The sequence below is a fragment of the Pocillopora verrucosa genome, chromosome 9 (genome assembly GCF_036669915.1).
Source record: "Pocillopora verrucosa isolate sample1 chromosome 9, ASM3666991v2, whole genome shotgun sequence".
Taxonomy (NCBI): Eukaryota; Metazoa; Cnidaria; class Anthozoa; order Scleractinia; family Pocilloporidae; genus Pocillopora; species Pocillopora verrucosa.
This window is the reverse complement of record NC_089320.1, coordinates 10,300,080-10,371,920: the sequence shown is the minus strand read 5'-3', so window position 1 is coordinate 10,371,920 and position 71,841 is coordinate 10,300,080. Positions and strand designations below refer to the sequence as shown.

The 71,841-nt window shown below is 37.5% G+C and overlaps 4 protein-coding genes and 2 pseudogenes across 5 annotated transcripts; 4 read left to right on the top strand and 2 right to left on the bottom strand.

Annotated features, from left to right (window-relative positions):
- Positions 1 to 4,016: 4,016 nt before the first annotated feature.
- LOC131793910 (peroxidasin homolog) lies at positions 4,017 to 8,225 on the top strand (annotated as a pseudogene).
- Positions 8,226 to 14,520: 6,295 nt separating this feature from the next.
- Positions 14,521 to 21,327, top strand: LOC131793885 (uncharacterized). Its single transcript, XM_059111391.2, has 8 exons — positions 14,521 to 15,097; positions 15,549 to 15,853; positions 16,327 to 16,464; positions 16,917 to 17,042; positions 18,308 to 18,510; positions 18,817 to 18,945; positions 19,189 to 19,344; positions 20,052 to 21,327. Exons 1-8 carry the CDS (start codon positions 14,904 to 14,906, stop codon positions 20,238 to 20,240), a joined length of 1,440 nt encoding a protein of 479 aa, XP_058967374.2. The 5' UTR covers positions 14,521 to 14,903; the 3' UTR covers positions 20,241 to 21,327.
- Positions 21,328 to 22,907: 1,580 nt separating this feature from the next.
- On the top strand, positions 22,908 to 39,717 carry LOC131793815 (histone-lysine N-methyltransferase PRDM9). Of its 2 annotated transcripts, none has more exons than XM_059111295.2 (5): positions 22,908 to 23,005; positions 32,326 to 32,384; positions 32,865 to 33,157; positions 35,374 to 35,608; positions 36,946 to 39,717. In XM_059111295.2, exons 2-5 carry the CDS (start codon positions 32,354 to 32,356, stop codon positions 39,030 to 39,032), a joined length of 2,646 nt encoding a protein of 881 aa, XP_058967278.1. In that variant the 5' UTR covers positions 22,908 to 23,005; positions 32,326 to 32,353; the 3' UTR covers positions 39,033 to 39,717. The 2 variants fall into 2 exon arrangements, with proteins under 2 accessions (XP_058967278.1, XP_066028120.1); XM_066172023.1 differs by having other exon boundaries at positions 22,951 to 23,005; positions 32,848 to 33,157.
- On the bottom strand, positions 39,706 to 43,402 carry LOC131793909 (galactose-3-O-sulfotransferase 2-like). The gene is made up of 4 exons (XM_059111412.1): positions 43,242 to 43,402; positions 42,240 to 42,491; positions 41,334 to 41,778; positions 39,706 to 40,383 (listed from the first exon to the last, which is right to left on the bottom strand). Exons 1-4 carry the CDS (start codon positions 43,400 to 43,402, stop codon positions 39,706 to 39,708), a joined length of 1,536 nt encoding a protein of 511 aa, XP_058967395.1.
- Positions 43,403 to 56,656: 13,254 nt separating this feature from the next.
- Positions 56,657 to 61,818, bottom strand: LOC131793907 (uncharacterized). Its single transcript, XM_059111411.2, has 3 exons — positions 61,687 to 61,818; positions 60,721 to 60,789; positions 56,657 to 58,304 (listed from the first exon to the last, which is right to left on the bottom strand). Exons 1-3 carry the CDS (start codon positions 61,816 to 61,818, stop codon positions 58,185 to 58,187), a joined length of 321 nt encoding a protein of 106 aa, XP_058967394.1. The 3' UTR covers positions 56,657 to 58,184.
- Positions 61,819 to 62,587: 769 nt separating this feature from the next.
- Positions 62,588 to 68,200, top strand: LOC131769575 (uncharacterized; annotated as a pseudogene).
- Positions 68,201 to 71,841: the final 3,641 nt, after the last annotated feature.

Here is a 71,841-nt window from a genome sequence, read left to right as displayed (position 1 = left end):
ACAACGCAGAATACGGAGAGAGGTTTTTGTGAGGCATGATTATTATACCACGTCTACCGAGAACACCATCAGAAGATGTCGTTTGTGGTAACTAGCGACTGGAGAGAACTGATCAGTGCTAGATTTCTCTCTGGCACAATTTTGCTAACGTCATCTTTTTCTATTTGAAAAGAATGATTCCTCTAAATCCATGACACTTCCGCTAATTATTTGTCGCACACTGTATCCCTTTAACACTTCTTTAAGTCCCAATTCGATTCCTACCTACGAAAAAAGACAAATTTATTTCGAGAGGGAAGAAAACTTATGCAGTTTTTGGCTGTAAAAAGAAACCAAAAAATTACTAAATAAGGATATCTATCAACGTTTTGTGCAAGCTGATTGAAAACAGGCAGACAGTTTTTTCGAGCATTGTTTTTGACAGTTGTTCTACCGCCGTTAATTAATATACTCGTGATCTAAATTCAAAGGGATTGAACAGGTGCTCACGAGTTAAAATTTAAAAAGGTACCGCTATTGTACTTCATAAAGAAATTTTGGTCGCGATACATTAGTGCTGTCGATGCGCTAGCGTAGACACGTAAAAAAATTTCAGAATATAAAAATTTCGTTTCACTAATTCTTTGAAAATTTTTTAATTTGTTGGCAATTGTTATCAGGACTTAAATCCATTCTCAGGTCAATTAAAACAAATTTAACGGAATATTCCGTCAGTTTCCTTTTTTTCATCACAAGTCACACACCTGTGGCGTAAAATTTTGCTATTGATAACTATTGTCAGAGAATGGCGTGGTCTGTCAGTAGCTGTGTGTCTAAAAAATACCAACAACTGGAAACGGGCCATTTTTAATTTTACAGTAATTTTAAGGAGACAGCATATTGTATGTTTAGTGTCTGCACGGTACAAAAGGTCCGAACATGTTATGCAAATTTGGTATCACAAAGATAATTTCCTTTTAATTGTACCGTGCTAAGTGCATGCTGCGAAAGATTTTCCTTGATGAACAAAAAGAACTGGACATCAAAAGGTAATATCAACTAAATTAATGATGCTGATAGTCTCAGGGCAGTTTTTAAAGACATTTCTGCTTTATATTGACTCACAGTGCTACGTCTAAGGCAGGAACTCCATTTGCCCCATAGTCAGTTCATAAAGACTTCCTATTAATTTTTCAATTTTGTTCCTCGTGTTTTATTTGTGGTTTTTGCTTCCTCTTCTTTTCTTTCCTCCTTCTTTTTTTCTTGTTTTATTGTGCAACCTTAATCGAGAGTGATCTACTTTTTTCAAATCAAGTTGAGAATGAAAGCCTACGTCTGCTAACAAAGATGAGATGATGCACTTTCCTCAATTTAGCCAGACAGATACTGCATAAATAAATTTTATGCCAAAATCTGATCCATCAATCCATCGCTCAGTTTTACGCATGATTTGCCGGATTGACTAATCCGGAAAATTTGAGCTTCAATCCACACATTTCATAAAACTGAAATACTTTTAGGTCATACATTTCCCAATTTTCAATTTCCAAGGGCCACTACAAGCAGCCGGCAAATATCTTTTCAACCCATAAATCCGTGACCTCTGCGATGCCGGTTGCAGCGCTCTACCAACTGAGCTAACGAGCCAACTGGGAGCTGGTTATAATGTTGGATCCAAATAAATCTTCCAAGTGGTGAACAATGACTGGAAATATGACTGGTTCAAATCCCGTACGGACCTGAATTTTTTTCAGGTCTCATTTCAACTACTAGTTCAGTAGTGTTCATAGCTACGAGGATCGCTCATATCTCATTTCTTCACCGCAGTGCACATATATGATTTTCATATGTTTCCAGTCATTATTCACCAAGGCTTATTTGGATCCAACATTACGTCCAGCTCACATTTGGCTTGTTAGCTTCGTTGGTAGAGCGCTGCACCGGTATCGCAGAGGTCATGGGTTCAAATCCCGTACAGGCCTGAATTTTTTTCATTTCAATTACTAGTTCCGTGTTTATAGCTGCGAGGATCGCTTATATCTCACACGAGTCCTTGTTAATTATTAACATGATAATTGAAACAGAACGTTACGCCAACACGCTAACCCGAATATTTCGTTTTCCTCGGAAAGGAAATTTTTTTTTAATCATCTTTCTCTCGTGTAACAGGGTACTCATAAATATTTGGGATACGGCAGGTTTTCTGTTTTGACAAATATTCATCAACACTACCTTCTAGCGTCATCATGCAACCTCTAGTTCTTTTCAATGCAATAAAAACTGTGCTATATCAGAACCCACACGAAGTCTTTGACTGTCTATTGTCATTAAATGTTTTGCTGTAAGCTGGTCTTCTTCTTCGTACTCGTTACATTTGCCAATCAGTATGCAGGTATGTCAACATTAATGTGTTATTCCAATCACATTTAGTGACTCATGGCCAGTTCTGACTAATAGGAAGCACAAAAATATTCTGATGCTTAAGTCAAGGTCTAATTGAATAACCTTATTAGACAGAGCAGGGAGAGCGGTGAACTTTGACGCATCTTCGGCACACGCAAAGCTGTGATTTCTATTGCAGGAAAGCATATTTATAAAAGCTAGATCTGTTATCCATTGAGGTCAGACAAATTTGAAAGGTAGTGACATTTCCTAACAAAAAGTTAAGCTGGTCAGTCATAATGCTGATCAGCTCGTCTGCACATTATCCTATCAAATTACGAGTTTACCATTAATTGTAAGAGGCTGTATTTTTATTAATACTTGATTTGTTTCTTCTTTTTCTTGGACATCTGGGATCAAATCAGAGCCATTAAATATAAGGATAGGTAAGTAAATATCTTAAGGTTTATTATGAGCAGATAACTTTAATTTCATTATTGAGCACATGCCTCAGCCAGAAATACCCCAATGGATAATTGGGAAAAGTCGATAATACTTGATTTGTATCTTACTTCCATATGGACGTCTGGGATCAAATCAGGGCGAAGACGTAACTTAAAATTGATATGAACATAGTTATTCACTAACTAAACCCCTTACGACGGCTGAGAAATTAATATTAAGCCGAGAAGTGAAGCTTCAAAGGCAAATGCGAAGTTTCGAGGCAAATTTTGTGGTCTTTTTCAAAAGATTTTGACGTTTATTACAAGGTGAAAATCCACCGCCTGTGGAAAGCACGAGAAAAGCGTTTGAAAAGTGCTCGAAAACCAGGAAAACTTGCACTCAAAAATGTCCTTGGTAATCTTGACGGCAATTCACGCCTTGAATAAACCCGCATTCTAAACTCTATTAAGCAGGGCATATTTAGGGTTTCATGGGATGAATGAAGGAGAAGTGTGAATTTTTACGCTTGTAGCTCTTTAAGCAATCCGTACAAACGCTCAGGGCAAGGTTCATGAGACCCTGCCCGTCTGGTAAACGTTAATGAAATCACTGACGCAAATAGAGATTGGGACGACAACTTTAAGGCTATGGGCGAAAAATCGTCAGGAAAAAAAATTTACAAACAAAATAAAAAGAAACGTCATAGTAATTAATGAATGGTGGAAAATTGAATTAGCTAGCCATTGACTTTTTTATTAAGAATCAGAAAACTAAGTCGAAACTATACGACCGATCTCAAAATTAAAATCATGTGAAATTGAAGCTATTAATCCTAACCTTACCCCTACTGGTTCATTTCTCATCTAAGTATAGAGGTCAATTAGCGGACATTTTCGCTCTCACTGCTTTTTACTGACACAGAAACTTAAATTATCAGTGGACTAACTAAAGGTCCACAAAGAACGTATACTCTTTCATGCACACCTTCCACTTTTCTGAGAGCAAAACTTTTAAAATAGAACCTGAAATGCTGTGCAACTGAGATAACCGAGATTCATTGAAACTGTTAGAAAACTTAAAATACAATAATATATTGACTTTGTACGTATTTTGCATCATATTTAAAAGTTGATGGTGGTTGGAGCAAATGGAACTCCTGGAGTCTGTGTTCTAAAACGGTCAATGGTACTGAGCAAAATTTTCTTGAGATCATGTATCGGCTTTTTTTATTATTATTTATTGTTCTGATAAGCGACATCTTCATTTATAAAGTTCCAGTTCGCCTAAATGGAGCAAATGTGGACTACGGTGGAAGAGTAGAAGTATTTTTCAGGGGGAAATGGGGAAAGATCTGCCGCAATGCATGGGACTTCAATGATGTTAAAGTGATTTGCCGTCAGCTCGGTTTCGAAGATGCTCTAGCTGAGTTCATTGGCTCAGATGCGAAGGAAGATGAAATTCCGTTTGTAATGTCTGGTGTAGCCTGCTCAGGAAGTGAACCTCAACTGGCATCATGTCCTCGTACTGATGAAAATCTCAATAGAGATGTTAATGTGTCTGCTGAACTGTGTCGAAAAGATGAAAAAGCAGCTCAAGCGTTGTGTCAACCCGGTAAGACTTTTCTTTCAGATCAAATCCCGTTTAATCAAACTTATCATCAGATGAATTCAAATGTGGCGCGTCCACTTTGTTCAAAATAGACTTATGAGAGAATTAGTGTGATAAAACTATGGCTAGGTGGGGAAAGTTTACCATGAAGGAGATCTATCTCCCTACATAGTGCCATTCAACACCCTACCATAAAAAATAGACGAGGGACTTTGAAACAATATTACTTCGAAAATTTCTCAAATTTTGAACGTTTTTTGTTTACATTTAGTGGTACAATTTTTTTCTTTTTGATAACCAGTTTTTTTTACTTTTGTTCTTTTTTTGGTCTTAACAAAGAACAAACAAGTCTTGGAGAAAAAGCAACTGTTTTTGGATATTGGTAGAAATGAAATGCTTCGCTGCTCCATGCAAAATAAGACCAATTATGTTAGATGATTCATTCATGGTAAATATCAAGACACGAATTCCACATCTGGAAAGAGGATCAGGACTTCTGACAATGGTGAGCTCTTCATAGACAGAGTGCAGGAGTCTGACGGAGGGACTTATGAATGCAGAAGACTGGAATATATTCATTATTACATAATATACGTAAACGGTGAGCTGAACTGTTAATATCATTGTTGACTACATGTGAACCTGTTAGGTTAGTGGTGGATGGTAATACTTGCCAAGATTAGTTTCTCAATATCTTTTGAGAAAGATAACATTTATTTTTATATTTATTTTTCACTTCTATCTTACATTATTCCTGCACCGCATAGGTGAAAAATTCTTATCTTTTTGGAACCGAAGCAATTGTAAACGAAGTTCCCGACCTTTCGTCGAGTAAGGCTACGTTATCTCTTTTCTTTCAACGGCGAGATTTACTGATAAGACCAAGTCTCGACAAAGTGTGATTGCCGGCACTCTTGGAATTATTCACTGTAGTTCCGAAGGTACTCCAAGCCCGCAGATAAGGTGGAGTAAACGAGGAGGAATGGAAGTGGACCTGAGAAGATTCATTCAACTTTCCAATGGCAGTCTACACATTAATCCTGTCCATGAAGGAGATAACGGAACGTACATCTGTGTCATGCAACAAAATAAGGGAGCTGATAGGGTTACAAGTGACGATAAAATCATAAGTGTGTCAATAATAAGTGAGTACGGAATTGCAGTGATAGAAAGCAGGCTGTAAAATTTATCCGCCATCAATTAAATCGTATTCTTTGAACCGCGAAGCTCCAGCGACACTCAATCAGATTTGAATTTTATTCAAGTTCGATTTAATGACAAAATACATCAGCTGGGTCAAAAAATGATAACGATAACTGAAAGCATTATTCTTTCATTTTCAATAGATTAGGGTAAGCGAAAGTGATGTTACCAGACCAATTTTTTTCAAGTCTAAGATTCTTCAAAACAACGAATAACTCTTAAAGTGCTCTCAAAACTGTTGGAAGAGCAGCGTTAATAACCTCAGTACCTCTGAAATGATATTTTGACCTGTACTTGTAAATGAGATGTTTCTAAAGTTAATTGCAATCAAATTTATGGTAGGAAAATGTGTATAAGAATGTGATTAGATTAGAATAAGGCACTTTTTACCTCAATAGCAGGTCAAATACTGAATTGTTTCCTACGTTTGTTACTTGTGCGCAACCAATTGGTGCTAGACACGGGTTCTGTACCAGTTTTACTTTACAGAGATTTCTAATTGAGTTGAATCGGGAGGATTAATTCGTCACATGATAAAGATTTAAAAGTGATAAAATACGTGGATGAAAATGATTGGCTGTTGTGAAAGGAAAGTCAAAGAGTTTAGTTGAGCATTCAGTTTTTGTTATTTCCTTTCTCTTCTTAGCTTTCCCGAAAATTCATGTTATTATACCAAACAATACCATCAGAGAAGGAGACAGTGTTAACTTGAATTGTATAGTTGATGCAGGTTTCCCTGAGCCCCAAATACGATGGACAAAAGATGGTACCCTTAGAGGACAGAGCAACGCTATTTGTCTGACCAGGGTGACAACAAAAGACCAAGGGTGGTACACCTGTGAAGCGGTCAACTCCGGAAGGTCATCCAGTGACAGCATTTATGTCAAAGTCCAAGGTGACCGTAATAAAGAGTTTAGCATGAGCATATCGGGTTTAGTTTTGGAATTAAGATGAGGAAGTTCCAGTAAAGGACACCTAATAATAATCTTGACCGGTCAGTCAGGCGTAATGTTTCGCTTTAATGTTTGGAATTAAGTTGAAAAGAGTATAATACAAGTTAAACAACTTAGTTAACAACTAGGAGCAGATGAGAGTTCATTTGGCGTGGGATTGCATCGATATTGCAGAATCTTCCAGTCAAACCATGAATATTTACAGTTTTCCTCTGCAATTGGGACTGAGTAGTGGACGTATTTTAAATCGATTGATGCTAAAATGTACGATGGTGTAAACTTACACAAAGTAAGTATACGCCGACGCGACCTCATGCAATTTCATAGCTCATTCTGAACCAGGTAACAACAAACAATGGGTGTTAATACTCATAGCCCTGGATATTACAAATTTAAGGTGGTTTGTTGTTGCTGTCGTAACCTGGAAGGCGAGCTGCATGTAATGTTGGAGATACACACACGCTCTTATCTTCGCACGCTATCTCACATCATGTCAATATTTTCACTTGGGATCCTAACTTGAAAGATACCACGCCTGGAGAAACTTTCTCGCTTTAACTTTTTAGTACCACCTCAACTTAATCCTGAACTCAAGAACCGTTCCATTGCATTGAACTCTGCTTTTGCAACACATTGTTTTGAGAGGGGCGACCCACCAGTAAATATCAACTGGACCAAGAGTGGAGAGCGACTTGGTAACAACAACACTTTGGTTATCAGCTATGTAACTTTGAGGATGCAGGCATTTATGAATGTACTGCCAAAAACCATACTGGGATAGCTAAGGCTACTTTGTCGATTGGTGTACATGTAACAGGTAAATCAAAACTATCATTTCGTGTCAGTGTTGCCAAACACGTTGGTAATAGTTATCTACCATGTAGAAGTGAAAGGAAGAGTCTCCAATAGGAGTAAAAACACTCAGCACGCTTATTAGCACGTTCTTTTATGTTGGATTCAGAATCAAGGTTTGCCTAAATATTAGGGGGAAGATTTGCACTACCTTCGAGGCAAAAGAAGCGAAAGACCTCATAATTTCCAGTCAAGTGTTTAGGTTATGGAAAGTAGCTTAAATAATGCACAGCAAAATAATTAATGCATTCAGTCGGGGTTTTGCATTTCGCGAGAAGAGTTGATCATTTTAAAAAGTCAACTTCGAGCCCGAGTCATGTTCGAGTCACGAGTCACTAAACATAGAACAAGACAAACAAACCCGTTCATTGAACTAAGATTTTACCTTTTACTTCAGTTGAAACAGCTTATTTCATCTTTTTGGATTTCATCTTGTCGTTGAATAAGGACTTCTGCCTCAGGTGTGTGATTAAAAAAAAAAGTCGGAAAACAAAAAATAGCAAAAAAATAAAAGCTGAAACAATTTGAATTGACACGAACCTGACTCGTGACTTGAACTTGACGCTTGATATGGTATCACTCTCGCAAAAAACGTTTTGGTTTGTGTCATCCACCTCAACCCCACACTATAGAAAATTTTTTAAAGATTTCTTCCTTTCAGCTTCCGGACAGGATGCGGAAAATAGTATTCCTACTGCTGATTTGAAGTTGTATTACATTGCTGGGCCAGTATTTGGTTCCATGATCATTTTTCTTATTGGCTGGTACATTCGTCATCGACGAGGAACAGGTGAAAGTCTTTGACCATAAAATAAATGATTTTTGAAATTTTTCTAAGGAACTCGTGTCATCCAACACGATCAGAAATATATTTTTCGAAGCGTCTAAGGCTATCTAGACTTCTCAACTCCTCTTCACCTTGGCAATCTTATTCCAGGATTTTTAAAATTGTAGTGAAAGGAGTGTTAAACACCAGAAATCTAGTTTGAAAGCTATACCGTAATGTCTCCGTCCTAAAACTCGGGTTCGCTGGTGACTCGGTAGAAGGGACGCGCTGAGAACAAATTTCAACTAGGCATAATCTAAAGCTTAAGAGGTCATTTAAGAAATTTCAAAATTTAAAGCAAAGATAGCTAAAGTATATTAACAACTATAATATGTGAAAATTTTGATCGTCATGATTTGCAATGAGTGGCTCCACGGTTCTACATTATGTCCAACAAGATGTTAAGTCGCAATATTATTACGTTTGTAAGAGCATATTCTTATTAACACTTTATAATTTCCGTCATTTCTTTGCTTGGTATTTTTCATAATCGGTGATGGAAAGATGCAGCCATAGAAATGTGAGTAAACTTCTATTTAAGATTGGATTTGGCAAATGTTGCTATCTGTTTAACCAGTTATTTGAAAAAATTTTACACAAGATCAAAGTATCCTCCGTCCAAATTTTACTTAGTTAAGCTTTCTGTCTTCCTTTTTTCGTATAATTTAAAAAGAGATCACTTAACTACTGTTGTAGTTTGGTATAAAAAAGGCAGCTATAAAATGTTTTGACGATGTAAATTTCACTCACTCCCAGGATTCAAGTAATTCTGCCAGTTGATCCTGAAATTTATTCATCTTTACATTATACAGTCAAGGGTGAAAAGAAGATTACTTTCACCTCAAAAAGAACGGCATAGAAAGAAAGATAGAAACATAACTTTCAATCCTTTTGCCTAATAAAGATCAGATGTTCAGAATTTGATCATGGTCCTTATCTAGCAGCATCTGAAATAAACCTCAGGAACATTGGTTACATCAACATACAAGTTAATCATGTAGTTCTGTCTTTGACTTGCTATGATAGAAGAGTATTGTCTTTATGTTCTATAGTCCAGACCAAAAGCGAAAGGTGAGCAAGGAGTTGAATGATGCAGAAGCAGATGAATGGGAGATTGCTGTGGACCGTGTCCAACTTCAAGAGCTCATTGGGCGAGGAGCTTTCGGAGCCGTGTGGAGAGCTCTTTTGAGTTCTCCAGATGGAAGGCCTGGAAATCGGACGGTTGCTGCAAAATGCTTCACTCGTGAGAGTTTACGCAGTCAGCTTTCCATAATTTGCAAATGCTAAGATCCAGTCAGGAAAACAATAACTGAATAATACCTCCTAATGTGCCTAGTCCTACGAAAGTGGTACACATTAGCAGACTTTACCCTCATGCATTAACATAATCATGCCCAAGATACTTAATACTCTGTTCTATTTGCTGTACTTTAAGTTAAGTATGAAAATTTATCTCATCAAGATTAACGCTCCCAAACTGATTTATTGGTCTATTCTCGTCGCTTTCTTTCTTCCTGGATGGTGTGATGATATCAACTGTTATCCCTTCGTATACTGAGTTAATGGACTGAAGTTACTTTCTTGTGAGGTATACCTTCCTGGAGAATGAAATCTTCAATACACGCTCCAAAAAAGAGAACGTAGTTTCTTGGTTTGCTGACTCTACTCTGTGAACAAGAACTGATAAATTGACAAATTAGTCGCAGATATAAAGGACTCTGAAAATACAAAAATTACCTCAGCTGAAAAACAACTTTTCCACAAGCATCGAAAGAAAAGAAAATTCTTAAGTTATACAACAATGAAATGTCACAAGTTCTGAATTTCTTGTGTTGAAGAGAAGATTCCTTTTGAATTTTTTTTCCCCAAACAATTTGAATGTTTCATTTGGCAGCAGTTACACTCACAGCCAATGGCTGTGTGAATAATATCAAATTCGCGAGTTATTTAACGGGGAATCGACCCTTGACATGCAAACGGGTTACAAAGAGACAGCGACCTTCTAATGCACGAACTATTTTGCATGTCATACACTTAAAGGCGTGAATACGGGATTCGCCAAAGAAGAGGCCTTACGCCTCCCAAGACCAAATTCGTCACGCTCAGCGTTTAATGAAAAACGTACATAGTTTCAAATATGCCTAAAGAATAGAGAATACCTGGAATAAGGTCTTGAGAAACGTGTCTTTGGAATTATTTTCTACAGGAGAGACAGTATACTTGAAAACAAAAAAAAATAGCGCGCGCACATGAAAACATTACATTCTTAATGAATGATTCCGAGGTGAACAGTTTTGTTTTCCCGAAAGTCCTTATGTTTCCCTCGACGTCTCAGAAAACATCAGGATTATTAGGATTCGAGGCAAAACAAACTGCGCGATTGTGTCCTGTTCGGGATACATTTAAATTTGATCAGAAGCACATTACCAAGAATCAACCAGTCAGAGTGCTCGTTTTTTTTGAGTGAAAAAGTCTTGGTATATGACAACACTTATTATAACACAATCTCATCCGGCTATGCCAAACCTCAAGAACATACAGGTGCGGAAATGACACCTTATTATCACATCACAAACGAGTCGTTAAAAGATATCCTAATAACAGCTGAGCTTTCAGGTCAGAAGATTCAAAAGCGCAAGCGAGTGGCAGGAGTCACACAAGCATATCAGCGCCTTTTAACGATCGACTGCTTTTTGCTTTCGGGCTTACCCGGCGTGTCGTCGAATGCATTGTAGAGTTACTCACTGGTCAAGTGACTCCTTTCATTGCTCTAATTCAACTGTCCTTCATTCAATGATCAAGATAGTAGATTTACCATACAACACACGCCATCAGTTAATTTCCTTTTATTTAGGAAAGTATACTGATTTACGACCCAATTACTACAATTGAGTATGCAATAGTAGCGCTATGTAACGCAACAACAGACCTTTTCTCGGCCATGATCGGTCTCAAACACTAGCACTAAAAATGGGAGAAACACATGCATCGTTGGAGAGCGTTTGAGAGCATTTGTGAGCTTCTGGTCAGAGCTGTTGAAGAAGGATCAAAGCGGCCATCCAAATCTTTGAAAAGCTCCAAACTACGACGTACATCAAATTTGACTTTCTCGAATTACATGGAACGACAAGTTACGCGACAAATACGTAAAAAAATTACTTTTACAAATTCAGAATAAATCAGAGTAAATTTACCTAGGGTGAAAAGAAAAAGAAACGGCCTAACTTTTACGGAATGTTCAGTCAAAGTCTACCGATGTCTGCTGCTTTCACCGCCATATTGAAAATGAAGCTACCACAATGCAACGCAATCGGAGTGCGCACACCGCCCGCTTTTGAGGTACAGTTGTGATGCTGCAATGAAGATGCAGTCGAAGTGTAGCCGAGGTGAAGCTGAGGTGCTATCACACGTACCTTACGACAATCTTTCCTGCTGATAATGAGGTACCCAGTTTTCAGTGTTAGATTCGTAGCTTTATTTAAAACCAAGTTGTGCAGCTCTTATCGTCTATTATAAAATTTTAAAAGTGATGAATAACCAAATCTTTCTCAGGTATGATATAATGACAAGGTGCTGGAATCTTAGCCCTGAATTTCGTCCCCGGTTTGAAATCCTGCGTCAAAGAATGGATGAATATCTTCGTAATGAGGTTTGTTGTTATGATATAACGAGAGCAATTACTCTGTTTTTTTTTCGGAGCGATAAAGCCTTTCTTTATTTTTCTTGTAGTTATCTCCTTTTCATAAAATTCAAGGAGTCTCTGGCAGCCATTTTAAATCTTAAACCGTTTTAGCCGCGCTTGAATTCAGATTTTAAGTATGATGCAATCTTTGACCAATCACAGATATATACAGTGATTATACACTCAGTGTAAATTTTGTCTTCTTTCGTTCAATCAAATTTGTCAAAAATCATCGGTCTTTGATTTTTAGTCTGAGTTTTCAGGAAAGTTTGTCAAATTATTAGATATTGAAGACATTTACAGTTGAACAATTACGTCATTAAATGAAGTTCTCGTTCATTACTCCCTACCTTCCTTTCAGCAAAGAATGATAAATATTGCATTGATTTACAGACGTATTTGGAACTAATAAACATGGAGAAATATGATACTGTAAGATACTCCGAGGCTGAAGATCTCGGCGCTGAGGATGAAGGACGAAGTAAGCAAGTCACAAAGAGCTCTGCAGCAAAAAAACTTGGAAAATGGGCAAGCGACCGACGCTAAAGTAAATATATTACCTAGATGAGGCTGTTACAGACGGTATACCGAGATGATTGATAATGAATTAATCAGGAGAATCTATGTACAAGGTCAAATAGATGACATAAATACTAGAAATGACTGATTACAGACTGAAATGAAATTGAAATTTCCTAGTATGTAGGTGGAATTCATTTGGAGGACGTATAAACTATAAAAAAAAAAGTATTAGTGTTTGTGTTCAATTCACCGCTAAAGCTGCTTAAAATGGTCTGGGAGGAAGTATCTTGCAGCTAAATTGGAGTAGAATAATCAGTGTTTTTCATCATAAACGACTTTTGAGGTGAAAAGTATACATGGAGCAGAAACGATCATAATAGCACTTCAAAATGTACCAACGTGTAATGGGAACAGTTAAGAACAATGAAAAATGAAACTTCGATATTCCATCGATTACAAGTACATTTAACTGCAGAGTTGGTTTAGCACTGGTCACTGCTGGTTAGCCCATTGGGCTCAAGATTGGGTCGTCAGGGTTCGAGCGTAGCCTTGGTCATTGTGTTGTGTTCCGGTGGAAGACACCATACTCACACAGTTCCTCTTCTCAATGACGAATGCATTCGAATGCATTCGAATGCATTCGAATGCATTCGAATGCATTCGAATGCATTCGCTCTTACGAAGGGCAAACGCTCGAAACGTCAGCTTTGAAACTCCATACGGGGGCCAGTTTACGTAATCAACTCAGTTGATAAAACTAAATTACCCTGTTATACTCTCTCACCGATGCAGCACCACAGTTTCTTTAGAAACTTATCCCCATTCAAGGGGAGTTTGATATAAAGAAAACAAGCCCAGAAGGTGCCCAATCTCCAAACCAAAGAAAAGTTGAATAAAAACTGATGATTAGCGGCATCCATTCTATTCTTAAAGAGGCTTTAAATGTTATTCAATATTCTCGTATAATAAATTATTACAAACCTAAACAGTATTCGAATGCTGAGTACATATACGTAGTTAACGATTCTCAAGTAGTCGGGAATCCAATTCCTACTCTTGGCCACCTCGCAAAAAATGGAGAAATGAAGAAGTGGCTTGTCGAAAACCAGAGAAAATTATCGACCGCGAGTTTGTGAACAACTTTTCGAATCATGTGCGAAAGTGAATGTGCCCCCCCCGGGCAAAAAAAAGTTCATTGCCTCTAACTGCGTGTACAAGGTATTATCAAGAAACTATTGAGCAAAAAAAACGAACCTAAGAGTAACTCACAAACAGGTTGAATTGCTGTCAACGTCTACGTACCATTTGGCCCATGAACCAATTCACCGCCGTGATCGAAAAAACAATTTCACTCAACACTCACTCATTTATGAATTAGATTGCTGTAAACATTCTAAAAATCCCCTCAGGGGTAGGGGTGCAAGGCTTCCGCAAGGTTATCATAGGAGAGGAGGTGGGGATCATTATAAGCCGAGATATTATAATCTCTCGTTATAAACACATTTATAGAAAGAACGCGGGTATCTATTTTTTTCCTAACAGTAGCTGACCTTAATGAATAAAGTAAAGGATGCAAAGTAAGGATTCTATACAATTGATGTTATAGTATTGCTATTTTGTCCTGTATTTTCATTTCAAGCAGGATTGTCATGATTATGTTGACAAGGTAAGGAGGGATGGTGGCATATATGAGAGTTCACCCTGAGCCCAAACTTTTATGAGCTTACGACATAATCCGAAGTTGAAAGTCCTTTCTCCCAGAATATAATGATTTGCGACATTAGTGCAATGTTTCACTCAATTTCTTTGTCAGAAATATCTGAGATAAAGCCCGCTACTCAAAGTACCATTTTATCGTTTAACAATGTTTCTAACCTTTTTCTTACTGCTCCGGCCGTTGGGAAAGTCATTATAAACTTTTCGTCAATTTGAATCCGTGATTTTCTGTTATTTTAACACGAAATTGCTCAACCAACTACGCCTACCTGTTGAAGATTTTCACCTGTTTGTTCAGCTGGTGTTCTTCTTCAGTCGTGTGACTAACAAGCTGACACAGAACAAGTGGCGAGTGACTTTAACTATGTGCAATGAAACAAAATTGAACAAACTTTAGACGTTTAGAAAAAGAATTGAAGCAATTACTGCAAAATGTCATGTTAAAAAAGAAGTCAGGCGTTCAAATTACCGGGTGAAAACAATTATGGCTTACCAAATGTTTTAGGTGAGAGGCATAAATAATGAACATATTCACAGAAACTCGGAAAAATCTCAGTCATCCTTATTTTTAGCGTAAATGAACCTGGCCAATGGAAATACAGTAAATAGAGTTTCAGAGTCCCGGCTTGCTAAACTTTCATACCAAACTAAAAATTATCGCGGTTAAAGTTGTAATTATCAACAGTTGGTTACCTGCATGTGTAAGCTATTGCGCTCGGTTTTGTAAACGTTTGTCATGCTACATAAATTCGCAATATGGTTCATTTTCATCCGAGTTGTTGCATTTCAAATGAGAGCTGGAGCTTCCAAATACGAAGAATTCAAAGTTAATTGGTGTCGCCAGCGAAAATGGCGACTGGATTGGGAACGTCTGCAGAAACCTTGTCAGAACCTTAATTATAGAAGACACGATGGACAACAATATCAAAGGTAACTCGCTATTGAATTACGTAAGGAAAAAAGCCCTGTTATTGAACATAAGATAAGAACTGATTAAGAGATCTCAAATAGGCAGAGTCAAGGCCTGACTCAAAGTTTTGACATGCTTTGATTTAGCTGAATCTTTTAATCAGGTTACCATTGCAAGAGAATATTACCAGGATTTTGTAATACACCAACTTATCCTGCTGACCCCAGAGGAAAACTAGCCCAAAGAGCAAATTTTTCGAGGTCATTCACTATCACCTTTTAACAAACCGTCTTGCTCGCAATAATAATAATAGAAGGGATTTGGCCTACATGTTGCCCGTAGGGCTCACTGACCCTTACATCCTTGATTAGAAATATTTATGGCTCCAGTATGATTTTGTTTATATTTTGAACAATTAATGTGGACAGATGGTAACAGCTTATCCAACCAACTGACAATATTTTGCCTCAGGTTGAAAACGTCTCCTGAACACAGTGAAATATTTGATTTACAAATCCGGCCCGCAGGGGAATATAGTCGGTTTTTCGTCCAGTCCCGCACGCATACTGCTCAGCGGAAGACATTCGGAGGGGACTCGTGGAGAGTGTACATTGAAGGGCCCTCACACCTTGCAGGGACCGTGTTTGATCACAATAATGGAGTATACGAGGTTTTGTTTCTTATCATGGAGCCTGGAGAGTATAAAATCAAAATGATTCTGGATTATACATTGTGTGATGGATTAATTGATCCTCCAATGGACTGGTTTAAAAATGGTAAGAAACAGCTGATCGAAACTGAAAAGAAAACACATTGTAGCTGAAGACCCTTTCTTGTGGGTAATCTCCTGGGGTACTCTGGTAAGACGGCTGATGATATTCAAGATTTCTTAGTGTTCCCATTCGCCGTGCTCGTGTTAAGTCTCATTCTTTACAAGCTTCCAACGTATTCATACATGGTCAAAAACGAAGTACTTTTGCCTCGAAAATCGATCTAGGTCAGAGTGGACAGCCACAATAGGCATGATCAAACCCCGCCATCAGCAAACTAAAGAAATCAGTTAGTCGGTTCATTTATATATCAATGAATGGATTTGCGATTAAGAAAATTTTCTCGCCAACCAAATAGTACTCTGCAATCACGCTAACGAATTTCATGAATTGCGGTAGATGTAAGTGATAGATAAAATTTCCACTCTCTTATTTTCATCCTTTTTCATGTCATTATTTTGTTTGTGATTTATTTTAAGCTCACTGCTCGGGAAAGTTACACAATGTTTCCCTTGGCAAGAATCTCTTCTCAGAAATGACTGGATATATCAACAAACCTCTGTTGTCTGCTAAAACCAAAAAACTTACCATCCCATGGCAACGCCTCACAACCATAGGTACGTTGAAATCCCATCTTTAGAATACCTTTCTTATAATGTTTTGAAATTCACTTTTTATTTATATTGGGCGAAAAATTTTAGCTGCAGTTCAATTTAATTAAAGCGTTCTAGATACAAAAATAACTTTTACTTTAAAATGCGAATGGAAATAATAATAATAATTATAAATAATAATAATGTCAATAAGAACCAGCTCTATTTATTGAGAGTAACGCATACATATAACAGTATAACTCATGATGAACTTTATATATGAAATGACGTTATTTAAACTTAAGAAAGAGCAACCTCCCTCTCACTTATATCTTTTAATTGTACATTTCCCTTAAACATGGTTGTTTGATGCTTATGTCCAGTCATCAGATTTTCGGTCACCCTTTGCAGGAAAACTTTACCATAAGTCTAGCGTGCCGTGACTGTCCATAATTTGTCATCTTTGTTCATGTTAGAGATTCAGAAAAACATGCGCCAAGCAGACAGAGAGTGTGATATTCAGTGTAACCTGGTGTGGGATGGCTTTGGTAGATGGGTGACTGGTTACAAATGGCTACCGTACATGGATTTTACAGGAGAAGGTAAGCAACATAATGCAACTGAAAATAGTTCCAAAAAAGAAAAAAAACTCTAAAAACTGCTTATGAAAGGCGATATGAAAGGCGATGTAAATGTGGTCCGTTTCTTTAGAGGATCATGTGATGGATGGAGGAAAAGAGCCTTCTCCGCCGAGATGAGTTCTCTAGAAAGTGCTCAAGCCTAATATTCGAAGCCTCATTAAACAATGAATTCGTCCATTTAGAATGTACGCTACGAGTGAACTTCGCTTGTGGATTACTTTAAATAATATAATTCTTGAAAACGATTGGTTCTTAAAAGCCCTTATTCGTGACTCGACTGGCTTTTTCTAGTCAAAACTGTCAGATTTCACCTTTCCAATTACAAGTAATCAGGCAGCACTTTCAGCCATTAATCATCAGTCAATAAAATTTAATTTCCAAGCTAATGCGAGCCAATTAAAATAAGAAAACTTTTTTTCATCAAGCAGGTTGGAAGGTCGTCGTTGAAAATAAACATATCTCCATACAATAAGAAGTGTGTGTGTTCTTACATTTGTCATTCCTGTGTTTTTCCCTTTTTGCTAATGATATAATAAATAATGGTAGGAGGACCGAGTGGAGTCCAATTTGGTCTTTAATCATACGAGTGATTAACAAAATCGGACAACTGCAAAGCGGGGGTCTGATTTGTCAATCACGAATACGATTACAGATAGAATTGGACAACGCCAAGTCCTGTTACCAATTAATCATAACCACTACAATTTCCGAAAAACAAGAAAATAAATTTAGCAAAAAATTTGGAAATTTCCTTTTTTTTTCAGGGTAAATGGTTGTTGCTATGGTTATTTTGATTAATTCTGTGATTAGTGGATTTAGCTGAGTGGACTTAGTATGATTGGCTGCTCTAACTGTTCGATTACATGTGTTCTAAAACAGCCAACCGTCCAATTACACTGTCTGATTACAGTTGTACAGAAAGATTAGTGAAATATAAAGCAGCTGATGCACCAATCACATTTGAGGAAATTGTAATGGTTATGATTAAGTGGTAGTCAAGCCACTTGTCTTTCAATTTAGAGGCAATCGTGCTCTTAATTTAAAATCAACCTCGTGCTATGCTCGGCAAATTTGAAATCCCTCCTCTGATTACTCCCTGAATTGTACTTCGCTTAGTCCTATTACCACTGCTTACGAATTTTCAACAACAACATTAACATCTACCACTGTATCATTATAAGACAGATCAATCATAATAACCTCAACATATTGGTCTTTGTTGACAGATTTCTCATCTTTGCAAAACAAATATAAACGCCAACACGATCATGCGGTTGGTAAAGGCGTATTCTGGGTCTATGGTGATTCGCTGAGCTATTACTTCTACGAATCACTCAATTTTCCCATGTCGCAAAGCTTGTGCTTTAAAATATTTGAGAAATGCAATAACACGTATAACTGGATATACCCAAAGACACTTTACGAATTGGTAAGTTTTTGACTAATATGCTCGCGTATACAAGCATCACCAAATACAAGAATCTTTTGGCGCTGAATAAGAGTTATCATGTTAATCATCTTTCATATAGCTTTCTTAGCGCCCAGGACGGAGCGTTTTCACACACTTCATCGACAAAAATGTTTTACTGTGTTGGTTGCTAACGTGTCGGTGTTCTCTGCACGACTTTTCTGCTCTTATGCTTGTCCTTTTACAGAAGCAAAACACAGTTCTGTTAATATTTCCAGTCCAGCAGTGAATTTTACCCCCCGTTGATTTTTGTTTTTTTCTGCACAGACAGAAACATGCGCTGAGGTCAACTTGCAAGTTCCCAGAGTTTTAGGCTTTTTCCGTCAAGTGCTCCTTAGGAAAGATATGGACAAAGACAGCGCACTGTTGTTAAATGCTGGAGCTCACTATGTCAAGGTGTTCATGTCGTCCTTCAATTCCGATCTTCATTGTTGTTGATGGCAATGATGATGATTTTATAATCATCGTTATAAATGTTATAGTTCAATTTGTTTATCTTGTGTTTACGCAAAGAAAAGCGAAAAAAAATCCTGGCAATGGAACTTGATCGACATTACGGCAGGGAGGCCATATGAAATTTTTTATTCCTTTAAAATAAAAAAATGATCGGTTGACTAAAATCGCTGTGTTATTTCTTAGACGACAAGTTTCAAAAGTTATAAAGAGGTAATCACAGCACTGATAACCGAAATGAAGAGACTGTACAAGGGCAAAGCTATCTGGAAATCGACCACAGCGATCGATGCTCAATCCGCTGACATTATGGGCGCCTTCCGCAGATTTACGACAAATCACGTGTGTATTTTACGGTTCTGAAATATTATTTTCTTGTTGTTAATATGTTAATATGCATTGCTTATTTTTTACCAACAGCTAATGGAGGAAACTTCACTTAGAAGTGTGTGTAATGGTAATCGTTTCATCAAAGATCTGATTGTTAATTCTCCCTCGTAGCTGCTACACAGTTCCTTGTAATATAGTTACGAGGAGTTGGTGTTAGATCAAGATGTAAACTTCTACCTGATAAGTTTGAGTATTCTCATTACCTGTTCGCTGGATAATGTATGGATGTCAGAGGGAGACGATACATGTTAATGGTTTATGAGTCGTACGGAAGCCAAACACTTTTTAAAGTATTTTGATTATATCACTATTCTGCAAACATTTATATGCTTCCATCAAAGTTTACCTTCCTTTAGTTTGAGAGGACTGCTCACCGCTTTCAAGGCAATGCAACTGAATGAAATTTCACTTTTTTCGAGCCAATTAAGCCTGTGGAAAAAGGACTTGTGTTGAAGATACACCTGCGGTTGTTCAAACCCTTTAACAAAAGAATTTGATGTTCGTAGTTCACTTTCTGCCCTACTTTGATTAAGTACTAAAAAAAGTGATTCTCTTTCTCTGATTTGTGCACTCTAGTGTAATCAAAAAAGAAACCTGTCTCAAGGAACTGATGCATGGATAGCGTAATTAGTTTGACGACCTATTTGTTCACTTTTCAGAGGATCCAATTGTACAATGCGTTTGCCAACTCAGCCATGTGTGCAGGTGGTATAAGTGTTCTTGATGTATATCCTATTAGCGCCTCATATCCACCAGGAACGAAGGATGGGATACATTACGACAGTGAAACATTTTATCCGGTCATAGAGCAATTGGAAAAATACTTCTCGTTGTCTCAGTTAACATGACCGTGAAGAGTCTATGTAAACTTATTCATACCCTCTCGTGAAGTTTCATTTCCAATTATCAAAATATCTGGGTAATTTAGTATTATCAACTAAGTTGTTAACGTAAATTGGTCATCGTAAAAAATTTAAAAGCTGACGTTTCGAGTGTTAACCCTTCGTCAGAACGATTAACGAAGGGCTAACGCTCGAAACATCAGCTTTGAAACTCTTTAAAAATTAAAATAAAAGTAAAAACCAAAAGCCATCGCCTCTTCCACTCATTTTGCTTCAATTTAAACGAAATAACACTGAACTGAAGTGGAAAAGTTGCAATTTTTTGTAAGATACGCCATTAAGTCACTTAATATTGAATTTCGCAAACGAAACGCATCGATTTGCGATGTAAATCTAATTGTAGGCTTTAAAGCGAACAAATCTACGTTCAAACTTCTCTTACAACCTCTCTTGTGAGCTATGTTATTAAAGATAATTTCCATGTGTGAACTCAGAGGAAACATTGTAAGGTTAATAAGATACATGAAACAATTACTCAGTTCTGATTGGTTACAATAAATGCAGTTTTCAGGTAATTCAATGCAGAAGAGGTCTAATTCAGTGAAAAGAAGTAACAAACCAGACTGAACAATTCCTTGAACTGTTTAGCCGGACTTTCAACTTTTTTGCGCCTTAAAGATGTAAAAATATTATTGTATATTATTGTTGTGATCGTGTGCGGTTGGTTTAAGCGAACGCACGATTTGAATAAATTATTTTTGCATTTGACGCGCGCGCTTTGCTTCTGCATAACTATAGTAAGGTATCTCGTATTTTTACACGTATATTATCAATACGCAATCGCATGATTTTTCTCGTGCAATTTAGAATAAATAAGAACTTGCGAATTTTTTCAAAGACCACAAATTGCACTTACCCTGCAGGATCGTGCAATTTGAAAAAATGTAGTCGTGCTAATTTATTCCAAATTGCACTCGAAATCATGTGATTACTACACAAATCCACGGGATTCAGTAGTTTCGATTCAGCTAATGTTATGACCCTGTTATCACTACCGAGATGAAATCAACTGCTCGAATATTTTGGTAGACCGTAGCTGTGTATTGACATGCGATATACTTATTGTAAGAAAACCAATTAAAAGAAGCAATCCTCTTGCGTTTATCAATCATGATTTGCTTCTTGCAAAGCTGTCAGCTTATGGTGTAACTAAAGACGCCTTACAACTTGTACATTCTTACTTGACTGACCGTAAGCAACATGTCAAGACTGACGGTATTTTGTCGGATTGGCAAATTATGAGGTGTGGAGTTCCTCAAGGCTCAATCTTGGGCCCCCTTCTCTTCAATATATATATGAACGATGTGAATTTTTCAGATATTTCGTGCTCTTTAAGATTTTATGCCGATGACACTACTGGGTACTCTTCAAACCTTTGTCCATCTACCTTGCAAATAAATCTACAAAACAACGTTGGTCTACTCGCTTCCTGGTTTTGTGAGACTTTCTGGCGATCAATCATGGTAAATCTCAATCCATTGTATTCAACAGAGCAACTTTACCAACGCCCTTTGTTATTGACAGTAATGAACTGTATTATGTTACACATATCAAGCTTCTTGGAGTAGTCATCGACAATTCACTCTCTTTCAACGTACACATTAAAGAAGTCTGCCGAAAAGTGAACACAAAAGTTTCAATTCTCCGTCGCATTCGTAAATTCATACCCTCAGATGTGATGATTAAATTGTACAAAGTTTTCATTCTCCCTCACTTCGAATATGCATCACCCTTGTTTGTAGGTCTGAGTAAGGGTCTGTCTGCGAAACTGGAGTCAACCAACGCATTCGCTCTGAGGACTCTCTCAATTATTCTAAATCGACTGCTTACGAAGAGTTATTGAAAACTGCAAATATTAAAAGTTTAGAACATCGACGCATAGAACAAGCACTTATACTTGTATATAAAAGTATTCATAACCAGACACCGAAATATATTCAGGACATGTTTTCTCTGCGAAGTAATGGTTACAGCCTACGTGGCCATCTTAAGGTTGTTCTTCCAAGACCAACCTCATCTTATATGCAACATTCTTTTACCTACCAGGCTAGCAAACAATGGAACAATCTGACAGACAAAATAAGGATGTCGGAATCCCTTTCTATATTTAGGAAAAATTTGCAAGACATACAGTTGTCCTCATCGTATGACTGCAGCTGTTTGTTTTGTAAACAAATAGTCTAGTCACCGATATTCCCTTTTATTAAATTATTGATTACTTTAATAGCAATTATTCATTCTAGATAATTAATTTTTATTTCTTACCTATTACTCATTACTTATACATGTCAATTATGTCAATTTTTATGCCACATTTGCATTTAAACGAGCTATTCGCTCATATGCGATATGTGGTTAAATAAAGTTACTTACTTACTTACTACAAATTTGCCATAGTCGTAATTTCGTTGTTTTCTGGTCCTCACGTAACTCTGATGAGGTTCCTTAATCACCGAGCTTCAAATTTATCATTACTTATTGGAGTTTGGCGACAAAATTGTGTTTGTTTCATTGTGGCTTCTACTCATCTAATGAAACCGCACTAACTTACCCCTCCCCTCCAGCAATTGTGCACTCGGGTTTAGTTTCCACGCGGCCAACTTCGCATGAACGCGTCCGCGGAGTGTGTTAAGAATTTCGAATAGACATTCGCACATATACTTGGGTTTTTGACTGCTGTTGTTGGCTTGCCGAAGAGAGATATTTTGAAGGTAAGCTCATTTTAATTCTCTAATGTGTTTTCTATCTTTCGAGGTGGAATCCTAGGTTAATTCGATGCAAATTCTTGGAAACATGCCCCTTACCTTTCGAACAATACGAAATTCGAATTCGTTCGGTGGAACTGCAACTGTAAAATAAATGTGGAAAGGAAAGCATTAAATTCTAGTGTAACAAATCGCATAAACGCTGTGGTGGAATTTTTAGATTAGAACATTTATCTTATACAAGGCATAACGTTGCTGGTCAGTCATGTAAACTAAATCATGGGCAAATGAAATAATCATTATTCGGTAAGATTTTGAAGTTCGATATTTCTTCTCGAAGTAATACACTTCAGTTTAATAAAAGGAGTACGATGTCAACTTACACAGTTTTATTTATCCTTATTTTTCTCAAATTTAATCAAAATGTTGTCCCTCTTTACGTTTGAAATTCAAGTATTTTAATATTCTGCATTCAAGGGAATATTGTTGTTGATACCAAAGTAAAGACCTGTGCACCTACACTTTGGGTTATTCTCACATGATCTAAGGCTACGTTTGGTCTTTTCTTGCTTCCTGTTGTCTATTTGCTCCGATAGCTTTGTAGCAATCGTTAACTCTCACTTCGGGTTAGATGATAAATCTCCTGGTCTCCTACACATGCAGTTACAGGGGAATAGGGTGGGTGGGGAGACTTGCATCCCAAATCAGAGCCTCAATATATATTTCAGATTTCCAATGGTTGACATGTCTGATGTAGTCGTTCAGTTCAATAAATTATAATCAGTAATTGGCTCATTTCACATTAAGGCTACACTTCTCACATGTTCAAGTGGAGCTTTGTTTTATACATAGTGATATTACACACTGAAAAGGCATGAAGTAAATTTTTATACACAAGCTGGTTTTTTTCTCATGTAAGGAAAATGATACATCTACTCAGAAGCTATATTTCATATTTCTTCATATGTAAACCATACCAAGGCAATTCTTTTTAAACCTTCCCTGGAAGCATTTTGCTTTTCAAACCATTTGGAAAATTTATCAAATTCCACCCTCAGGGCTGTTTATTAGGTCAAATTACTTACAAAAGATGAGTGAGGAAAGATGTGCCACTTACCAGACTTTTGTGAAGGATTATGTGGAATAGAAAGCTTGCAGAAAAATGCACAAAAGAGAAAACAAAGAAAGATTTGAAAATTTTCAAAGAATTTTTGCATTGCAAAGAAAAATTAGACATTTATCTTGATAATTTTATTCCCTCTGTTTGACAAAAAGATGGAGAAGATTATAAACGGTCATGCCTTGTTTTGAGAATTAAGAGGTATTTTCATAATTTTTTGCTAGCTGACGGTAGTGTAGCATTATTTCTATCAGCAAGACAATTTGTATAATTTACATCTTTTAACAATTAATAGTCATTGAGCAATGATTGAATCTCCATAGCCATATAATATACATAATCCCAGGTTGAAAACCTTGGTAAGATCTTGACAAGATCTTGGTGAAATCATGGCAAGATCTTTGATAAAATCTTGGCAAGACCTTTGGTAAGATCATGTAAGATCTTGGACAAGATCCTGCAAGAAGCTGCAGGATCTTGCTAAGATCTTGACAAGATCTTTCAATGATCTTGGAAAGATATTTTTAAGATCTTGCTAAGATCTTGACAAGATCTTTTAATGATCTTGTCAAGATCTTGGTTATGATCTGATCAAAATTTTTGTAAAATCATGCAGGATCATGGTAAGATCTTGACAAGATCTTACAACCCTTGCGAAATGGCTTTTGGAATTCCTAGGAATTCCTGGGATTTTCCTAGGAATAAAGGTGTGAATTTTCACAGTAAATTCGGACTGGGAATTCCTAGGAATTCCCAACCATAACAACTCTGGTTCTAAAAACCTAGAAATTCCTAGAAATTCCCAAAAATTCCCAGAAATTCCAAGTTTATAGCCAACAGGACTTGGAATTCCTAGGAATTGCAACTCAGAGAACCGATGACTTTCCCTGAAAAGCTGTAAATCTAAAAAATTCCTAGGAATTTCTGGGAATTTCTGGGAATTTTTGGGAATTTTTAGGAATGTTTAAGAATTACTGGGAATTTTAAGCAAAAATTTGAGGCTAATGATATAAAATAAATACTTTAAATAACAAAAACCCAGCTAAAATTCAAGTATTCAATGAAATTTATTTAGAAGCTTAATTAAGGCTTACATGTAAAATATTTTTGATAATTACTAACATCAATGTGTGGTAATATTAGGATGGAATTTGATTTATTTTTCTTTTCTTGAAAACTTCATACGGATTAATCCTCAATTACAGCTATTCATATAAAATAGTTCTAATCAATCATTAAATTTGGTTTGACACAAATTGTGAATAAAATCTGTTGATTCTCTTCCATAAAATACAATTTATCTTAAGTTATATTTATATAGTTATATTCTTGGGAGTGAAGGGGCTAATTACAGACAAATAAAATTGATTTTTTTATTAAAATCTTGTTGTAACTGTAACAATAAATTAGAATGAAGTTATCCTAAACTGCAAACTTAGCTGCTGTTTGTACTGTTTCTATTTTTTTTCCTGGGCTCACAATGAGTTGGCCTTGAATGAGGTTGTCAACAAGAACCTTGACCATTTTGTATCTGGATTCCTTGACATCTGAATTTGAAAAAAAATAATATATTAAAATATGTATGTTTAAAGCTCAGACCAGGCTTTTAAGATGGCTATGAGGAAAAGGGCATTCATTGGATTCTCAAATTGAGAAATCTCTGTTATATTGAGTGACTTTTATATTGGAGTTAGTACATCTCTCTCATGGATTTTACTAAAAAAGGGCTGAATACATTATTTTGTTTTTACCAAGGAGGCTTCTTTATGTACTAAGGTTTGTTATGAATCTTGAATGTTCCCAAACGTGACTAGAGGAATCTTGAAACCTTACTGATAGGTTTATTTCATTGTAAAGCATAAGCTTAAGAAACTGCAGCATGCAAGTGACCGATTCGATTCTCAGAATTTTTCTAGTTTCAGTTGCGCCGAGCGTTATGTAAGCTTAATTCAACCCGCTACATCTATTCTTTTATAAGATTTTGATCACGTAACGAATATCGCAATTTTTACTCACCACAAACTTTCAAAATCGTAGCTTTACAGATGGCCACTCGACCCTTGTTTGTACCAGTCAATATGTCAACTGTTGTCCCTTCTTTTAACTCCACGGCGCCAACGACTTTCTTCTCTTTTACAACACTCACGCTATTCTCGTTTTCCCATTGAACCACAATAATAGCTATCTTTAGAAATGTTATATTAAGCAAAACAGTTGAGAAAAGCGATCAACCGATGAAAAGTACATTCAAAGATGAGCGCCAAATGGAGTCTTCTTTGTTTCCGATCACGGGCATGATCACGTGGATCTTTTAGGACTTGTCATTGGCTAGCAAAGTGAACCCGCTGGCTTGCCGATTGCAGGGTTGACAGTAGCGCCCGACTTTATTCTGACTTCTCCGACCAGTTCTCTGCTTCTAGAAGATGGATAGCTTGGTGATATAAATAAAGATGTGAGCTCACTCTATGTAGAAATAATCGACAAGAATCGATCGTATTACAAATGCACGATTTGTGGCCGAAAGTTGTCGAGGAAACAGAGACTCGAAACTCACTTGAGTTGTGTTAATGGCAAAGGTGAGAAATAACACAAGCCAATCACAGTTTTGAATGCGACTACAAATCGTCTTTTACCCTCATATTTATAAAAGAAGGATACCACATTCGGAAGTATAAGAGATACATAGATGATCCCTGAGTGTACCAGTACCTAAATCTACACAGCTTGACCGTAGCAAGCGTTCAGCAACACGTTCCAACACGGCCATCTCGATTCCTCAGTCAGTCGTTTCCACTGAACTTAAAGCAGTATTGACAACAGAGTAGAGTGCGTCTTACAAAGGAGAAACATTTGTACAAGAGACAGGAGTAGCTATATGCGATTACAGAGGTGCGTTGGAACTCTGGTCCACAAATAGTTATGCACTGCCCGAAGTATAAAACAATTTTGTTGATAGCTGACAGACAGAGAAGAACAACAAGTAAACTTAAGAGCTGTTATTATTGAAGTGTGACTAGCACTTTTCATTTTTATATAAAGAAGGACTTGTAATTTGCACCAAAAATAAAAAGATGTAATATTTTTTTGGGAGATCCAGTGATTGGGACATCTAAGAAATTAAGTTATGAAAGGAAACTTGGCTGGTACTTCTCACTACTAACAAGTCTTGTTGACAAATATTTTCAGATCAGAGTTTCAAATAAAGTGAATTGAAGACATCATATAAAAGGTGTTTTTCCTCAAAGGGAACATTGACTACCTCTGTCTTGTCTGCATGCCAAATGTTTGCAAAGTGTGTGGATGATCCACAAGTATTGGAACTCTTACAAAAATGTTTTGTAAGAATAAAAACAGCAAAACAAATTACAGCAATTAGTCATGAAAATAGAGCAAAAAACTGAAAAAAAAAGCAGCAACAACAATCATGAAAAAAGAAAGATTAATTAGGTGTTGAATTTGTTTGTCTACCCTGGTGAAAATCTTTCAAGGATCTTTAAGGATCTTACAAGATCTTCATGAGGACCTTTGAGGATCCTCTTGAGGATCTTCATGAGGATCTTCAAAATTCTTGTTAAGATCTTCAAGGATCCTTCATTTTCTTGTCAAGATCTTCAAGGATCTTTCATTTTCTTGCCAAGATCTTCAAGGATCTTTGATTTTCTTGCCAAGATCCTCAAGGATCTTTCATTTTCTTGCCAAGATCTTCAAGGATCTTTGATTTTCTTGCCAAGATCCTCAAGGATCTTTCATTTTCTTGCCAAGATCTTCAAGGATCTTTGATTTTCTTGCCAAGATCTTTGAGGATCTTTGACTTTCTTGACAAGATCTTTAAGGATCTTTCATTTTCCTGTCAAGATCCTTGAAGATCTTTACATGAACTTTGAAGATCCTTTAAAGATCTTTGAAAATTCTTTGAGGATCTTCCAAATTCTTGTTAAGATCTTTGAGGATCTCTCATTTTCTTGACAAGATCTTCAAGGATCTTTTTGAAAATTTTGAAGATCCTTAAAGATCTTGGAAAGAAAATAAAAGACCCTTAAAGATCTTGGCAATAAATTGAAAGATCTTTGAAGATCTTGGCATAAAAAAGAAAGATCCTTGAAGATTTTGACAGCCAAATTAAAGATCTTTGCAAGAGATTTGAAGATCCTTAAAGATCTTGACAAGAATGTCAGTGAACCTAATGAAGATCCTGGCAAGGAAATGGAAGATTGTTGAAGATCTTAGCAAGAATGTTATAGAACCTTCGAAATTTTGACAAGAAAATAAGCATACTTAAATCCTCATACTAAGTTAAAAAGAAAAATTGAACCAAACATAAAAAAATGAAGATGAAACTTTTTTTATTGCTAAACGAGAATTACCCATCCTCTTCTAGTAGGACTACTTCTACACTATTTCTGTTCAGACTTTAGGTTAGTACTAAGATTTTCATTTTCCAAAAAATCTGGCAACAGTCCAGCTCAAAGATAAGAAGACCAAAATATATGTGTTAAACTTGTCTAGGACTAGACTATGACCAGACTCAGACTACTCTTACAGAGGGGGTAAACATGAAAAAAAGGCAAACAAGAGTACTTCAATGACTATATTTCTGAACCATATTAACCTATATACCAAAGGAAAGCTTAGGAATCACACATACTGAATATAACTAATATGTTGCCCTAAACTAATTTGTTATTTGACATCAGATCAATTTGTCCACCACATGGTGTGAAAAACCTAGGTAAACTTGAGAAAAGATAACTGCACAAAGATTGCATGAAATCAAGTGTTTTTAGTGTCAAAACAAAGTACTAGGGTCGTTCTTTTGGATGAGCTGAGGAACGTTTGGAGTCGTTTATATTATGGGCACAATGCCCGTTCAAAGTTCACCGAGATTTACAATTATTATTGTGAGTTATTCCACAACATCTTACGTAAAATTCAGCTTATAGAGAAACTGTCAGCTTATCCAACTCAACTCAGTAAGAGGATACAGCCCTGAAAACTTCAGATTAATTGAACTAATACATCCTGAGGTACAAAATAAGGGTTTTCGGGAATTCATATGACAACCTCTAAAAGAGCTTTTTAAGTTGGTTACACAGAACCATGTAAATTCACACCTTCTTCAGAAACATGTCCTTCAGTGAGCGTCGAGGAGAATCTCTCTAGATCGATAAGCCTGTATCCTTGTCCCTGTAACACATCATTTGCATCCTCACTCTCCAAGAGCTCAGAGTAAGAATCATTAGGCGAGGATGGCATCTTCATTTTCTTTCCAGAAGTACCAATGAATTCTTTTTATTCAGCCTCACAGTCAGAGCAATCGCGAGACCTGCTTGGAGTTTGATTGACGATTTCGGTTGTTTCTGTCTCTCTTTTCGCTTGTTTCTGAACTCCAGAAAACGCCTTTCCTTTACCTTTATTTCTGTGTACATTTTCCCTTTAGTTCCGACCATTGTCGATGATATTTGCCGTAAAAACGAGCTTCTTATGTTTTTATGCGACCGTTAAAAATCTCGGCGCGTATAAATTCCTATCCCATAATGCAAAACCCTATTTGTTGTCATGTAAGTAGTCACAAAGTTTCCCGAAAGCCTCGAGCATGGCGTTGCTATGCGGTAACCTTCATTACACTTATTGCACAATAATTTTCTGCGAAAATTCCTTGTTGTGTTTAAATTATAAAACAGTGAGCCCTCAATTTACAATTTTGTTATGTTTGAAATTACTTGAGGATTTCAAAGGAACCTAAGTCATAATGCAGAGATGTGGTAGAGATCTTGACAAAGTTGCCTTTGAGATCCACATCAAATTCAAAAAGGATCCTTACAAAGAGCTGTACAAAATCATGAAATGAATCTTTTAAAGATATTTGGAAGATCCTTTTCAATTCCTTGAGGATCTTAAAGGATTGTAGAACAGATCATGCAAAGATCTTGACTAGGATCCTTGTAACTCCTAATCAAATTCTTAAGGATCTTAGCAAAGATGATGATTTTAGCAGGATCCCTAAAAGGTTCTTTTGAAGGTCTTTAAAAGATCGTCATTAAATCCTTGAGGATCCTGAAGGATCCTTGAAAAGATCCTGCAAAGATCTTGACTTAAGGATCCTTGTAAGATCCTGATCAAATTCCTAAGGATCCTGGCAAAGATCTTTACAGGATCCTTGAAAGGATCTTTTGTAGGTCTTTAAAAGATCCTCATTAAATCCTTGAGGATCTTGAAGGATCCTTGAAAAGATCTTGCAAAGATCTTGAGTAGGATCCTTGTAAGATCCTGATCAAATCCTTAAGGATCCTTGCAAAGATCTTAATAGGATCCTTGAAAGGATCTTTGGAAGGTCTTAAAAAGATCCTCATTAAATCCTTGAGGATCTTGAAAGATCCTCAAAAAGATCCTGCAAAGATCTTGACGAGGATCCTTGCAAGATCCTGATTAAATCCTTAAGGATCCTTACAAAGATCTTGAAAGGATCCTTGAAAGGATCTTTTGAGGGTCTTTGAAAGATCCTTGCTAAATCCTTGAGGATCTTGAAAGATCCTTGAAAAGAACTTTGTGAGGATCCTTATGAGGATCTTTGTAATATCCTTTGAGGATCTTTATCAAATCCTTGAGGATCTTAACAAACGTTTTTGCTTACAAAGATCTTTGAGGATCTTTTACAGATCCTTTAAAGATCTTTTAAAGATCCTTGTCCTTAAGGATCTTTGGCAGGTCTTTGTCAATCCTTGAAGATCCTCAAAGATCCTGTGAGGTTTTTCACCAGGGTAAGGCATGAAATTTCTACTAAAAGTATTGTCAACAAAAAGTCTCTGACAGCGTTTGAGGCAACTGAGCTTGACTGTTCCATGGTTTTCTAACAAAGGCAACCAGTAATGTAGGTTAGGGAAGTAATATAACAATGTAATTATTGTTAATTATTGTGGAAGTTGCCAATTTCCATTTAACATAACTGACAGCTGGTTCATGAGAAAATCCATATTAATGTAAAGATTTACTAAAACTTAGTTTGAGTAATAAATTTCATGATCTTTAAGTTATAAACATGTACATGTATGTATATCTCTTGGTAAGTTTTGTATAGCATACCTTTTATTGAGCCAAAGTTTTAAGCCTCTGAAATTACTCTTTTTCTTAAAACCTTCACATTCAAGGTATTGAGAATTTCTTAGAATTTATGTGGACCTCAGGGTATTAAAATTGCCTCAAATTCAATTCCTAGAAATTCCCAAGAGTTCCACACTTCTTAAATTATAGGAAGTTTGTAAAGCTGAGAATTCCTAGGAATTCCTAGGGATTCCAAGTCCTCACAAAACTGGAGTCTTCCTTTCCCAGAAATTCCCAGTAATTCCAAGCTTTTTAAATCAGAGTTAATTTGCATAGTTGGGAATTTTTGAGAATTCCTAGGAATTCCTAGGAATTCCCAGAAATTCCCAGATAACTGGGAATTCAGTTTGCAAGGGTCATTTGCATAATTGGGAATGTTTTAGAATTCCTAGGAATTCCTAGGAATTCCCAGAAAACTGGGAATTCAGTTCGCAAGGGAATGATCTTGGCAAGATTTTTTACTATCTTACATGGTAAGATCTTAGCAAGATCTTTCAGTGGTCTCAACTTGCCAAGATCTTGGCAAGATCCTTCCAAGATAAAGATCTTGACAAGATCATCCAAGATCTTTCATGATCATAAAAGATCTTGACAAGGTTCTCAACCTGGGATACACCAGAAAGAGTGTCTGTATGGTATTTATGTACTTGTCATTTTGTATCACAAATCTCACTTATTTGTCAGGCTTATTCATTACATTTATGATACTTAAACAAATTGCATGTAAATACCATACCAGACTTTCCATGATGTATTTTTGATACATCCTACAATATCAACAATTTATTATCATTGACTGTTTCCATTGTTATTGTCCATTGTTGACTTATGGGGGGATGCTATCACAGATGCAAGGGTTGATCAAAAAACATTTAAAAACAATAAAATAAACTTTCTCAAAACTTAAAAACAAAAATTTAATCACAAGAATCAATGATTCTTTGGGCAAAGCCCATGGGAGAAAGGAGTTATCTTCACCATTGCAAAGGGTGTTGCTACAGCTCTGCTAACTTATATGCGTTCCTTTAATATACCTTGACTGTTACAAGCATCATGCTTACCAAACAAATGTAAAAGAGTTTTATAATTTTGTCACTTCACTTTTCAGAAACATCTGCTTCTCAGTTATATGAGCCATGGATTTTAGTCAAAATGATGACTATATTGGTGAGTTTTGAAAAGGAATTTTGAAATAGAGGGGATGAAAAGAGAATGCAGATGAATGTTGAAATTAGATGGGGATGAAATAAAATTTTTAATCAAGCAACCTGAACATCAGATTAATTTTAATTCTTGAAACATTCATTAAGATTGCTTTCTAAACGTGGTCACTTTTGTAGGTAACATTTCAGTTTGCATGATTTTGCTCTAGAAAGGGTAATGAAATATTATCAACTGAGTTGATAACAAAAACTGGCCACTGCAAAGATTTTCAAAACTGACATCTCGAGCATTAGCCCTTCATTAGAGCCCTAGCCCTCATCACTCTGACGATTTCTTTAGAGACTTAACCCCTTTGCTCTAGAAAGACTTTTAGAGACTGTCATAGAACATTGGTATCAGTGATACATTATATAAGCTACTGGAAAATTGAATTAAGACTGTATTGAGATACTTGAAAAAGCAGTAGTTTTATTTGTCTTTTAGTTTGTGATGACTGTGGAAAACAATTTATCTCTGGTGATTGTCCTGATCATGGTCCATTGGAATGGTATGGTGACAGCCAGCTGTCAAATGAAACACCTAAAGGAGACCAAGCTAAGTTAACCCTCCCTAACAACCTGAACATCATGCCATCTGCAGTGTGGCAGGGCCAACTGGGTGTGTTTGCAAAGGCAAGGATGGAGAAACAAGTTATTTTTGGACCCTTCAAAGGACAGAAGATTCCTGCCAAAGAGTTCCCTCTAAGAGAAGATCACAACTTTAAATACATGTGGGATGTAAGTATGCAATAATAACTTATTGTCCTTTTATTGTTCAACTCCTAACATGTTCTTTACATGTATTCACAGTGATTGGCTAATAATGGGTTAATGGGTTCAACTCCCAAATGTTCTTTGCATGTATTCACAGTGATTGGCTAATAATGGGTTACTTCTATGAGGAAAGATCATTCATAACCATTTATGAGATTGAAATGACCCCTCTTACTCTGTGTACCCATGAGACCAAGGGGAATTCCTACTAAATATGGCATTCCATACCTATAACTAGTATAGTCACATTACTCTGCACCATCTAAGTTTTTGCTGGCCTCAGCCTTGGAAAGGGTAGATAAATCTGTTTAGAGGATAAATTGCTTGCTGGTGGAAAGAGTAGTTACTTTGATGGGAACTTATCTCCTGATGGCCATTGCTTTTTCCATACCCACCATCCAACAAATTGACCCTGATCAACAAAAAGAAAAAGAAAAAGAACTAATCCCTTAAAGGCTGAATGATGCATCGGACAAGATGAATCACTAATTAACCCTTTACACCCTAATATCAGTATGCATATTCTCCATACTGTTCTCTGTATGTTTCCTAAGGTTGGTGACAAGGAGAATTTGTTTAAAAATCAAGAGCATACTAACTTGGTGATCATTTCCTTTATTCTTGTGACCCTAATGTGTGATTCAGGAATGATATTGTAAGGAGAAATTAGATGCTTGTCACCCTCAGGGGTCAAGGTGTTAACAAATTAAAAGCATCCTCATAGACTCCTTTCTGCTGAATGGCTCTCCATTTCATGGATACAGCTGTAACATTATCCATTAATCTAACAACCAAGGCCAGGGGCTGAGAAAAACGACACCTGTCTCCACTATTGTGAGGAACTACAGAGAGAAAATAAATAGAAAAACCCATGCCCCAGTCATGTTTCTGCCCCTGTCAAGCTCATGATAGGAGCATTAGAAGTGGAAACTATGAAACAATTTCCAAGTTTTGCATAACTGCACACAAATTGACACCTCCCTCCTTACCGGAGACTCTTAGCAGTCAACGCGTACCTACAGAGACAGAGGTATAACTATTTTGTTCAGACAAAGACTTTGTGAACCTACAACTGCTTAAAACAACACCACTTGAAAAGAAATAAGTCGTGCCCAAACTCAGGTGGATACTGTAAATTATTAGGGAAGTATTAAACCTGGTACTCATTGTTTGAGCACTAATAACATACAGGAAAAAATTACTCAGTTCTAATTGGTTAATGCAGTTTTCAGTTAATTCAATGCAGAAGAGGGTTAATTCAGAGCAAAGAAAGTAACAAACCATACATTCTGATTGATCTATATTCAAAGAAACTCACAGATAGCCAATCAAATGCGAACCTTAGATGTCGCAACATTTGGCTACGCTGAAATTTTGCAAGCGAAACAATGGCCGTCGTTTTAAGTAAGTTTTCTTTCGCCACCGCAACAACAATACAGCAGCTGAAAAGCAGCTTTAACAACGAAAATAGTGTAAAAAGCACTGCTTTTTGGTTGTCGGTTTGTAAAAAGTGGTGTTTAGAGAAGGGAATTGCCAAGGAAATCAAAATTACGAGCCGATCCAGCTTAACACTTTGCTCAAGCGATTCTACGCCGAAGTTAAAAACAAACGTGGTTAAACGTCGCAAACGACGATTCCATTCCATCGAAAGTGATTCTGACACAGACTGAACAATTCCTTGAACTGATTAGGCGGACTTTTAACTTTTTTGCGCCTTATGGATGTGACAATATCATTGTATATTATTATTTTGATCGTACGCGGTTGTTTAGACCGAATGCACAGGTTTGAATAAATTATTTTTGCACTTGATGCGCGCGCTTTGCTTCTGCGTAATTATGATAAGCTATCTCGTGTTTTTTCATGTATATTATTAATACGTAATCACATGATTTTCCTCGTACAGTTTGGAATAAATAAGCTCTTGTTAATTTTTTCAAAGACCACAAATTGCACTCGCCCACTTTCATGGATTAACTCTTTTGCAAATGTGTGTCTGTAGCTTGGTTTTGAGTATCTACTGACAAGGTTATGATTTATCCAGGAGATAACACTGCCCAACGATAGAATAGCAACAGGGACAGGTTTCTAAGCATCTGGCTATGGTGCCTCTTCCATACAAATATCTTTAACAAAACTAAGAAACCTGCGAAAACTGATCGTTAGAAATTACTTCCTAGATTCTTGAAGATGGAAAAGTCAGTCAAGTAATTGATGGCTCAGATGAACAGAACAGCAATTGGATGAAGTTTGTCAACTGTGCACGCGACGGCGAAGAACAGAACTTAGTGGCTGTGCAGTTCCGTGGTGAGATTTATTACAAGACATGCAGTCCAGTGGAGTCTGGCACTGAGCTGTTGGTGTGGTATGGTGACAGTTTGTCAGTGAAGGTTGACAGTTTAGCTCAGAGGGATGGTGAGTAAAATGTTTCCTTGAATGGATTTGATCACATTGTTTAAGTTAAGTTTGAAAAAGTATATTTTACAAATAAAAATTGATTCCGTGTTACCGTGTGTCTGTTTCAAATTATATAATAAGCTCAGTTTAATGCACGCATTCTGATTGGTTCTCACTTAAGATCTATTGGAGGACAGACGTATAGATTACGTCATCATTAAAACTTTTTTTTAATTCTTTATTATATAAAACAAATAGATTCCAAGTTGCCGTGCGTCTGTTCAGTAATAGATCACAGAGGACGTCAAAATGTGGTAAAAACATCGGTGACACACTCGACTGCGCCTCGTGTGCCACTTTTTTGTTCTTACCACATTTTGACGTCCTCTGTGATGTATTATTGAATAGACGCACGGCAACTTGGAATCTATTTGTTAAATAGAGCACAGATGACGTCAAAATGTGGTAGGAACAAAGAAGTAGCGCGCGAGGCGCAGCTGAGAGTGTCACTAATATTTTTGCCACATTTTGACGTCTGTGATCCATTATTGCACAGAACCACGGTGACATGGAACCTACATGTGCATTTTATGGGTTAAAAAGGCATATTGTTGTAAATGGTGACGTCATCTATGCGTCTTTCCTCCAAGAGATCATTAGTTAGAACCAACCAAAGGCGTATAAAATTCATTTAGATTAAGATTTTACTCTGTTTCTTCAAGTCTACGTCATTTACAGTGTTGCTTTCAGTGTCTTAACGGCCTGTACATAGACACCTCAGATTGAAGTGTCTGTGCTCATACTCTTGGTGGTTCAATATGTTGTATTCCTGGGAAGAACACCGCACTCCCACAAAGCTTTTCTCCAGCCAAGGGTATGAATGGGTATGAATGCTCACACTGCTCCAGTAAACTGTGAGGGAAACGGAGATCAGCCACAAGGATATAGACTACTTGACTCGAAATCACACTCCACTTTTACATTTCCAGTCTAATATGAGAATCTCCTAGTTCAGTGAAAGTTATACTCCGTTCTCTGTGTTACGTGATTGTTGCCTTCACTTGATTGGAATTTAACCAGGTCATCTTTCGTATCTTTACTGATGTGTTTAATCCTAACAATACTACACATTTATTACTGTTGAGTTGCAATTATAGTGGTAGTTTTGATAGTTCTGATAGTTCTGATAGTTTTGTAAATTGTTCGGTTTTGACTGTCGTAATTCCTCTCTCTGTCTCTCTTTTTCTTCATTTTTCTTTCTTTCTCTTTATTTCACTTTTTTCGCAACATTTCTTAATGTAAACGGAGTTTTAAGTTATTTTCATTCCAATTTTTCTTTGTTCTTCTCTGTCCAGGTCATGATTATAACTGTAATACTTGTGGGTTGGTATTCGCTGGGTCAACCTTTCTTCGACGTCACAAGGCAGTTCGCTGTCCAGGCCTATCCCTTGACCAGACAAATACTGTGCATGACCAGACAGCTATAGAGTATGAGCCCGCGCAATCGTCTGTCACTGAGAATACTAATAACGAGGTTAGAACATCGCCTAGAGATGCAGAGTCGTTGTATGTTGTCGACATTGGGACCACAATCAATGGAACCAACAGTACGATTGTCGAGGAAGGTTCACGTTATGTCCGCGTGCTTCAGCTGGAGCCCGCATCTAGCTCACGATCTTCAAACCGAGGAGGAAGAAAAGCAGTAAAGCAAGCTGCAACAACAAAAGGCGCAACCAAAAGAAATCCCTCCGCGCAGAACACGAGAAAAGCAAAGCGAAACTCGAGGAAATCAAATGTAGCGGAGGCTCAGAAAATAGTTTCTTCAAATACTACAAAAGCGCGAAGTTCATCGTCTGGTAAGAAATCCCTGTCCTCTGATAGAACTTCCCGTGGAGCGAAAAGGACTACAAATTCCCGCCGCGGAGATGTTATAAAAAAGAAGCAAGCATCGTCAGGATCAGATAAATCCCAAGTCCAGAAAAACACCAGAAACTCGAAAGCGAAAGGTGATTTGTCTGCTAATAGCATGAGAAGTTCCAGTGATACCAGTGAGGACGTGTTAGTAAGGGAAGAATCTTCAGGAAAGGAAATAAATGAATCCACAAAGAAATCAAAGTCTGAAGAAGCAGAAAAACAACTAAACAATTCAAAATCTCCCTCGTCTCGGAAAAGAACAAGCGAAGGAGACGAAGGATCAACCGCAGGTGAGGTGAAGAAAAGGAAAAGGACCGTGCCTGCAGATAAACCCATATTCACCTGTGAGCAATGCTCCAGAAACTTTAAGTGGAAGTCTCAGCTAAATTACCACATGCGAAGTCACTCGGAAATCAAGGAATTTGTGTGTTCTTTTTGTGATAAGCGTCTCTCCCAGTTGTCCTCCCTAAAGAGACACCTACGCGTACATAGTGGAGAGAAGCCGTTTGGATGCGAAGAATGTGGCAAGAGGTTTGTAGAGAAAGGAAAGCTTACTCTTCATCTACGCAAACACTCTGGGGAACCACTGGAGAAGAAGTTCAAGTGTTCCATATGCGACAGAGGGTTCACGTTAAGTGCAAATCTGCGCACTCACATGCGAACTCACACTGGTGAAAAACCTTACCCTTGTCCTCAGTGCGGCAAAGGTTTTAAACGAAGCTCAGATATCATCAGCCACCTCCGGAGTCACACAGGTGAGCGGCCCTATAAGTGTTCTCATTGTGACAAGTGTTTCACAATGATCTCGCACAGAAACAGGCACGAGGTAATTCACACTGGAGAGAAACCGTTCAAGTGTGAGTTGTGCGGTAAAGGGTTTACCCAGCCAAACTCGGTCAAAGCCCACTTGAAAGTCCACGAAAGAAGGCAAGCCAAGCTTTCAGGCGGGGAAATGAGACAAGAAAAGCAAAAGAAAAATTTCCGAGATGGAGAGATACAGACGGATGTTCGGCCTGGAACAGACAATGACGTGCAGCTAGGAGTCCTGCATAGTGTAGCCTTAGGACAGGGAACTTGCGGAGAGAGAACGGAAAAATTGCTGGGTGTGCAAACACAGATAACGGAAAACGGAAAACATTTGCAGGTGCCTATAGATGGTATGCACCAGAAGGACTCAGAAAATGCACAGTTAAATCAAGAACCAAGGCCTACCGTACAGCCTGAGGACGTACCCCTGAGTAGTATTAATGTAGAAGGTCCTGTAGGAGAAGATGTAGCTTCGAGAGATAAAACAGAACTCACAACAATTGCAACAGAACAATTAAAATTAAGCTACACAGGTCAAGATCACACCAATGAGCTTCTAACTTTTGATAACACCCTTGTCAATAGTAAAGCACTCTTGCAAATTAGCAGCGCGGCGCCAAGCGATGGTGTTGAACACTGTCAGTTAGAGCTGGCTCCAGCCAGTGTTCAGGATCAGCTACAGCAGACTGAAGAAAATGAGACAACGCTTTTTGCACTTTAATGACCCTTTTATAAGAGGGCTTCTTGATCCAGTGTATTTTAAAAGTCTTTTCTCTCCGTCCCACAAATTTATATTAACTTTCAGTTACCTATCATTTAAGTTAAGGGGTATATGAACTAAAAAGTCCTAGTGTTATTAAACCCAAAACTGTTACAGTATCACTTGATTGCCTGGAACTGGAACAGAATTTGGCAGACTTAATTTTCTTTGTGATGAGAACACCTTTAAAACACTTCGCCTTTAACTTGTTATTTTCTTCCAGGAGTGCTGATAAGTAAAACCGGTTTGTGTAGGTTCTTGAATTTTGAAATATCGAGAAATCTCAGCTAATTGTTTGAAAGGAGGAGGGGGAATTAGTTTTAAATTTTAGGGGTAAGAATTAGAGTGTCTGCCTGATGCACGTTCAATAAAACGACTGTTGTTTGATAAATGGGGATTTTCCAAAAAATGGAGAGATCGAAAAATCCATATGTAGTTATTTGGGAACAAGAACAGCGCAGTGAAGCACATTTGGTACGAGTAGTCAGTGTACTACAACTTTGATCGTGACCAACAAAAATTTGATCCATAGTCGGTTGAGCAGTATTATTTATATTGACTCGGTTTTTCCTCTTTAGTACCAGTGCTGTTGTATCGTGTAAATGTACCATTTACAACGACATTGGCATCTCAGTTATCGTTTTGAAACAGAACCTGTGTCTGTCTCGTTTCTTTGTAAGGGGGGTTTTACTGCACTTCCTTGTGTTAGAATTGTACTAGACCCATTCCCCGAGCCAATACTGTTGGTTGGTGTTCGTCTTTTGTTATTTTCCATCTTTCGTCGAAAGTAATGCAAATATTCTATATCTTGATAGAGCATCTTTTCGCACAGATATCGATTCAGCGACGAAACTGCCTGGTTCAACTGTATTTTTGCTAAATTCATCGACTTTCCTAGACAATCATGCTCCATTTCTTCGTGTTTAGTTCTAAACTCGTGGAGTTCCTCGAAGAACTCTTTTCCTTCGAGACGGATCTCGTTCCAAAGTGTCTCGTTAAAGAATTGATACAACATCGTGTCTGCATTGTTCCAGCGGTAAATTTGTTCAGTGATGTTACCACTGGTATTCTGGTGGGTTCTTCCACCATGGAGTTGATAATGAAACTTAAGATATACAACATCATCTAATTCCCAGCATAATTTTCTCTTCAACATCACCAGTGATTCGTCCAAGTATTCATAGATAAGTACCAGGGTAAATTTATCGTCAATATCTAATATGGCGTCTCGTACCATCTCTGGTTTGTGGTAATCCGTGGTTCGGAGTCCAAGATCGAAGAACATCCCATTTTTTATGAGATTCAGAGAATCCTGCAAAATACAGCAAGTCAGTATGGATGCTAATACAAAAGTCAAAAAAGTACCAAAACTGAACTAATCGTAACATTCATATATTGAAGCCGATGAAAATAAGTGTTATATCATAGTACCTCGATTTGACAGAAAGGAACGTTTAGTCGGGTCATGACGATTACTCGTTTTCCGATAGAAAAGCAAAAGAATCTGTCACTACGAACTCAAATTTTGGTGAAGGTTGGGCTAGGGAGGCGGTAATATCCAAAATCCCGCCAAGCTATTATGCTGTATTTTCGCATCCCGCACGTACATGGGTCGATTTCCGGTTTCTGAGAGGAACTCTGCAGATCCTGAGAGTCGTGCGTGAGTTCAGGGCAGTCATCAGCGTCCTTGTCGCTTATTGTATGAAATGTTTTACATCTATATCGCGCTTGTCTGTGTTGCACGATTGTAACGGGCTGTCTCTCCTCATGTTTCCAATAGCAAGGTATAATATGTGTATTACGTCAGTCTGTGTTGAGCTTTGAGTATGCCGTTTTGCTTTGTGGATTAAAGAAAGAGCTATGTAACATGTGCATTGTGCTTGTCAATGTGTTACGCACTTATATCGGGCCGTCATAAAGAATATTTAATTGTGTAGTGCTCATGTTTGTGTTGGCCGCTTGTGTTTTCTCTATCACCAGACTGGGTAAATTCATCCGACGAGCGGGCTCCGATGGGCTCGTATTCAAATTTTGAGTGATATTTCCAGTTAGTTTATCTGACAATGCCTGTTACGCCTGGAACCTAACAATGTATGTTTGAAATGTATGTAGGAAGATGGGAACACTTTGAAAATGATCCTTCATCATTGAATCAGTTTATAACAACTAGCTGATCGTATATGAGCCAAACATCAAAAATATCCTGGGTAAGCAAACTCGCTGGGGAGACAACATCATAAGGCATTATGAACGAAAGTTTACCTTGAATCTCTTGCGCTGAATGGCTCTTCCAATGTATTTTCGAGGATTTTCCAAAAATTTCAGAAAAGGATATTGTTGATCTCCAATTTCTAGGATTTCCTGAAAATCCAAGTTTCGAAACGTCACCTCAAAATGAGACACCGGGTCACGTAATATAGTAATGAAAGCTGTCTGCGATTGCATAATCTCATCCATGACGTCACCATTAAAACGAGCGTGATTGCAAAGTATGCTGGGGAGGGTTCCGTCCAATAACATGATGTCCACATATTTCCAGTGGAATCTTGAAGGCCAATAAAATGTCGACAGTCCTCCGCTAGGTAGGGCAATGCGCAGGTTCCGTAAATCGGCGAATCGATTTAGGATATTGGCAACGACGTCACTTCCTGTATAGTGTGTCTTGAGGAAAAGAACATTCTGGATTGCCTTCTTACAGCTACGGATTCTACAATATTTATAAAAGGAATATCTGAGGTTAAACTCTGCTCAATGATTCAACGAGAATACTCACACTCAGAGAAGGAGCCCCAACTAGAGAACTTAACAAGAAGATGCGCAAAATCGCTCAATGGCGACCTTGTAACTGAAGCTGGTTTAACTGATTGACAGTTAAACCATCTTAAAGGTACTTATTAACAAGCAAACCGAACAACTCCAAGTCTGTGCTGTACTACAATGCATTGATAAGAAATTCCGTATAATATTACTCAACTGAGCCCACGAATTTCTTTGGTAGGTCAAAGCACGAATGACACAAGTCGCCGTACGTTCCTATTCATAAATATTTATGGTCACTAAAGCTGTTCAGAGCATGAAAAAGTGCTGACAGTGGTTGATAGACGTAAGGCGAAGGACTTGAGCTATTGTCATGAGACTTACGTGTTTGAAGGTAACTCTGACACTCACTTTCTATTGACTTGTTTTTTGGTGGGCTCCATGTATCCCTTTTGCCACAAGATATAATCTTCCACACCTTCCAATTCAAGATACCGTCCTTGCCCGTAGTCCAGTCCAGTATCTTGCGCAACTGATGGAGGTAATTCGTTGTTTGATTGGTTAGATTCTGGTTTGTCTATGACGTTGGTGTTTATCATGTTTCGAACTGTTCCGCTATAGTCGATGTCGTCTTTCCACACCCAACCATCTGCAATTCGGAACCTGGCCAAGAAAAAAAACGATATTGATTGCATATTGTTTTGGATAATGTTGCAACGTAATGTTATTACAATACTTTGTTTTAAAAATATTGCTTCTTACTTACGACTGATGGTTCATCTGAACATTGATAAAGAATTATTTACTAAAGGTCACTTTAATACGCAATGAATTACATTGAACGTCTGGTTTAGCTTTTTCATACTAAATTTCACCTTTTAAAAACTATTTGCCCCATATTTTCGAAACATCCTGTGGTCATCTTACTATTAAAGAGGAAAAACAGACGCCAGACCTCTCATCTCCCGATCTTCGATCTCACATTTAAACAGCCTAGAACGGCATGAAAGAATGAAGGTAATTTATTGGGACCAGTTGAGTGCCATTGACTGTGTCATTACTCTAACTATTAGTAATGGTTTGAGTTGTCTCGCTCACTAAATCATAGTCTTGGACCTGGTCCGCCTCAGGGAAACAGGTTACCAGCATTAGTTTGTGTTCATCAGAAACTTTCAATGGAAGCTGCGTATCGATTTAATTAAACTTGGTCGGTAATAAAGTTAACAGTTTGTCATCAATTAACTTCATCAGTCTCAATGAGGCCAGAGAAGAATGTAAAGTGAGTTCACCTCAAGCACCAAACAGTTATAGCAATTACTTTGATCAATAATAACATCTAAAATAAACGTTTCAGTGATCACACCCAAACAACCCTCCCTGGCCCTATCTGTTTTTGTCATAAGTTCAACGTACCTTAACGGAACTTCGACCGGTTTGTTGTCAAGCTCTGCAGCCGGTAAGCTTATTCCAAGATCTCGATACAAAACAATATAAATAGCACAGAAGATTATTCCGCAGAAAACAAGATGAACGCACCGAACCCGAAATCGGTTGAGTCGACTGGCGACTCTCATCATAAACAACCAGGGTAGGCTAGTGTAAAAACAGGCTTATGCCGCACGGTCAAGTGTTCGTGAAAAATTTCGTTATCTACGTGTACTATCTTTTCTGAAAAATCCATATAAGTTATAAATAACAGCAATAATTAGAATCTATAGCAGAAGTTTGAGAGCCGCCAGGTAGCTAACGGGTGATTCGTGACGTCACGAGCTCATTGCATGGTACCCGCGTCTTTTGCATTTACTATCCTCAGACCCAGTTCTTTTCTAATATATGAGAGATTAAAAATGACGTTTATAGCAAACTTCCTGCTGTCAGGTTTCGCATGAAAACTGCGTGTTGTATAACGTTCACGGGTCGGTCAAAATAAAGAAATACGATGTTTCTGGCGTTTGTAGCTGTTTGTTTTGAGAAAACGCGTTGTTATCGGCGATTCACCACCCGGATGCGGTGATTCCAACGCATTTTCTCGTATTTCCCGTTCGGCTATCGTGCCGAAATTGGTAATATACTCCTATATTCATCGGTGTTTTGCACTGTTAACCATACGGACATCTATATGCGTGTGTGTGTGTGTGTGCGTGTGTGTGTGTTTTCACCTTTTTGCCTCCTATAATTTCCTTGGCTCTAAGCTCCTTGCATTGGAACAATTGGGAAGAAGTTCCATCAATCGCCAAATCCACTGCGCAAATCAAATAATCAATTGGACAAATTCCTTCCCTTAAATGACGCAATTAATAAAAGCCCTTACATAATTTTTTCTCAAGCCTTTCTTTTCTATTACCAATCAACCAAACAGGTATTCGGCGAGTTACATCAGTTCACACAAATAATTATACAATTTTACAAATATTTACAACACTAGAAACCTTGAAATCTAAAATTTAAAAAAAATGAAAAAGTATCAGCAAAAAAAAGAGGGCACTCTTATTACAATATTTACAAAATTGTATATCCAAACCTTGGCAAACAAATGGAATCTGCTTCATTTCAGTCAATAAAATGAAACTACTTAATAAAAAGAACAAAACTTGCACAAAAATGAGTGAAACATAACATCTGTTTACCATCTGAGGTGGATCATATGTAAAATTGGAAAATGTTTTAGTGCATATACGTGAAATTTGGATAATCATGTTGAGACTCAAACAGGAAGTTTTAAAAAACCTATTACATAAGTTATCAAGCTCAACATTTGGATCCGTTTTCTTGATTTTGATAAATATCATAAAAATACTCTAAGCTAAAATTATTGACCGAGACGGTCGGACAGAAATTTATTTGACTCGAGGTTCCGACCTTACCAACCATTAAGCATTTTATCACATTACCGCTGCTCTTTCACTTCTACCTTGCTTCTTGCATTTTGCAGCTCACGAACTGTACGTGGGGCCGTAAGGATCTTTACGGCCCCACTCGCGCCCCACGTAAGGCTCCCGATACGGGGATTAGTTTGCCATACATTGTTGTTCACCAACAGCACGCACGGTTTGTATGCTGATATGTTAATATTATTTGACTACATTGACAGTTACTTCAGTTTCAATTATTCCTGTAGGTTTTAAAAACTACAGTTCTGCCTCATTCATTGGCAAATTGATCAATTTTTCAGTTTTAGCTTTCCTTCATCAGTAGATCAGTTCCATGTACTTCGTTGTTGTTAGTGCTACAACATCTCTTATTTTCAGATACAATTCTTTGGTAATTCAGTGAAGATTTTCCTGGTTATGCGGTAATTTCCTTTTTCGATGTTAGACAAGTATATATTATCACCCTACAGCTAAAATGGAAATTAACAGAGCCTTTTATATGCACGATTATTATTTACCGAAACGTTACATGCCCTAAATGAATCACAAAGTTCCAAAAAGTTTAAAGTTTTTGTTTAGGGGGTGGAGGAGTGGGGCTTATTATCAAGAGGGCGCTTATTGGAGCTTTGGAGACCAAGATATTGGGCTTCTAATAATTGATTCTGTGAAACATAGCACTAATTAATTAATTAATAGTAAAACAATTATGAAATTGATTAAAAGGCCTTCGATGTCAGACTTAAGCAGTTTAAGACATTACAAATGTACCCGCTCTGATGTACCAACCGGAAGCTCTCTTGACAGACGGTTACTGATAACTTTGTAACAATTGGACGACAGTCATTTTTTTCTCCTTTTTAGAAAAAAACTATTCCTCGGAAGTCCTCGACCTTGTTCTCGCCGAGTGAGTGTTTAGAAAACTTTGAAAGTTGTTGGATTTTAAAACATCTTCCATCGTAAACACCGTCACGGCGTTACGTCTTTGTCGATTATGTCTCTCGGACAATATCAAACGATCCTGCTGATGTCCATCACTGTGATTCTGCTCTTGAAATCTGTCAGTGGAGCCTGGAGCCGATAAGAATGCTCTCCATCCCATTCCGTTTCTATCTGTTAATTCAGATCCTGAAAAGATCACAAGAAAGCTACAACAATTCAAATAATATATCCAAATTACATCTAGGGCCGGTAGCACATCAGGGAACGTAAGAAGTCGTTAGAAAATGAGCCTGTACGTATCCACTAAGATAATCGAATTGATTTATTATATTTTCCTCGCCTTATAGATTTTCCGAGAATTCACCTTTTCACCACCCGTTAGTCTTGTCCGCAAACCGGAAGTGAAACATGAATAAATGAAACTGGAAAAACCACTTTCGAGAAAATCGAAGGTGGTTTTGTATGATCATGAACGCAAAGACAAAGAATATCGTACATCTCGCCGGGAATTAAGTCATTTAAATTCGATCTCTAATTTGACGTTGCAAAATGTGCAAACAGGTTGTACCTTAGATGAAGATGCTAAAGTCGCCTTTTGAAATCATTCATGTATCTTTTTGATCCCTTGCCAATGTAGCTTTCGCTCGAATGAATATCGATGAAATTTCCGTTTTGTGAAAATTTTGTGGGTTATGATTTTCGCTGATTTAGCGGAATGCCCTGTGTATGAAAAATTAGGAATTATTGTCACAGTCATTTAAATTCGATCTCTAATTTGACGTTGCAAAATGTGCAAACAGGTTGTACCTTAGATGAAGATGCTAAAGTCGCCTTTTGAAATCATTCATTTATCTTTTTGATCCCTTGCCAATGTAGCTTTCGCTCGAATGAATATCGATGAAATTTCCGTTTTGTGAAAATTTTATGGGTTATGATTTTTGCTGATTTAGCGGAATGCCCTGTGTATGCAAAAATTAGTTTTCGCAATTCCAGTGAAACTATTGTTCACCTCAAACGCATCAATTTGTTGGTACGACATAACAAAATAATCGCTGATGTACCAAATATAACTCCAATAAAATTTTCGGGTATCACGAATTTTCCTTTTTACTTTAAAAAGGAAAACTGGACTTCTTTTACTTCACTCATGCGGTTTATGGTAGTCCGGATGTATCTTTTAAGACGGCACCGCGTGTGAAACTACTTTCGATCTGTCAAAACTCAACTTCATAACGTGGCGTAGAGAATACAGACAATAGAAATAAATTAACATTATAATAATTTGTGTTCAGTTTCTCAGTCTCGCTATCACGAAAAGAAATATAAGAAATCTCTCTCTTGTTTACAACTGAAGAAATGTCGCGCATGAGTGAGTTTTCCCACCGCGACCCACAATAACATCAGTCAAAAACAATGTCGGGCTGTAAATTTGCATCATCGAACCAGCTCAAGGTAAACCCCCGGGAAAATAATTAAACAAGCTGAAGGAGAAAAACATCAACTGCACTCGATGTATGAAGTTTAAAGAACTTTCCTGGAAGTAATTAGAAGCCAATTTTAAATTGTTGGACCTTTGCAATTGTTGAAACAGACTAGACCAACGGATATATTCCGCAATATAATTATCAAATCCTTAGCAGGTACAGGCTGAAACTGAGTACTCTTGGACGAATTATTTCAATTTCCATCTTAATTTTATATCAAACAAAGTCCTTCTGTGTGAAAACTTAAGGAAGCACAAATAACTTCCACAAGGTTTTATTTTGAACGAGAGATATATCCAAGTTGCATGTACCGCCAAAAGGGAATGATATGTGGGATCTGGATAAAACGGTTTTCGTTAACATTCACACTGGGTTTGAAAATATCGCGAGTTAGCTGAGTAAAAGTTTGCGGGTGATATATAAATTCATTACTGATCAGAATGGCTTGGAAAATAGCTTAAGTAATTCACTTTCGAGCTTCTTGAAGCACGTCGCGCCGCAATAAACATCTCATTGCGGAAATTTTGTTGATCTTATGAAATTGAAATATATCAGTTTTTATCTGGCCCAATGATGTCAAGAAAGGAACGATTGCAAACATTGAACTGTCATAGCAAATCCTACCTCGATTATGATCAGTTGTATTCCTTGAATGAGAAATTAATTTTTACCAGACGGCGCCGATTGCTTCGCAGTGCAAGTGCAGGAAGTATTTTTGACTGCGTTCAAGAATTGATCGGCGAAAGCAAGTGTTTTCAGCACATTTTCCAACACGATTACGTCAATGCTACGTCGCGTGTCTTAGGACTCATGACTTATTCATACTTGTCTCCTGGGGTAATCCCCTAAATATGACAAATTTTTAAGGGGTTTTTTCATTGTCTTTCTCAATATTTTTAAGTTCAATCATCACACGTGAAATTAGTCTTATTATAAAGCTTCCTGAAGCTAAAGGCGAAAAATGGGGGCTTGAGGTAAATTTTGAGATGGAACCAGTTGTCATCAGTCCAAACGATTCTGAAAAACATAACGAGATTATTGAACAAATCAATGATAAAATGTAATTCTTGGCAACCTAGGTAATAAGCAATTTTAAAATGTCAAACGATCAGACGATGACTCACAAACGGCCCTCCAGATGTCTGTAACACTCCATCATGACGTAGTTTGACCATACCACAAACTTGAGTATGACGTCGTGATATGCGCGACTGATCTCAAAGTTTCCTTGAAGCTAAACTCTATTCAGTGAGTTAAGTATGCAATGCTTGGGGATCATTGTTAAAAATATCATCTAATTTCTCAAGGTATTTGACTTTTCTCGAAATACTCAAAGTCAGCGAAGAATTTTAAATGTAAGTTGGAACAACATTTCGTTCAGTTTCTGCCCTACCTCAAGCTTTTTGAAAACGTTTCTCCCTACCAATTTCTGATATTGAATAATAGCTGAAATCAGCAATAAGAAAAAGTGCGTACAGTCTTCTGTTGCACTAAATCGATTTAAAAATGGCACAAAGAAACTTTTGTGCTCCAATCGCTAAGTCTTACTGGGATCAAATTTAACACAAGTTTATTTCATTTGAGAATTTTCAATTTCATACAAAATGATGATGCTAGTAAATATTGGACAAAGCTAACATTCGAAACAGTTATCCAGATGCAATTTAAGAGGCGACCTCTGTAAAAGCGGTCCAGGGCATTTCGCATCGGAATAAAGTTTTCCCTCAAACTTTGCCCAATAATCTACCTTTGGTAGCGAGTAAATAAAACCACATTAGTTTCTGGAAATACGTTAAAATAAAATTTTTAGAGCTCTCAATAGTCAAAGCTGCAAAAGGCCCTTTTTTGACCGCTTGCGACATCGAAAATTTCAAAAGTTAAAAAGCCCGGTCCTCGTATCACACCGCATGCAGCAAAAGATCTTTTGTATTCTTAGACTGTGTAATATGTATGGTGTATAAAAAGCATTTCAATTTTTATATTCGTATATTCAGAGGTTCGTCATGATTTATTTAATAACACACGTTAGACAGCTTTCTGAAATTGGTCAAAAGTACTCTTTCTTTCTTGGTTGATATTGCTCAAGTCCAGACCAGACCATTGAAAACTCCTCTTGATTTCTTCTAATAAGATGTTTGGCATAAGAAAAATATAAAAACATCTTGCACTTATTAGTTTTCTTCGCCGTGGTGACTTCAAACTTTTAGCGATTTTGCTAGCGTGACAGCCGATTATGCAAATTATTCATTGAGCAAACTCCGACCGTTTTACATAAGTAGCTCAATAAATCTTAGATTTTGGCCATTTTAAGTTGAAAATATAGTAGGACAGAGCTTTTAGACCACATTGATTGATACTCTAAACATTTTAAAAGGCCAAAATTTGACGAATTTTTCTATCTCGTGACGAAAGACGTCAACAACAAAGTATCGAATATCATAATTTTGATTAGCGCTCAGTCAACCTTTTAATGGCAATTTGTTATTTCATATTTGAGTTCTGACAGCTTACGCTATTCAAACCTGTGTGAACATTTCGGAACCAAACTACAGGATTTTATTTAGTGCAACTGGCGATAACAGCGCACACTAAAATATACCGTGACCAGTGACTCTGTCACGTAATTCAATTGTGTAATTATCCTGAATTACTTCTCCCATCTAGATAAAGCAGCGATAACATCGTCTTTTGGCCCAGAATTCTAGTCGGCAGGAATAAGAGAAAATTTTGTCTGCACACCTGACTTTATGAGAGTTTCTATTCACAACTTTAGAACTTTCTTGTTGAAAAGGACTCCGCGTTTTTAAAGGAAATAAATTATTTCGTTACGTGTCACCTAATTTTTCCAACAATTAGCCATATCTATGTTGTAAAGTGCGTAATCCTATTAGATGTAATTCAATTGCTTCTTTCGGTACTGATTTGCTTTTGATTAATAACACTAAATTCTTGAAGCAGCATTCGCAGTAAGATGTCTTGCTTTCTGTCGCATTCCTTAGAAACTTCGTGAGGAGACTCACGAGGAGTTTCCGGGTTGTTTAATTTACTTCAGTGTACTGACTCAGAAGAGAGTCATCTCTCCTTAATCCATTTTTCAAAAGAGAGTGTCACGGAAGGAGAGCTTATCCTAGCAAGGGCTGGCCTGTTCGATATAGATGACTCATTTATGGCAAAAATGTTGGTCTGTGCAAAGCATAGGCACACCTATGGGAAGTTCTGGCGCCAAAGATCAGCGTGCCAGTATCCGACACACCCTGGTAGCGATTCCAAGGGGGCAAAGAGCCGGTATTCTGTCAATTTGGAAATGTCAAAGGCCATTTCTAAGATGTATGGCGTTCTCGTTCAAGTAGGTTCAGGTAGGAACAAGTGATTTAAGATACTGAAGTGGCTGATTTCAACCAATCTCTCCCGTTTTCTCCCCAATCGCTCGTTCGTATATTAATCCACTTTTTCCTACGTCCAGTTATTTGTATTAACTGCTGCAACAAGCACAACGCTTCTGTGAAGGTAATGCCATGGGTCTCTTTGGAATCCACAGAGAGAGAAGACAATGATTCCTGCGCTTATGTGAGGTAAAAGAGTTTGTGCGAATAAAAAGCGTTTGATATTGATGCATGCAGTTGTGTACATAAGCTGAGATACATAACCCTTTTCCAATAAGAAAATGCTCTACGGGCGGTAATTGTTAACAAATAACTTTAGTAATTAATCATAGCTTACTGGAGTTTTGCCTGTATCAGGGATCTCGAGGTAATTGCCTTTTGGTTACGTTAATTGCAAGACACACCGAAAGGTACATCTGTTTGTATCGATTCAGTTTTTGTAGATATTTTGTAAACTACAAAAGAGATGTGCCTAGTGCTAAAGCAGTTAGCCTGCGCATAAGGCTCTCGGCGAAAAGCCTGTAGTAAGCATCTGAGAGAACAGACGCCATGTCTTTCTCTCGCGTAACTTCTCGCTCGCGCGTGCCAGGTTTAATCACTCGCGCCCAGTTGACTTTGAAAGCATGTTACCTAGTTTATGTGTACAAATTCATCTAAAACTTGATATCTTTAATCGAAGGCCAAGCAAAGATGCCGCTCTAGAGAAGTTCAAACTAGCCATGAGCTCACCTATTACACCAAGTTCTTCCAGGCTATCCCACAGCACCAATGACGAAATGTGGACTCCTTCAGCCGTGTTGGCGCTTGACGAAAGCATAGAAATACAGGATTTCAGACCAACGAGAGGAAATGTCCAAGATCCAATTCAAGTTTTCAATGCATGCATTGATAGCCTCGCCGATGCTGTACAAAAACCCAGGATTACACATTTGGAATCCCAAGTAGATTGTTGGGAAAAATGCTCCTTTACTGAAAAATCTGAATTTGTGCAAAAAGCCGGGGAAGCGTGCCAGCTGGTGTGCGATGTCATAGCTCCAAGAGATGGTAAAGCGTTATTCCAAGCAGTCGTAGACCATGAACAGAAGTGCAAGACAGCTATTGATGTTGGCCTTCAAACCCTTATGGTCGCCTATCAGAATGCTCCCACAAAATCACTTAAGACTCAAATACTGAGTATTTATGCTGATAGATTCTCAGCCAACGAGCTTAAACGCTTACATCAACCATTTGAAAACCTCTCCGATAGACAAATAAAGAAGGCAAGAGCACAGGCGAAGAGTGAGGGGCCTGGAGTGCCCATTGAAAAAATCCCGCGTCATAGAATCCGTATACAACAGCGTCAGCTAGACCACTTCTTAGAGTTCACTATGAGGCCATATTACTATCAAGACGTAGCCTACGGTACTCGCACCATAAAACTTGAGAACGGTGAAGAGGTTGTCATACCTAACGTGGTGCGCACAGTGGCCAAGTGCACCATCATTAATCAATACATGGACCATTGCAAACAAACTGGATTTCAACCGATAAGTAAATCCACGATGTGGAGAGTACTAGAAGTTCAAGGGGCCACACAGAGGAAATCATTGCGGGGTCTAGACAATACTGCAGCTGAGGGAGCGGATGGTTTTAAGGATTTTCTCCAAATTATAGACGAACTGGAACGCGTGGGAGCGGAAAAGGATTGGTGTAAAGAAGTTCGGAAGAGGCTTCAGGAGAGCAAGTTGTATTTGAAGACTACATACCGCAATCACTGCAAAGAGGACGATAGCAAATGTGCCCATCACTGTAGGGTCTTTGCACTGAGCGATGCTGGTGACACTGACTTTCAGAAAGTATGCAGTCATAGCCACAACGTGAATTGTGAGGATTGTGAGAAGCTGAAAAGTGTTCTTGAAGAAGTAAGTGGTGTTATTTCTGAGTACACAATGCAATTGGGTAAGGTTCAAGCGGAAGACCATCTTTATGAAGCAAAAAATGCTGCCGCTAAGATCTTTGGATGGAAAGGGCATATCCTGAGAGAAGAGAATCAGAATCAGTGCAAGCGTTAAATTCTTGACTCTTTGAAGGGAGATGAAGCATTTATAGTAGTTGACTGGGCAATGAAGTTTACAGCAATGAAGTTCCGGGAAAAGCAAGCAGAATGGTTTGCTAAGAGGGGAATCAATTGGCATGTGAGTAGCGTTGTTGTAAGACAGGAGGAAAGCCTAGAAGTAACTTGCTACGTACACCTTTTTAACAAGACTGGTTTTCAGTGCTGTCAGTCCTTGAAAATCTCTTTGTCACCATAAAGTTACAAAATCCAGGAATAAAAAAGGCCTTTCTAAGATCAGATGAAGCAGGTTGCTATCACAACAGTAAGCTGGTATCATCCCTACGAGAGCTCGGACATCACCAGGGAATCGAACTTGTGAGGTACGATCATTCTGAGCCGCAGGCTGGAAAAGATATGTGTGACAGGATTTTGCGTCCGTTAAAAGCGTCAATCAGGAGATACTGCAACGAAGGCCATGATGTTGTTTCTGCCAAAGACATGTATAACGCATTGAAAGAGAGACCGGTCAAGGGAACGACGGCGTCAGTGTGCATAGTCCAGGAACAGAACTCAACCCTAGAAATTAACAAGATTGCCAATTTCAACAGCTTACACAACTTTGAGTTTACACATGAGGGCCTGCGCGTTTGGAGAGCGTCTAATGTTGGGCCTGGAAAGTTTATTCCATGGAATAAAATTGTAATTTGTCCACAGAAAAAGACGGATCTCGTGGAGGAGATTCCATTCTTCCCCACTACTGCTCGACGAATTGCATCAGCAGGAGAAAGCAATGATGGCAACGACGGTAGTACCTATCAATGCCCTGAGCCTGGTTGCGATGAAGATTTTAAGACCCAGGCCGACCTTGACCTTCATATGAACTTGCTAGTTCATCATGTGAGTCCTGTGCCTGCGAGCATGACTGAAAGTCTTTATGACAAAGTGAAGAGGGAGTGGGTTCATCACTTTCAGTCATTGTCATTAGGGAATGAAATTTCGACTGAACTGGTGGCAATGACCACAGAACCCTTGACAAATGCTTCACAGCTTCCCATGGGATGGGCTCTTCATAAGAGAAGTGCAAGTGTACGGTTTTCGCAAAATGTCAGGCAGTACTTGACACAGAAATTTAATATTGGACGAGACACTGGCAGAAAACAAGACCCAGAGCAAGTTGCAAAGGATATGCGAACTGCCTGCACTATAGATGGAGAGAGAATGTTCGATAGAGCAGAATGGTTATCTAGCATACAGATTCAGGGTTTCTTCTCGAGATTGTGCCTTAAAGAGAGATCTAAAATACAACAAGAATCGGATGATGCCACAGACGTAGACGACGAAGACGACGACTTGGTAGAGGCATCCGCGTCTGATGTAGACGAAGAGTGTTTGAGAGAGGCGAGGAACACAATAATGGATGAGATAGGACTGAAACATCCAATCATGTTTGATATCTACGATGTGTGCTCGTTGGCAAGAGAGGGAAGGTTGCCTAGCCTGAAAGTCAAGATACTAAGAGACATGTGCAAACATTTTCATCTCTCATTCAAAATGCGAGATACAAAGGCAGCACTTCTTGCAAAAATGGAGGAAATGATTTCGGAGTGTAGTTGCTATGCAATCTAGTTATGACGTCCACTCGTTAGGCGAATGCGATATTCTTTTTTACAAGAACCCTCCAAAGTTATGAACCGAGACTGTTATGCAGACAGGTGTGACGACAAAAAAATATTTGTTCCTGTCTGCTAGATATCCGAGCAATCGCTGCTTTATTTCAACGTGAGAAGTAATTCAGGATAATTACACGATGGAATTACGTGAGAGTCACTGGTCACGGTGTATTTTAGTGTGCGCTGTTATCTCCGGTAACACTAAATAAAATCCTGCTGTTTGGTTCTGGAATGTTCATACAGGTTGAATAACATAGGCTGTCAGAACTCAGATATGAAATAACAGAAGCCAATTTTTTAAAAAAAGATTGCCATTAAAAGGTTGACTGAGCGCTAATCAAATTATGATATTCGATACGTTGTTGTTGACGTCTTTCGTCACGAGATAGAAAAGTTTGTCAAATTTTGGCCTCTTAAAATGTTTAGAGTATCAATCAATGTGGTCTAAAAGCTCTGTCCTACTATATTTTCAACTTAAAATGGCCAAAATCTAAGATTTATTGAGCTACTTATATAAAACGGTCGGAGTTTGCTCAATGAACTAATTTGCATAATCGGCTGTCACGCTAGCAAAATCGCTAAAAGTTTGAAGTCACCACGGCGAAGAAAACTAATAAGTGCAAGATGTTTTTATATTTTTCTTATGCCAAACATCTTATTAGAAGAAATCAAGCCGAGTTTTCAATGGTCTGGTCTGGACTTGAGCAATATCAACCAAGAAAGAAAGAGTACTTTTGACCAATTTCAGAAAGCTGTCTAATATGTGTTATTAAATAAATCATGACGAACCTCTGAATATACGAATATAAAAATTGAAATGCTTTTTATACACCTTACATATTGCACAGTATAAGAATACAAAAGATCTTTTGCTGCATGCGGTGTGATACGAGGACCGGGCTTTTTAACTTTTGAAATTTTCGATGTCGCAAGCGGTCAAAAAAGGGCCTTTTGCAGCTTTGACTATTGAGAGCTCTAAAAATTTTATTTTAACGTATTTCCAGAAACTAATGTGGTTTTATTTACTCGCTACCAAAGGTAGATTATTGGGCAAAGTTTGAGGGAAAACTTTATTCCGATGCGAAATGCCCTGGACCGCTCTTACAGAGATCGCCTCTTAATTGCGTGGCATACGAGACTGTCACCCCATCGCGTTACTTTGGCTTAATCGCCCTCTACTTCGATCAGCTGCCCCTTCAACCTCATGTTAAGTGGCTTTAATCGATCTTAGCTCAAAGCGGAAAAGATTTGGTGTGTAAAACATCTGAAATAAAAATTAAGAGCATTTCGTAACAAATCATATTTATTCAACCTTGAAATAATTAAGGACCGACGGTCCACCGCAATCAGTCTTGATCTTCGAGGTATGCGGGAAGTCGATGGAAGCCTTTCGAAAAAAAGGTAAGAAAAATTAGCAAATAATGCAAATAGCGGTTGATTGTCAGTGAGAACCACAAAATAAGTAATTTGCTCTAAAACTGAAGTGGCAATACAACTCAACTAAAAGATCAGACAACCAGCTCAGTCTTCTGGACGAAAAAATTATTTTTTGGCACAAAGTTTATCACTCTCCTCCTCCTCAGTTTTCTGATTGTGAAATTAAAGCCACAAACCTACTTTTTTTTGTTGAGATACCCCTACTTCCGGCAGTATGCAGTGCGTTTTCCTTTCTTCTTTTGTTAAGATAAATTTTCCCTCTCCATATTTACTTCACGCTACTGATGGATTTTCATTCTCCACGCTTAACTTTGTAGGTATATTTCACAGACCCCCGGTCCATGGACTCCCTCGATGCACCTGGTCCATGAACTGAATGGACTACGGATAAACTACCCTGGGTAGAATACCTTTAAAAAGGAGAAGCACTTGAAGAGGTCAACTACAAATTGTCCTGCTGAAAAACCAAGCCGCGTGGAACTCTCTCTTGAAACATGTTTATTGTTACGGGAAAATCTACTAATTTTCCCGTGTGTGTTATTCGGAACATATTTATTCGTAAATTTTCACATTTAACCATTTCAAGTCCTTTCATTTTAATAAATCAAAAAATGTATAAAAACCACAGTAGCTTTTAGAGTAGATTTTGCTTGTTACTCGCTTTCATTATGCGCCTGCATGGCGGCATTTTTGTTATTTATTACATGTTTTTTTAGGTAAATATAAGTGTTAATGGTCTTTCTGGAAAAATTGGTTTTCATGGTAGTTAGCAGCTGAGTTTATACTCGTAACTTCAACTTCTTTTCATAAGATAGTTTCCACACCAACCTTGCACAGATAAGCAGGAACTTTTAATGGCTTTTCCGTTTTTATTTCCTAAGTTGCGCTGCTGCAATTAAGATAGGTATTGTTTTCTATACCAGAGCTGTGAATTCCTGCCATATTCCTGTCACACCGTTCCGTTAGCAGCTATTCCACATTTTTAATATTTCCTTACTTATATATGTGCTTGTGGATTACCCCAAGAACCCATTTAGTGTTAATAATGATTATTTAAAAGTAAAAAATTTTTACAGTGTGTTTAGATTTGACATTGTAGACCTGATGTTATCATAATTAGGCTAGCAGCTGTAGTTTCAGATAAATTGAATAGTACATGATTAATACATATGTCTTGTACTTCAAATTTCTTTTTGTGTGCGAGTTAGGTTGTAGTGAGGCTGTAAATTATGAATGCTTAACTAATTAAACCTTTTTGTGTTCATTTTAAAAACCACTTATAAGAATTTCAAATAGACGACAACAGAACTGCTCTTTTAAATCGACTATTTATTTTACCTATTTATCAACGTGAGACAAACAAATTAGGTCCCCGTACTTTTTACCGTTTCCACGAAAATTTTTGAATATACATGTATTCCAGTTAAAATCCCTTTTCTCTCAACATTTTAAATTTATTTGATAAAGGTTTGCGTTTGTCACCTTTAATGTATTACATACTTGTGTACTTCAGCTGTCAAATTACCCTCTTATTTAATCTATAATCCTTTGCACACTGAAAATCAATCATGTTGTACAATAAATTTGTATCCGTACTAAAAAACTAACCTTGGCTGTATAAATTACTAGCTAGTTACATGTATTACCAAGTTACTCACTACAAGGGTTGCAATGGGGTAACCGTTGGCTGTAAAACGGCCAAAACAGTGAGCCGTTAGGTGTAAAAATTGACAAGTCATAAATAAGGTTATCCTTGCTCCCCTAGAACATTATTGTTCGAGAGCTTACGGTGAGGAAAGAATTTTGGAAATTAATTTGAATGGTACAATTCTAAAAAACTACCCATTCTAAAACTGTGATATTAAAGGGAAGTCACTTTTTACATTGCTTTCTCTTTGAATAATAGTAGCTCCCCTGGAGCAGAAATCTTGTCTTTCTCGCCGTAGCCAGTGTGACCAATGCACAAAAGGGAGAGGCTGGACAAGGTTTAGCGGCACTGTCTACAATCAGTTATTATCCACTAGAACTTTGTTGTCTTGAAATAGCCTCTATTTCTATACTATAGAAGCAAGTGTCACCGCTTCCGAATATTCAGTTCTGTTTAGAACATATTAAACAGTGGAAAGGGCGACTGGCTGTGCGAAAATAGCTTATATGCATCAAGTGTTCAGGTTTTACGGTGTTTTCCTAGCAGGTTAAGGTAAGTCTGAGTGTCTCATAAATAGTTTAGGCTTCGTTAGACCAAGATGAGGCTTCTTTACATACTTGAAAGCGAAGCAAGACAAATGAAAAAGAAAAAGCTAAGTTTTAAAGCTACAGACTACTTCGTCATGAGTGTTGTCAGCAATCTAAACAAATCGTTGCTTCCTGAAATTTAAAATCCCCTGCCAGTTTTTATTATTCCAGGCAAGATAAAAAAAAATGACTTAAAGAGCGAAAAATGGAGTAATATGAGAGGAAAACGTTTTGCCACAGTGAGCAGTAGCAAGAAAAAAAAAGAAAAAGAAAATAATGGCCTCTCGAGAATGACATGGTTTTTCACTGACTGTCAAAGTCCTTGGGCTTGAAATGTTTATTCAAGTTCTTCATTAACAACTTCCATCCGGTTGTTTTCTTTAGTTCTTCTATGCTGATTCCTTCTTCACCGGAGTCTGATTCCTTCGGAAAAAAACAAAGAATGCTGATGAACTTACTAACATACAGCAATTGCGCTGATAATTGTTGGAAGTATTTCTCGTATGTATCTTTTCTTGTATAGGTGTATAGTTGACGATTTCTTCATTTCCTTTCCTAAAACTCAACACAACTTAGAAACTCGGGGTCTAGCTCTGCTCTCTAAAGGAAAGTGTTGGTTACCAGCTTATAAAGGTGATAGTTATCAGGCTGTCAATCTTTGACCAACGTCACCATATCGCACCTCATGATCACTAACGAATCATGCTAAGCTACATGAAACAGATCCCGCGTACTAAGTGCGTACCTTTAGGATGTTGACTCTTTTCAAAACGACTTTCTACCTAAAATTTCACACACTTGCAGTTAAGATCGGGCAAAAAAAAACAAAAGCTGCACCCAAGCTACCGCCTTCAAAAGAGGTACCTGCTGGTTATCTAAGTTAACTGATTGTAAATTCAGTGGGAGGATGAAAAGTACAAGTTGTTTACACCCTTAGTCGCCTTCAAGAAAGAGGTGTTTAAAGTGCCAAATAAAAATTCATAATTAGTTACTCTACTAACGAAGTAAGACCGCCAAAGAAATAGGAAATGATCAAATGGCTAATAATATTTATTTATTGAATGGTTTGCGATTAAAAAATTTGGGACACTGCCTAAGAAATAGGAAATGATCAACTAGCTTATAGTATTTTTTTACTGAGTGGTTTGTGCCTATATACTATTTCCATTCATTTTCCAACACTCAAATACGTTAAAAACACATATACAGATACTGCTTGAATTTACATTCCTTAATTACCTCAGAACTGGTAATGATCGAGATTTTTCCAGTTACACAAATCACCCATCCCAGAAAGAGATTTTCGTTAATTACAATCAAAAATCGTATTTCAAAGATCCAGCAGCTTTGCTTGTGTCTTAAGAGGCGGCGTTACATAGTGCCTGTGGGGCTTCATAACCAATTTTTCTCACAGGAGCCAAGAAACATCAATACAAAACCAGACAGTCATAATATTCAAGATGCGTATGAACATTATTCGATGGAGCTCAAAACACAATGATAAATAAATAGAATACACGTAATTATATATTCTTTGCGTTCAAAATTTTCAAGTTTTCCTTTCACCACCTTCTCAATTAATTTTTCATGTTTGGTTGCAATATTCCTTTTTCTTTGTACATCTGGTCATTTCACTTTACGATTAAGATCGGACATAACATTTTTAGATTAATTTTACAGAAATGTATTAGCAATTTTAAGTTTTGGAATGCACAGGAAGAAAAGAATGGAAATATCAAAATTAATAAAGAACTGGTGCGTGAACAGAAAGGTCTGATTGTATTATTTCAATAAAGTTTTGCCGTTGTTCAACAAAATTGGGTCTTAAGCAATCCTCAATTTAACTGAACCTTTCATCGGAATGTGTTTTTGTGAACATCGTTAATAGGGCCGAAAGATGACAGTGGGAGGACATTTATCTAATTAAATCAAACCTCTTATGGAGAAACCCCGAGACTCACTAATTGCGTGAAACCACAGTTTGGGTTACAACTCGTGTAAATAGCCGGCCCGCCTTTGATTGAACATGTACCAATACTTCAAAAAAATTTACCCTGCGAAAATAGGTTTGATACAACATTCTAATAGTAAATTTTTGACCCAATCGTACAGGAAAATTAGAATATTTTTAATTAATCGCTAGTAGTTAGCTGAATGATGGATGTGATTAAAAAAAATAACAAAAAATAACAAGCAAAATCGTACATCTTATCTTATCTTATCTTAAAAAAGAAAAAGCACATTGTTAAATTACATTTTTCCGAGACTGTTTTTACACTAATACCCCTCTATCTTCCATCAGAAATTATAAAGACTGTTTTTTGAAACTTGCATCAGAGTCATCGGTAGCAACTGCTGCATCTCGTTCCTTTTTTTTCCCATCATTTTCAGGCAGCTCACCCTCAATATGGAATAGAAACTACATGTTGATCATGGCGAATCAGCTACACAACTGCTATCTAAATAATCATATTACAGCCTGCTTGCAGACGATCATGTGAATGAACTCCATTTTTGGTATTTTTGTTCACTGCATAATGTCAATATCGAACTGTGAATATGAAGTGATCCGGGCTTACCATTCTTGGCAGATGAATTCCAGAAAAGTGTTAATATTTCAACTTTGGGGGAAATTCTTTGTCTAAGACAACTCATACGCAACCAGGACTTCGAACTGAAGTTCAAAGTCTCAAAACAAATTCAAATAATCAGAGAATCAAATATCTGTCATATAAAAAAGAAAAAGCACATTGTCAACTACATTTCTCCAAGACTGTTTTTACACCATTACCCCTCTATCTTCCATCAGAAATTATAAAGGCTGTTTTGTGAAACTTACCTCAGAGTCATCGGTAGCAACTGCTGCATCTCGTTTCTTTTTTTTACCATCATTTTCTGGCAGCTTACCCTCGATATGGAATGGAAATTACATGTACATGAATCGAGAACAATCTTCCGCGATATTGTACAATTATTTGGATAGTGGGTTACTTTATACTGTAATCCGACACGAGCGTAACGTCACTTGTTGTTTTACAGTACAACTCGAAAAATACTCAGCATGATATGGTAAAATATTCATATTCATATCGGATTCCGACTATTTTATGCAAGCAAGTCTTGAACATAACAATTGCAAAGATAGTCTTGTTCAGAAAGCAATATTTAACAACATCACGTTAAAATGAGATTGATGTGACAGTATACTCTACATCTGCCATAACAGATATAATTCGCTTTTGCTATGGAAAATTGGGAAGCCTAAAATTAACAATTGGTTCGTATGTCAGCGTGCGTTCATCGAGATATGAAGCACGTGGGAAGTTTGGAGAGCACGAGAGATACGTCAGAGTTGCACGAGGTGTAGCCGAGAGCAACTCTAACTTCTTTAGTGCTCTCCAAACTTCCCAAGTGCTTCATATCTCGATGAACGCTCAGCTGACTGTTTTATAACATTTTCAACCCGATGGTTTGCTGATTTGATTTGTTTGCTGACGTCATGAGCGTGCACAATAGGAATATGAAGCACGCTCACGCAATTGAATTTGATTAGACAAATTTACCAGCTTTGTTATAATAAAAATTATTTGTCGAATAGGTTTGCTCATGTTTTGTAAACTGTCCCTGTGTGATGAAAGTGATATCGCGTTACTAGTTATATCAATAATGGAGCTACTTTTTAAGTTTTTCTGTGGTTAATAAAATTATTACAGCGGTTAAAAATATCGACCTCCCCTTCACCAGCTAATTTCTCCAGTGACAAATTATGGAGAATTATGAAACCTATCATCATTTTGGTTATTACCTCGTTGCTGAATGCTGATGAAAAAGATCTTTTACTGAAGTCACGTGGCGCGTTTTCCTGAAAATTCTCTTCACGGAATGCCAGTTCCCTTGGAGAGGAAGGAGGATAGTCGAACTCGTAAGCAGCCGTCATGATAAAGCATTAAAAATTTCCCTCTGTTTGCTGAAATGATACCAATACTGCATGCTAGGGGGTAAGCAGCATGATAAACTCCCGCGGTGTCAGTAATTGCATCGCTGTTGGATGTCACATGATGAATACAAATTAAAGTGACGGGAACTGAGGTCTTTTCCGCGAAATCTATTTTCCTGATATACCTTTTCGAATTTATTCTCTTATTTATTTTTTCAATTTTTTTCTTAGCTATTGTTGCAACTTTATTGAAAGGAAATTTCAGGGTGGAGAAATTTATTATTCGAAATATAGCCCAAATTGTTTATATTCATGTTATACTAAGACACTGCTGAAGCTAATTTTCACATTTCTGGATAAGTGAAAATATTCTAGACTACCTTTTCATTGTATTTAGATATATAAAGTGTCCTGCTGATTCCCTAACCAAGAGTGTTTTGGAGTTTTTAAAACAAGGAAAAGAAAGGTTTTTATTGTTTTCCAACATGTTTTTGTTTCGTATACCAGACTATATGTATATTCTTTCAACGAGGGTAGGGTTATGAGAGTTAGAATCGCAGCTTTCAGTACAAGCGTTCCACGCGAAGTCAACCGTTCCAATCAAAATCACAGTTGCTACGTCTACGTTTCCTTTTAGGCCGTCACACAATACTTCCATTTTGAATACAGTGTAGATCTCTCTTCGGCCTATTCTCTCTCTATGTGGAAGGAGCGCGAGCCCTTATACTTACACGAAATAGCGAAAAGAAATCGAAATTTGAACAAAAAGATGGGGAAATATGTGCTTGAAGTATACGACGTTCTTGAAGTAATTGTTAAGGAGTACATGGAGAGGAAAAGAAATGATCAAACAGGAAACCCTTCGCTGATTTCGATACTGATAGAACATTTTACAGCCATTTTCTGGAGCCTAAAACTGTACTTGAAGTTCCATCGTGATGCTACTGCAACATCAGAAGATGATGCCGAAGCAGATAAGAAGCTCAAGGACGTGGCCAGATGGGAATTAGTCTGCTTAACTGCCGATGACATGAATGGAGACCCAGACGAAAAAAATGTCATTGACCCTGGGAGTAAAATCTTGGAAATCGTAAGTAGACATATCAGAGAGCTCTTCAATATTCATGCTGAGGACTCATAATCTACGAAGGGTGGGTTAATATTCAAATTCATATTCATCTATTCTGTGAAAAACTTTTTTTCTTCATTAAAATAAAAAGATTACTATGAATTACACATCGTTACAGTCGTAATTACTCTGTAAGCTGGCATCAAGAGTTTTTCCCCGTGGCAGTGGGGGGTGGGGAACAAACTGAAAGAAAAATCATCTCCGTCGCACCGTCTTCTTTTATTGTATACACAACTAGATTCTATTGAACATGTACTCTCACTCTGCGATAACTCTTGCCCACTGGTTTCACCAGAATTTGACTGAATTGGATGGGTGTGTTACACTGCTTTAGCTAAGCGAACCCTGCGTTGTTAGCGCGAGGTTTAAAGGCCAATTTACACGGAAGAAAATTTTTGGTACGGCTCGGGTAAAAACGGTTCGCGTACCAAAAAAAAGTAGCACTGGTGCTTGTTTACACGTCCTTTTTTCTGCCGTGCTAAGCGGTTGGAATTAACGTCTTGGTTCGGGTAAAAGGCTCAACATCTTGGCCAGCGTTCGCAATTCTCGCTTCGTACGCATGCGGCTTGCTAAGTAAGAACATCATGGCGGACGAAAAGTATCTTGAGTTTCTCCTGCTAAAAAGATCTAGCGTCTTTTCGAAAGGAATTACGAAGTCAAGCTTTTCGTCTTTATCTTTCCAGAAGAACAGAAAAAGAAGAAGAATATACAAATTGTTGATAATTGCATCCGTGCTAGCTTGTAATACTATAGAGCGAAGATTCTGGACATTGGCACGCACAGATCAATGGTTTCAGATCGTGGAAACCGCATTCACCGACAAGGAGTGGTACGATAACTTTCGTGTTTCCAAAACAACTATTGAATACATTGTTTCACAGATTGAAGACGAAATTGGTCGTCAGGATACTTCAATGCGTAAAGCCATCTCCCCAAGGAAGAGAACAGCCATAACACTTTATTACATGAGCTCCACAGCGGAATACCGGACAATAGCAAACTTATTTGGGGTATCAAAGTCGTTTGTTTGTCTTTGCATAAAAGATGTTTGCAAAGCAATAACAAAAAAAGCTGAAAAAAGATTTCTTGTCAATACCAAAGGGAGAAGATTTGAGTGAAGTCATTAAGCTCTACAAGGAGAAATGGGGATTTCCCTCATGTGCAGGTGCTATAGATGGCACCCACATTCCAATACAAGCTCCTCTGGAAAATCGTACTGATTATATGATAGGAAATCTTATCACAGTATAGTGCTGCAGGCAATGGTGGACTCAAAGTACTTATTTCGAGATGTGGTCATTGGTTGGCCAGGCAGCGTCCATGACGCAAGAGTGCTTTCTAATTCAGAAATTTATAATCGTGGATGTAACGGAGATCTTTTTGATCCCAATATCAAAGAAACAATACTCGGTATTGATATTGCTCCTGTTATTCTTGGCGACCCTGCTTACCCTCTCTTGGACTGGCTAATAAAAGCTTACCCAGAAAATCAAAACACACCCAACTGGCAGAGGCACTTTAATTATAGGCTTAGCAGAGCACGTATGACTGTAGAGGACACATTTGGTAGATTGAAAGGACGTTTTCGACGAGTTCTTAAGCGTGTTGATATGGCTGTTGACTCCACATGTTACCTTGTGGTTGCTTCATGCATCCTTCATAACATCTGTGAATTAAAGAGGGATGCCTTTTTAGAAGAATGGCTCGAGGATATACAGAATGCTGTTGAACAGCCCGACATCATCCCATTGGCAATTATCGAAAGACAGACTGAAACAGATGCCGCCAACATTCGAGATGCCCTTGCACTATTCTTTAAGACACCAGAGGGCCGACATATTGGAAGGGGTGGTGAATGATTTCACAGTCACAAAACACTTTCACATTCATTACAGTTAGACAGTTGCTGCCATGGATCCTGAGTTTATCATATGAATTGTTGTATCAATGACATCTTGCACTTTTTTGTGGGAGGTTTTGTTTAATTTTGCAATCAAAAAGTTGTATCTCTGCTTGTGCGAGGTTTTAACATCAATTGAAAAAAAAAGTAATTAGTCTGTTGAGTTTCTCATGTAAATTATAAATAAACCAATGATGATCACAATAAAAACAGTTCAAACAGCAACTTTATTTGAAAGTAGTTTTCAGATAAACATTAACAATGATAGTCACAAATTTGTTCCACAAGTGGTTCTTAAATTAACAATATAATAAATTTGTAACAGAAACTTGTTAGTCCTGATGAACATAACTTTTAACTTCTATTCTAGCTTCATATCAGTAAGATGTCAGCTTAAACAACGCCAAAATTTCTTACACTTAAAAAAGTCTTTAATTCTGGTTCTTACCCATGTTTTCTAAAACACAATGCATCAATAGTGTACAGAACAATATATTCCCTTGCTGATTTTAACCTTCTTTAAAATGACCAAATGATTTGGTCTCAAGGACAATAAACAGTCACGTAAAACTATTTCCGTATGAAAGATGTGAACCAGATGGTTACAAAACAGAGGGAAAAAAGCCTTTTCACAAATTGTCTCTTCACATCAACAACAACCAACGGCAACCTCTGAAAACTATAAGTCTTTACATTTCATAAAAGCTGCTCTCACTGCCACTGTGGACAGGGTTGCTTCCTTCATAGAAATCCATTCTTTTAAATGGATTTCTATTTTGGCTTAAAAGATTAACCAACATCAGCTCATGTTGTCGCTCCTCCCTGCGACGCTCATTCTCTAATTCTTTCAGCCGTATTTCGTGCACCAACATTTCTTTTTGGCGCATGTTCTCAAGCTTTACAAGCATGTCCATCTCCTGTTCAGCGGCAGTTTTGAAGCTCTCGGTTAACACTGCAAACGATTTCTCAAATCTGGTCATTTTGCCTTTCTTGACAACTTTGTTTTTTTTCGTATCAGTTTTTGCTTCCGCTTCCATCTCCAATTTGGGTTTTTTGCCCCACTTAGTCTTTCCTCTCTTGCCCCACTGCTTCCCTCAACACTGCCTTTTGAATTTGAGCTCAACTCTTCATTGTCAGCTTCATCACCAGATTCGACGTTGGTTTCGTCCTCAATGTTCCCTTCTGTTCCGCTATCCAAATCCTAACAGGGGAACAAAACAATTACGAACACAGAGAAGGTAAGGTAAACAGGGGAAGTACAAGAAAATTATGTGATTCCAAAGTTGCATTTAGTAAAAGTTTGTAAGACAGTAACATACTGAGCTACCACTTCTGTCAGCATTACAAATCAAAATCTTGTTAATTTTGGTAAATGATGATGTTACTTCAGGCTGTAGTGACTGGCGAACATGATGATGATGATGATGATGATGATGAAACAAACCTGTAATTTCAGCAGGTGCACTTGAATCAATAAGGCATGCAGGCGAAGATGTGTCCCTGTGACCACATGCTTGATCCATCTCATCAAAAAACCTTCCATTTTTTCTTACGTTCAGTGCCACTTCTTTTTTGCTTATCGTGATGTTGTTTGTACTGCTGTCTCAGCTTTTTCCATTTGTTAATGATGGCATCTAAACTGATATTAATACCTACAAAACAAAGAGGCTAAGTTGCCAGGTATTCTACAACAAACACTTCTCTTCATCAAGGCTTGCATTATCTGACATACGAAATGGCGAGCGAAAATAACATCCAGTACCTTAACTAGCATCACGATGAAATTTGAAGAGTCCCTGTTACAAATGGAAAGTACTAATTTCGATCTAACTAGTTTTTCATTGAAAACCTTTCGCATAAACCCCTGGGGCATAACATCGATCAGCTTACCTTTCTTTTGCATCTGTACTTGAACAGTTTTGTAAGCGGCCCTTTTCTCCTTTGGCGTCTTCGCATTATCCAGACTAAACATAACTGTCTCTTCTTGCATTATTTGAATTAATTCCTTTACATCTTCCTCTTTCCATGAGTATCCACGCAATTTTTTGGGCGACTTTCCTTTGGAGTTTGCTTCCGCCATGTTGAAACGTGAAGTGAACTTTCTGCACATGCTCCCAACAAATGGTGCTGACTAATCGCATAAAGGCTCACTCGGAAAATGTTGGTTTGGCACGGCTTATCGTTTTCACTACGCACTTTATCCGACCCGGGCTAGAGTTTTTGGAACGCGTACCAATTTTATCCGTGCTCGGACTACCTCGCGAGTAGGTCCGAGCACGGATAAAATTTTGGTTCGGGTGCCAGAAACATCGGTCGGCACGGATGAGGCAAAGTTGTTCACACGACTAAATTCATCCGTGCCGAACCAATGTTTCTGGTACGCGTACCAATTTTATCCGAGCCGTGCCAAAAATTTTCTGTCGTGTAAATCGGCCTTAAGATAGCAAAGGCTCGATATATCAGGAGACGACTAGACATCCATTAACAGCCACAAAAAGCGATCCAATCTTAAGTCATCTTTTGATGTGCTCACAACGAATTAAAAACATAACGTTAATTATCATTTTGGACCAAGTGCAACTCTCACAATGGCTACACTGGTTTATTTTCAATAAAGTACTTAGATGGAGTTGAATAACGATGCTTTGGCATTGATTAGTCGTTCGAAGCTCCAAAAAATCATTACAAGTGGACTAATTTCATCTGAGCTGAGCTAAGTTTTGAATATCTTTTAGGTTAGTGTCATAACACGCGGTAAAGACCTTCCGGAAGGTAGTAAAGCCCATGCCAATGAAGTAATGGCACAAGTAACAGCTCTTTTTCGTAGCTTTAATTCACTCAATGTATTTAAACCGGAGGCTTTAGCAGTGGTTTCACATAACAACAAGAGCTTCGTTGGCGCGTCAATAGCAGTAAGTAATTTCCTACGGCCTCTCTATTTGCACAAAAGAATTGCTGATTTCAAAAAGCCGCGTCTCAAAGAGGCAATCATTTTCCATTAGCCTTTAAGTACAGAAGATACGCAAGATTGGACATCGGAAGCAAGAAATATCATGGGCACCTACAAACCTGCATGTACAAATTGCCGAAGAACTTTTGAAAGGTTAAATGGCTTCATACCTGAGAAAGAGCCGGCAGATGGCAAAAATCTTGATGTTCAAGAAATAGGTAATCGTCTTCAGAGGAATTTAGAGCTATGTTTAACATACTTTACGAAATTTAATGCAATTAGTAAACAGTGCCAAGATGCTGAGGATTCTAAAGACATCCAAAAAAAAAGAGAGGTATACACCCAAATACATCCTACAGTTCACATTTTTGGTCGAATACCAGACTGTAACGACAGGTTTTAATATTTGGCTCTGATACAAATGGTCAGTAGATACTGTAACCTCTAAAAGTATCTTTTTGCAAACAACTGTTACCTGCAATATAGCGCAGGTGAAAACAAACATTAGACTAGGCCTAAGTTTTGGATGGGAAAAAGTATTTATGCTATCATCGACAATCCAAAAAGTTTCAGTTATCTGAAAGTTCATGGTTCAAAGAGGAAAGCATTAATTTTCCTTTTCACATTTCCGACAGTTCAGACCAGCCTTAAATTGTACGCAACGGGTACCTGTAATGATTATCGTATGAAGTAGAAATAAAACATTTTATACGTTTACTTCTGCCAACGGAAACGTTTTTTGGTATTTTTAGTGTGAAAATGTTTTATTCAATTTTTCAAAAAGTGCATTAAATTACGAACATGCGAACGGATCCCATGCTTTTTTACTTAATATGTCATTTTCCCTTATTTGAACTGTAAAGAATACCTCCCTGGTCAAGGGATGTATGCACTTTCAGCAAACAGGTCTTATATAGCAACGATGCCTATTTTAGGCAGCGACATGTATCGCTGAACATTTGCAAGTCATTTTTGCAATTTAAATTTTGAGCTGAGTATGTGGTTTGCGACTTCTTACAGCTTTGAGCAAGATTCCACCTTCTTTTAACAAATAAAGAAGCCTTGACTGTGCTCTGTTCTGTTATAAGGCTTCTCTATTTGTGTTATAATAAAGAATCCGTTAAATTCCCCATGCGCATCACTTTCATTTTTCAAAACAAGCTTTATTACTATTTCCAAAGCGAACAACGCTGTCGTCAGCATGCTCTATATTCTCGTCGAGCATGCTACAAGAAGCCAATCAGAATTTATGTTATGGAGTAATTCAAATTATCCGATTGGTTGATTGCACTTTTATATCTTTTTTCATGTATCTCAAGAACATCTGTTTTCTCAATAACTGATGATGAATAAGATGTCATGAAATATCTTTAGAATCATAAGTATTTTTTGAACAGTACATTCACTTTCAATTCATTTCACATGAATATTGGGAAGTAACACAGTATCAAGAGTAGGTTATTTTAAAATAGTACACTGAGTTGATAAAAGGCCAGTTCTGATGACTAGCTTGCTTGCTGGGCTAGCTTTGCTTTTAATGCTCCTATACGATTCTGAAGTACTAAAGAAAAAACATATGTGGGCATTTAACTCCATAAATATAATTGTTATAGTCACAATGAGCAGTTAATGAGACAGTCTAGACAGTAGGATTACCCTCACCGTGACGAACAGTCAGTTCTCAGGATCGGATAGAAGAAAATAACTTCAGTATGCTCCAAAAAGGTAGAGGATAAAAAGGGTCATGACCTATTATTAGTTGTATTCTTCCACTCAGTCCCATATTATATGATGTGTACATGGTTTGCAGTTGGTGTTTAAGCCTGTTTTTCCGTAACCATTGCATCAAGATTGATACTCAAGAAAAGATCAAGCCATTTCATGCAGATATCCCTTACGGAGACCTTGATTATTCTGGATATCATAAAAACTGAAACTAGTAATTGTTTGTTTGTTTTATTATATATTGAAGGAAAAAAATGGTCACGACAGTAAGTGAAACCGATCATTTATTTCTAAACTTGTAAAAATATACAGGTCAGCAACCAACACAAAGCGCGCGAACTTGTCATGATTACCCTTAGATATCATTAACAGCGGTCATACATGATATTTTTACCCGTGACCTTGAGTGCCCTTGATAATTTTATAATCTGCAACTAGATGACGTCCCTGGTGCTGATTTCGAAAATTCACTGTACGCTTTCGGCCAATCAGAGAAGAGTGATTTGAATATATTACAATATCTCTCACTGATCAACATCAACCTTCCTCGTCATTAAATACTTTCAAGATTTGGTTATTTACAATTCCCTCTGAGGGGAAAATATGTTGATAAAAAGAAATTCCGTAGTAAAATTTCAACAATACACCATTAAGACTCTTCTGTAAATTTGGATGACAGACCATGGTCCTGAAGTATTCATGATTCGATAGTCAATAATGCCCTAATACGTTATCGATGGGAGGAAAGGACAAGAAAGGGAAGAGTGTAATTTGTCATAATTGGCATTTCAAGAGTCGTTATCCCACTTACTTGTCTGAATATTATGATTTTTGACTGGCTTCTTGAAACATCAGTTACAGTGTAACCAACTGTGGTCCATTTCAATAGAATACAACTCAAGGGTCAAAGCATAAGGGAATATACTCAGCTTATAGGTGCAAATCACCTCCAGTCCTTGTCTTTATGTGTGTAGTCAAACATCTGTATGGTCATGCAACATCTGTGTTTGTATGGAAGCGGGGCTTAAAAATTATTTCCTTAAAATATGTGATGTACATGTTTAGTCTATACCACACTGGTGAATAGCGCTTTTCGCCCATGCATGCTGACTGGTTCGTTCAGAAGCGAAGAGTAAGCACTATTCACCTCCAAGCAGGTGATGAGACAAAATCGCATGTCAAAAATTTAGTTTCAAATCATTTTTCAGCATATTAAAAGAAAGAAACTATTTTTTTTTGTATTTGTGTGGTATAAACTGAAACAATTATTCACCTTCGTGTCGTTGAAAGTGGTGGATATTGACTGAGCTGCAAAGCTGCGAGCGACGTAAATATTTGAATAGTTGTTAAGTAGTGATCTAAAATAAACATATAACAATAAAGTAATATCGGTGAATTTGGTATGGTTATCTGAACATCTAATACTCATTATTTAGGATCAAGATTCAGACTCTAGTGAAGAAGAGGAGATAAGTGATAAAAAAACTACTTAAAGAAACAAAAGGATGGAAGCTGTTAATTAAGGCTATTTAATTAAAATGTGAGAATAGGGCAATAACGAACATTAGTTAATGTTACATTAAATCAATTGATCAAAAACTATAGGACAAGCCTTCATTTTGAATACTTGTACTTGCATATTTTTCAATACTTTGGATATTGACATATTCATTTCTACACTATTCTGCTTACTTAACATATATATATAAGTATTCTGAATTTTTAATATCTTCTTACTTATACATGTGCTTATAAATTAACCAAAGTACCCATTCAGTGTTCATAAATTAATAGCTGGAGTTTCATTTCAGTTTGATAGTACATGATAAATACACACGTTATGTTATTTAAGTTTCTCTTTGTGGGCAAGTTACATGTTGGTTGCTGTAAGAATGCAAAAGATGAAAGCTTGACGTAGTAGGACCTTTTGTGTTCATATTCAAAACCCCTTGTAAGACTTTCATGTTGATAACAACATAACAAATCTTTTGAATCAACTATTTATTTCATTCAACATTCATCAACATGAAACAAATAGAATTAAACCTTCATTCTGGTAAGGAGAAGACGGTACGAGTTCGGGATTCACGAGACATTTATTCAGTCCATGCACAATTACAACTCCGAGCATTGCGCAACAGGCGAGCACGTGCTCTAATGTCATGCAACTTGTCACATCTTCCCTATTTTAACAGTAACGCTGACTACAGTACTTATAATGATGCAAAAAAACTAAACAATAGACAATTGTTAATTGTAGCAAGCTAATGTTCAAATATATGGTTAGCAACGTCCAGGTAAATTTGGTATGTAGTCTTT

What these genes read in the sequence shown, in the direction of transcription:
- LOC131793885 (XM_059111391.2), top strand. Translation starts at nt 14,904, where the DNA reads ATGCTACATAAATTCGCAATATGGTTCATTTTCATCCGAGTTGTTGCA. An exon ending in GATGGACAACAATATCAAAG is followed by an intron (nt 15,098 to 15,548) that starts GTAACTCGCTAT and finishes ATTTTGCCTCAG; the next exon opens with GTTGAAAACGTCTCCTGAAC. An exon ending in AATGGACTGGTTTAAAAATG is followed by an intron (nt 15,854 to 16,326) that starts GTAAGAAACAGC and finishes ATTTATTTTAAG; the next exon opens with CTCACTGCTCGGGAAAGTTA.
- LOC131793815 (XM_059111295.2), top strand. Translation starts at nt 32,354, where the DNA reads ATGGATTTTAGTCAAAATGATGACTATATTG. An exon ending in TCAAAATGATGACTATATTG is followed by an intron (nt 32,385 to 32,864) that starts GTGAGTTTTGAA and finishes TTTGTCTTTTAG; the next exon opens with TTTGTGATGACTGTGGAAAA. An exon ending in ACTTTAAATACATGTGGGAT is followed by an intron (nt 33,158 to 35,373) that starts GTAAGTATGCAA and finishes ATTACTTCCTAG; the next exon opens with ATTCTTGAAGATGGAAAAGT.
- LOC131793909 (XM_059111412.1), bottom strand. Translation starts at nt 43,402, where the DNA reads ATGAGAGTCGCCAGTCGACTCAACCGATTTCGGGTTCGGTGCGTTCAT. An exon ending in CCGGTCGAAGTTCCGTTAAG is followed by an intron (nt 42,492 to 43,241) that starts GTACGTTGAACT and finishes TTTCTTGGCCAG; the next exon opens with GTTCCGAATTGCAGATGGTT. An exon ending in AAAAAACAAGTCAATAGAAA is followed by an intron (nt 41,779 to 42,239) that starts GTGAGTGTCAGA and finishes TAAATATTGTAG; the next exon opens with AATCCGTAGCTGTAAGAAGG.
- LOC131793907 (XM_059111411.2), bottom strand. Translation starts at nt 61,818, where the DNA reads ATGACGGCTGCTTACGAGTTCGACTATCCTCCTTCCTCTCCAAGGGAA. An exon ending in CATCAGCATTCAGCAACGAG is followed by an intron (nt 60,790 to 61,686) that starts GTAATAACCAAA and finishes TTCCATATCGAG; the next exon opens with GGTAAGCTGCCAGAAAATGA. An exon ending in TTGCTACCGATGACTCTGAG is followed by an intron (nt 58,305 to 60,720) that starts GTAAGTTTCACA and finishes TTTTTTCCGAAG; the next exon opens with GAATCAGACTCCGGTGAAGA.